Source organism: Benincasa hispida, chromosome 1 (assembly GCF_027475165.1).
Source record: "Benincasa hispida cultivar pf3 chromosome 1, pf3_genome.v1.1, whole genome shotgun sequence".
Classification (NCBI taxonomy): Eukaryota; Viridiplantae; Streptophyta; class Magnoliopsida; order Cucurbitales; family Cucurbitaceae; genus Benincasa; species Benincasa hispida.
In genome coordinates, this window is record NC_143478.1 from 741681 (window position 1) to 813769 (window position 72089).

Here is a 72089-nt window from a genome sequence, read left to right on the forward strand (position 1 = left end):
TTGGTCTCCAACTTGTTGATCTGCTTAGATCGACCTTTGGAGCTTATGACTTCAGGAACTTTAGAGGAGCTGTATTCTTTAGATCTTTAGAGCTTGGGAGGAATTGTATTCTTCAGATCTTTAGAGCCTGTAGGGAGTTGTATTCTTTATATCTTAAAAGTTTGAAAAGAGTCATATTCTTCAGATCTTCGGAGCTTGGAATGAGTTATATTCTTAAGGTCTTCAGAGCTTTAAAACTTCGATCTTCAAAATTTGAAAGCTTAAGAGCTTCAATCTTCAAAGCTTGAGAGAAGTCATATTCTTCAGAACTTCAGAGTTTTGAAGCTTAGATCTTCAGAATTTGAAAGCTTTAGAGCTTCAGAGAAGTTATATTCTTCAGAATTTTCAGGGCTTTAATCTTTGGAATTTCAAATCTTTAGAGAGCTCTGGTCTTCATTTCTTCCAACCTCCTTCAAATGAAGGGGCAAGACCTCTATTTATAGAGGATTTCCATGGGCCTTACACACGAGTTTGGGCCCATTCTTTTCTTGGCCCAAATTTTTGTCATGAGCTTGAGTTGGGCTGGACTTGGATTCAACGACTTTAATTACACGACCCAATCCAATTTATGATTTCTACAATAAGCTTGAGCTTTTGATGTGGTGATGTGGCAAAATTTAATTGGCCGAAATTTCTCATTCAACAATATATATTTAAATATTATTTAAACCTTAAATTTTAAATTTTCAATATGCACGCTTATATATTATTTAAGATTTAAAATATTATTTATAGTACATTTGAAACCGGTTAGAATTTTACATTATATAAATTTTGTTGACTAAGACATTCATTTAGGTTTACTTTAATATTTTACAATTATAATATAATTGAGTTGGATTTGAGTCAACATCACTTAAGACAAATGAATCGAATGAGAAATAATATTTCAAATCAAAATTTAGCAACAAATGAATGATAGAAACAGTTGTACTATGGTTATTAAAATTTTGCATCAAGACTTATGTATATTTGATAATGTAAATGTTTTAAAATTACTTTCGTATTTCAATATATGCTATATATATTTTCATCTCACATAATTAAATTATATTTAAACTATAAAATAAGAGAAAATGTTAGAGAGAAAAAATACCAGAAATGATTATAAAAAAAGTTTCAATTTTTATTTCTTTTTTTTTGTTCCCAATAAACAGAAAATAAAAATAATTATCAAACATATTCCTATTTATAGTTCTTAAAAAATAAGAAACAAGAACAAGAAATAGAAAACAAGAACATAAACGTTACCAACGAGCTCTTAGAAACCAAGATTAAAAAATGTACTCTTGATTACCATTATATTATGTTCAAAGATATATTTATTTTTATTTTTACATTGTTTGTATCAAAGTGGCATTCAATGGAATTAAAAATCTAACAAGAAAATTAACCCAAGGACTTAGTCAATATCAATATAAAAATTTATCGAAATCAATACTAACATAGAAGTTGATTGCAACACCGAATAAATAATTGGGAGCTTATCGTACAATAGTGATAGAAATGAGGGTTCAAATCTCTGGTCCATAAGGTGAAAGACCATGCCAAAACTATACTATGCTTGCTTAGTGTTTGTCTATTTTTTTTTAAAATTATTTTAAATAATAAAATTGCTGAAAATATTTTTAAATATAGCCAATGTGATAGAAAGTGATATTTTACTATATTTGTAAATAAGTCGACTCATTTTTCAATATTTGAAAATAACTTTTTTATTTTTATTTTTATAAATTTATTATTATTTTTTATTGAAGCATCATTAACTAATAAAATTTATTAAATAATGATGCTAGAGAAGTTTGATAAAAACGACCATAACCACTCAAACTATTAAAAATATAGGTTGAAAAACCCTCGTCCTATGAAGCATAGACACAGATATGGCTACACGATACGGATACGATCGGATACGGCGATTCGTCAATTTCTAAAAAAGTAAGATACGGATACGTCTAAGGATGCGTCATTTTTTTTATATATATATTTATAAAAAACGGGATACTGATATGTTGAAGATACATTTTCTTTTTCTTTAAAAAAATATAGGATATAGATAAATTTAGCATACAAGTTAATACCAATAGCACAAAATAGAATACAAACACTGAAAAACAATTAAACAAAGCAACATCTAATATTTTGAAGTACAATAGTTAATAAAATGCAATAGAAAAGTGACTCATATTGCAAAGAAAAAGAAGATTAGAGGGAGAAGTATGAAAATAAACGAATAACTTATCGTTAAAATATCCAAATGATTTATATTTTGATGCACTTTGTGAGGACTCAAATGTGAAGATGGAGATTAGATGGTTCTAGTCTAGGGTTTGGTCCGTTATTTATTTTAGATTGCCTAATTTTAGATTGGAAAAAATTAGATGAGTTACCTATTTTTTTTCTTACATATAGAGATAGTTACGTCAAATGACGTGTCAGTGGAAATATAGATTTGACACGTGTTAAATACATATTTTGGAAGAATCTATGTGTCTGTTACTGATTTTATTTTATTATTATTATTTTTTTTTATCACATATGAAGTATAAGCCTAGTCCCACATTAGGGTTTAAGAATTGGCGCCCTTCGGAGTGAACCGAACAATTTGTTCTTGGAGTTCGACCCAATCGCGTGACCGGGAATCACAGAAATCCGAAGCAGAATGGCAACAAGAATTGGATTGGTGCTTCCTCGGCCGGTGACATTTGTCACCGGCAATGTCAAGAAGCTCGAGGAAGTTCGAGCAATATTGGGCAACTCTGTTCCTTTTCGGTCTCTCAAGCTTGATTGTAAACTCTCCATCTCTTTCACTTAATCCGAATTTTCGATCTTTTACCTACTTGTTTGTCGTTGTTGTTTGGTTTTTAACTCATTATAAACAGTGCCGGAGTTGCAAGGCGAACCAGAAGATATATCGAAAGAGAAGGCTCGGTTGGCTGCTATCCAGGTGCACTTTCTTCTACATTTTGTCGTTCGATTAAGAATCATTTCATATGAATCAAAACAAAAGAGAGGAGTTGACTGATTTGGAGTTACCGGGTTTGCTAATTGGAAGGTTAATGGGCCGGTTCTGGTGGAAGATACATGCCTCTGCTTCAATGCTTTGAAGGGTCTTCCTGGTATTCAATGTTTTTCATTTTTGACAACCTCCTCTCATCCCAAGTGGTAGATGTTTAGATGATTGACACGGTTATCTGTCTCTGTTTCAGGGCCATACATGTAAGTTGCTACATTATCAACGTCCCCTCTGAGGTGAAGTTTCATTAGTTATTTACATATTATTGAACCATAACTATGTTATCATTGACATTTATATATATGCGTGTGCGTGTGTGTGTTTTAATAAAGTTATAGAAGAATTCGATTGAAGGATCCATATTATTTGAAGGTAAAAAAGGGCCTTTTACTGTCCAAGGATGGCACATCCTTGAAGGAGGAGTAGAATTTGATGTCCTTAATTTTTCAAATAGAATTTTCTGCTTTTATACAAACTTATCTCTGCTTTTTTCTCCAATTTTTAATTTAACAGAACTCATTGAGATCTATCCATGTTTGTTTTCGCATGGATCTCATTTGAGTTTGCATAAGATGCGTATCTAATCATCTGGTGGCTTTAATTGAGCAGCAAGTGGTTCTTGGAGAAGATTGGTCATGAAGGTTGTACTCGTCATCATACTAGCTTTTCCCTTTATCATTTTTCCTAGTGGCAGTGATATATGCTGGTCATTGCAACTAAATGTTGCTTGCATCCCTCTTTTTCAGGTCTGAATAATTTGTTAATGGCATATGAGGACAAGTCAGCATATGCTTCATGCATCTTTTCATTTTCTCTTGGGCCTGAATCTGAACCCATCACATTTGTGGGAAAAACTCCGGTATGTACAATTTCCTACCTAACAATATGCTGAGCAATGCTTATCAAGAAAAAAAGGAAAAAGAAAAAAAGTGCTAAGCAATCTTTTCTCCAATCGGTTATTTAATTATCTCAATACGAACCATTTCATTTCAAGTTTGGTTATTTTTATTGTAAATTTAATCTTTGAGTTACTTCAGATCACTTATTTCTTTTGCTGGAAAGCATATCCTTTTATATGGGGGACCACTATATACCCTTTTGTATGGAAAACTGATAGGCACCAGAAATTCAAAGGAAATACTCTATTAAAATTGCTTGTAAAAGATGAAAAAATTACGTATCCTCATTTGAGAGGCTTAGTTCTCTTCCATAGCCCTACTTGGAAGATATCTCCTCCATAATTCCCTCACTGAGTCTCCCCTCTTATTATTTCATGAAATTGTTTCTTATTCAAATAAAAAGATATAACTGTTAAAAATAAAAAGTAGGGAAGAGAATAACAACACAGTTACGTGAAAACCTTTTTACAGGGAGAAAAACCACGATATAGAGACTTTTCTTATTATTTTAATCTGATACACTGAATACATAGGGACACACTGTATAAATAGACAGTAGGAAACCCTAGGGGTCTACACAATTACATAAATGCCCCTAGGTTAATAACTCTATTTTCAACACTCTCCCTCAAGTTGGAGCATAAATATCGACAAGGCCCAACTTGCTTACACAATAATCAAAGCTTTGTCTTAGTAACCCTTTTGTAAGTACATCAGTAACTTGTTGATTTGAAGGAATATAAGGGATGCATATGTTTTCATTGTCCCACCTCTCCTTACTGAAATGTCTATCTCTACGTGTTTAGTTCTGTCATGTTGAACCGGGTTATTTGCAATATTGATGGCAACTTTATTGTCACAAAACAATTTCATCGGAAGCTCATTATCTTGTTGGAGATCTGATAACACTTTCTTCAACCAAATTTCTTCACAAATCCCCAGACTCATGGCCCTATACTCAGCCTTAACACTACTTCTAGCAACAACTCCTTGTTTCTTACTTCTCCAGGTGACTAGATTACCCTAGACAAACGTACAGTATCCAGACGTCGATTTTCTATCAACAACAAACCCTGCCCAGTCAGAATCAGCGTAGGCTTCAAGAGATCGTTTATTAGTCTTTCTGAACATTAGACCTTTGCCAGGAGTTCCTTTCAGGTACCGGAGGATACGTTCAACTGCTGTCATATGATCCTCACATGGAGCTTGCATAAACTGATTGACAACACCTACTGCATACAAAATATCTGGTCTTGTGTGAGACAAGTAGATCAACTTCCCGACTAACTGCCGATACCTTTCTTTATTAACAGGAATTCTATCATTCTTATTACTGGCTTCGCATTATACTCTACTGGTGTGTCAACAGGTTTACACCCAGTCATGCTCGTTTCCTATAGTAAGTCCAGAGTATATTTTTGTTGAGAGACTGATATACCTTCTTTTGAGCGAGTCACTTCCATTCCTAGAAACTATCTTAGCTTCCCGAGGTCTTTAATTTCAAATTCTCCGGCCATCTTTGTTTTGAGCCTCATGATCTCTGCATCATCATCCCCAGATAAAACAATGTCATCAACGTAGACAATAAGAACAACTATCTTCCCTGATGTTGATCTTTTTATAAAAAGAGTGTGATCAAAATGCCCCTGAACATACCCCTGTGCTTTCACAAAAGTTGTGAACTTGTCAAACCAGGCCATTGGAGACTGTTTCAATCCGTATAACGACTTTCTCAATCTACACACCTTGTTTTTGAATTGACTCTCGAACCCAGGAGGAGGACTCATATAGACTTCCTCTTCAAGTTCCCCATTCAAAAAAACATTTTTAACATCAAATTGGTGTAGGGACCAATCCTTATTTACAGCAACTGACAAGAGCACTCGAATAGTGTTAAGTTTGGCCACAGGAGAAAAAGTTTCAGAATAATCTATTCCATAGGTCTGAGTAAAGCCTCTTGCAACGAGTCTAACCTTGTACCGGTCAATCGTCCCATTTGACTTATATTTTATTGTAAACACCCATTTACGTCCAACTGTCTTGTGCCTTTCAGGCAGAGCCACCTGTTCCCAAGTTCCATTCTTCTCGAGAGCTCTCATTTCTTCCATAACAGCAAACCGCCATTCTGGTTTTTCCATTGCATCACTTATGTCATTTGGAACCATCTCAGTGTCCAAACTAGTTGTGAATGCTTTGAACTCGGTTGCCAGATTACTATACGTCATGTAACTATGCATAGGGTATTTAGTACATGAACGAGTGCCTTTCCTCAGAGCTATAGGAACATCAAGCGATGCATCACGTTCTTTCAATTCTCCAGGCTCCTCATCATGATCGACTATTTGTGTATCAGAGACTTCAATAGTATCCTCCACATCATCATTAGCAAGAATCATTTCATTCTCTGCTGTCTCCTCTTCTGCTATTCTTTCAGTATTACTACTTCATTCTCTCTTGTCTTGCCTGCATTCATCAGTCTCCATACATACATCAACATCATTAATTTCAAGAATGTACGTACCTGGATCTGATGGCGGGTCTGACTCATGTACTGGAGCCGGTGGTTCTGGCTCGATAGGTGACACTGCTTCCTTCCTGAGATTCTTCCTATAGTAAGTTTTCCAAGGAACTTGGTTGGTAGGAAGGACCAGACTGTCATGCTCAGAACTAGGTTTAGACAAGGTTTGAATGGGAGCTGACTCTAAGGGAATAGCATAAGATGACCAGTTAGTCTCTTCATTCATGTTCTCCCCTTGAAGATGACTAACAGGGAAAAACGACTGATGCTCGAGGAAGGTGACATCCATTGAGACATAGTACTTATGAGATGACGGGTGATAGCACTTATATCCACGTTGATGAAGTGGATATCCAACAAAGACACACTTCTGAGTACGAGGAGTAAATTTTGTGCGGTTTGGACCATGGGAGTGAACAAAGGCAACACAACAAAAAACCTGAAGAGGAACATCGGAGATTAATCGAGTGGTTGGGAAAGACTCTTTAAACAATTCTAAAGGAGTATGAAGATTAAGAATACGAGAGGGCATCCCCCCACAGGTATGACGGAAGAGTGGCAGATAACATAAGAGATCGGGCTACTTCAACCAGATGACGATTTTTCCGCTCAGCAACTCCATTTTGTTGCGGAGTGTAAGCACACGAGCTCTGGTGGACAATACCCTTAGAAACAAGAAAGTCCCTGAAGGAGGCATTGAAGAATTCTCGCCCATTATCATTTCGTAAAATTCCAATCTTTGTTTTGAACTGAGTTTTGACAGTTGTATAAAATTATTGGAAAATAGATGACACCTCAGATTTGTCAGTGAGGAGGAAGACCCAGGTAAGGTGGGTGTGATCGTCTATAAATGTGACAAGCCACCGTTTTCCAGTGGAAGTGGTAATCGATGAGGGGCCTCATACATCACTATGAACAAGGGAAAAAGGACTCGAGGGTTTGTAAGGCTAGGACCGGAAAGAAACACGACTTTGCTTGACACGAATACACACATCACAATTTAAAGAAGTATTAACATTGCGAAATAAATGCGGAAACAAATATTTCATATATTGAAAATTTGGATGTCCTAAACGGAAATGCCACAACATAAAGTCATTTTCGGAAACAGAAAAATTTACCGACATAAACCCAGCTTGATGATTATCTCTAGAGGAAACTTCTTCAGAAAGGAAGTAGAGTCCCTTATCGTGTCGGGCAGTGCCAATCGTCATCCCCGATTTCAGATCCTGAAACAAAACGGAATCAGATGAGAAAATTTCCTTACACTTCAAATCCCTTGTAATTTTACTGACAGACAACAAATTATAAGTGATTTTAGGCACATGTAAAGTATCACACAAAATTAAACCGTCAAACAGGGAGATATGGCCTTTCCCCGCAACAGGGGCAAACGACCCGTCTGCAATGCGAATACGCTCATTTCCAGCACTTGGGTTATATGACATAAACAATTCTGAAGAACTCGTAAGATGATCTGTGGCCCCTGAGTCAACAATCCATGGTTTTTTTTACCATTTATACTAATAAGGCAAAATGAAGGGAAATACCTGACTGTGCAATAGCACTTACCCCAACCATACTCAAGTTGTTCTTACTATCAACAGAAGACTGTTTCTGAGTCTGTTCATCTGCTGAGTCACTTACCAGGGCACGACCAGTATTAGATTTGTCATGAGATTGTCGTCGCCTGCTGTTTGGAGGTTTCTCGTGCAATTTCCAACACCGGTCCTTTGTGTGCCAGAGCTTCTTACAAGTTCACGTACAAGTGGGGGTTTTTTATCGCCATTAGCACTGGACGACTTTGCAACGAAGGTGGCTGCATCGGTTGTAGGAATGGGATTATTCATGGCGCACGACCGATCCTCTTCCAGCCGTATTTCAGAGCAGACTTCTTTGAGTGAAGGAATCGGGCGTTGGCCCAATATCCAACCACGAACACCATCAAATTTAGGATTTAATCCAGCCAAGAACACATAAACACGGTCTGCCTCTTCGATTTTCAAGTATTGGGCCCCATCTTGTGCACAGTTCCAGAAAATCTCTCGACACAGATCCATCTCTTGCCACAACATTGATAGTTTGTTAAAATAAGAAGTAACATCCATGGATCCTTGTTTGCATTCATGGACCTGTTTGTGGAGTGTATATAGTCGAGAGGCATTCTGTCTTTTTGAGTATAAATCTTGCGCTGCCTCCCAGATATCCTTGGCAGTTGCAGCGTATAATAGTGGTCTTTCAATTTGAGGTTCCATACTATTCACCAAAACAGAGCATAACAACGAGTCTTCTCCTTTCCAGATTCGTTCTTGTGGATCGCTTGGTGCTGGCTTTGGAATTTCCCCTGTCAAGTACCCAAATTTGTGACGCCCTTCCAAGGTCATTCGGATTGATTGGGACCAAGAGAAATAATTCTGGTCATTTAATTTTTCCCCTACAAGAAATCCTGCAGAATTGCCCATCGAACCAGATAAATAAGAAACATTTGGCAAAATAGGGAACGAGTTTACTAGATTCTCTGAATAAACTGGTTGAACCGGATGGGGATTTGCGTCAAACATCGTATCTAAATTTGAAATCTGTTGTTGCAGATAAGCCAACCGTTGTCTCACATTGTCTGGGTAATAGCTCGAACTACAAGCGGCTGGAAATGGGGCCGCCACTGTCGGCTGGAAGGAGTTCGTCGGCATATGTGAAGACCCCAACCGGCTGGACTGCTCGAGATGGCTGCCGGCTCGTCGTTGGTCGAACACACTTGGGGCAGAATCAGTCGTGTTCGACGTCACTCCTTGCAGATCGAACGGACCTATCATGGAAGAGTAGGCCGATGCGAAATCGATCGGTGCGGAAGTCATTGAAGGTCTGGAGGGCTGCGACTGCGCGAAAACGACCGGCGCGGAAGTCTGCCCTTCGAGGGTTTGTCTGGGTTCAACACGGAAGAGCCCGATCGCGACTGGATCTATCTGTCCTTCAAGGGTTCGGCTGGGTTCAGCGCAGAGGAGCCCGATCGGCGCTTCTGCCTGGTGCGGCGGCTCCTACTGACGACGGCTCTCCGTCGACTGCAACTGGATGGCAGAAAGTAACTCCGGTAGGGCTGCTTGAAAACACTCCTTCACAGCCGCTCGGATAGCAGTTTTCATATCAAAACTCAAAGATCCATCAGTAGAAGATGACTGCGGTTGGTTCTCTTCCATAACGGCTAGGGTTTCGTCCTCGAGCTCTGATACCATGTAAAAAATAAAAAGTAGGGAAGAGAATAACAACACAGTTACGTGGAAACCCTAATACAGGGAGAAAAACCACGATATAGAGACTTTTCTTATTATTCTAATATGATACACTGAATACATAGGGACATACCATATAAATAGACAGTCGGAAACCCTAGGGGTCTACACAATTTCATAAACGCCCCTAGGTTAATAACCCTATTTTCAACAATAACTCCTTCAATCTAGTTTCCTTTTATAATCACTCCATATCTTAACAATATTCCCTACATTTATTTGAATAAAATTCCTTAACTACACCTTTCTTTCTCCCCTTCTTTAAATAAGATATTGTTTAGAAATGTTCGAAAGTGATTTTGTAATGATTAAAGATCACACTTTTCACGTGGAAATCACTCCAAAACGTACGTTTAATTATTAAAAATCAATTTAGTGTTTGTTTTGCATTTTTAAACTGATATTCGTACGGTCAAAATTGATTTTGCATAATTAAATAGCATGTTTTGGAATAATTATGAATATGATAAAATGATCTTTAACAATTTCAAGATCCACCCCCAAACAAGCCCTTAGTTTCTTATTGTGTGAGTTTGTAGTTGTTCCCTATAGAAGAATCCTTTTGGAGATAAATTTAAATGCAAACAGAAAAAGGAGGAAGATGAAAATCTCTCTTCCTTCGTTAAATCAACTATCATGATCGAGAGATTTAATAACAGAAGTTACGAATCATTAGTTTAGTTCACGAGATAGTGAATTTTACATTGGGTCTGGGAATGATATATCAATGCCCTTTAGCTTGGTTCAGAAAGAATAAAAGTTGTTTGAGTATTATTACGATAGAGAGGAGTGTAATTAAGGAAAAATTGAAAATGGAAGGAAACATTAATGTCGGAGAGTAGTGTGAAGGCTAGAAATGCCAGTTTTGTAAGTAGCGATCAATTGACCATCCAAAGATTGCACAACTTGGTGAGTTTATGCTTCTAAAGGGTTTAATTCAGGAGTTCAGTGTAAATTCTGGTTGTAGGGACATACATAGAAGTCTGTGGTTGGAAATAATTTTGGACATTAGTGTAAGAACAAATGGGATGATCAAATGGATTCCGATAAAGGGGAAGTTAGTAAAGCAGGGCGAGAAGGAGAAGAAGAAGCTATTCAGATGGTTGAGGTCACTTTAAATTAAGTGGTTGTGTAAGCGTTGCCTTAGACCCTTCCAGTTCCAAGGGTGTAATGGCAGTCAAGAAGTTGTAGTGACCAACAATGAAGTGAACTCTAATTCCTTTGTCCAACACAGGAAGCTATAGATCAATCACTTGTATTGGACTCCTCATTCTATTTCTTTTCTTCTTATACATATTCGTCTAGTTTCTCACTCATTATTGATCCCAGAAAATTTTGTTCTCAAAATAACTGTATGAAAATGACTTCTCTGGGATTCATTCGGTGTTCCACTAAAAAATTGTCCTCGTTACTTGCTCTATTAGGGAAAAATTGTTCGTCCGAGGGGCCCTAATGATTTTGGTTGGGATCCAATTTTTCAACCTGATGGCTGTGACCAAACGTAAGCTTTATCTATCTATCATTGTAGAATCATACTACAACAAATACGATCAAAGTTATAAATAAAAGGTCTATAACATATTTCTGACCATTGGACTTTATTTTGCAGGTATGCTGAAATGTCCAAGGAAGAAAAGAACAAGATATCTCATCGCTACCGTGCTCTTGCACTGGTGAAATCTCACTTTGCTGAAGCTAATTACACCTACCAGATCCAAGACTAAAGGTTCTCTCTATCTTGTCTTGCCATAACAAACTATTTGCAAGCTTTTTGCAGCAGTGTTGATAACTAGAATTTTCTGTGCTGGTTGTTGGAGCTTGAAAGCCACAATGCCATGATGGGTATTTGACTTTAATGCTCTTCTAAAATATTCCAATTTAGAAACCACACTGTGTTAGATGTGATATATGAGAATAGTTCTTCCATTCTAAATTGTAACAATAATTGTTATTTATGCATGAATGATGGATTAGAAGATGGATAAGAAGTAGAAGAAAAAACAACAATAGTTATAAAAAGCATATCTTGCTTTCAATGCAATGAATTGAGAGAAAAAATTAAGAGAGGTTAGGAGGGAATGGGGAAACATCAACTCAGCATCTTTTAAGTGCATGTCTGAAGCTGAGGAGTTGTATTTGCCACTGAAAGGGAAAATTTATCCTTCTTCTACTTAGTGTCTCCTTGTACATATCCATTTGGGATAACTTTTGGGCCCAGAAATGGAAATGGGCCCATTATAGTACGGATTTCCATTTGTAGTCCCTACTACCAAGTAGTACCCAAATGGGCCCAACTCACATGCTCTTCCCTATTTGTTTTTCCATCATCCAACGATGGAAATTAATACTGTCCACTGTTTTTATGGTATCATTTTCTGATCTGTTCATTTGGGAGTCCCCATTTACCTAATGTCCATCTGTTAAGACTAGGACATAATTGTCATTTAAATTCTATCCCCCAGTTATATAAGTGATAGTTGTATTATTATTAGGTTGTCTTGTGTTATGTTGCTAGTTTTTGAAAAGTCTTGTTTATTTAAAGTTGTCATGTCTATCTTAATAAAATCGACATTAATAGTTGGATGCATATAGTATAATTGTTTAGATTAAATTATATCTTTAGTACTTATATTTTACCTTAATTTCAGTTTGGTTCTTATTTTGCGAAATATGAAGCATAGAACCATATTTTTATTAGATCCAATTTTGTTTTCAGATTGCTTACGAAACAATCCCTAAAGGTTCAACTTACTCACTTGACATTTAGTCGAACTAACAAATCGCATAACATATTAATCAGATGTAATGCCTTCTCTTCAAATCTTAAATTTTCTCTCTAATTGCTACCTGTATTGAGGAAAGAAAGAGAGGGGTTGGAAGCCATGTGTATGTGTGGAAACAGAATGTGAGGTGGTGGGAGGTTGCTTTCTTTGATTCTATGGTGCTCTTTCAACAGTCTGTTATCAGTTATAAAGTGGAGCATAAGCCAAGCCTACCATGTGTTGTACAATAGTCTTCAACTGAATTTAGTTCTTGGAATGAATAATTACACTTTGGAATACTTAAAATATTTGCTCCATCATAAACTCATTTAAGAGGAAATAGATTCTCATCAAAGTATTAGTTTATTAAATTGTCAGCATCTAATCTCTTTATCCTTTAGCATGTATTTGAAGAGAGGATAAAAAGGAAGATGTAATTGTTCATGTTTGTCAACTTGAACATAGTTTAATTGGTTGAGGTATTATATCCTTTGATTGAAAAGCCATTCAATTTTTCACTCACATGTTGACATTGCCAATTTTCTATTTCACATGATTAAGAAGAAAAATGATCATTTTGTTGAATGGATTAGGTATTACTTATTACAATTTCTATGATATTATTACCATATTGGTATATATCAATGAAAGATCAAAGCTTTTAAATGCCATGAAAATGATTACTTCTATTGAAATTCATCATACTCCAAAAAAAAAAAAAAAAAATGGTCAAATGTTTGATGCCTTATAACATAGGGCATGAGCTTTTTTTTTTCCTATGAATTTTTTTTCTTGCATACTTACTTCATTTGGTGTTGACTTTGACTTCCAATTTGACCACCCATAGATTGTTAATAGAGAAAATGAACTATGACCCAGAGAATAAAAAGGATATCAACATTTAAATTTTCTTTATCATAAAGGCACTTTCAATAACTAATGGGTATTTAACTTTGCATTTGATAAAATCGATATTAATTGGAAGTGCTTATAACAAAATAATGATTCATAATCAAATTTATTCTATGCCCTTCCTCTCTTATTTGCTTAATGTAAATCTTTAAAACAGTTACTCTTTAACATATTAGTCCCTTAGAATTATTTAAAAGAACCGATGCAGAAATGAAGTTTTTGTCAAAGTTTTTACAGCTGTTGTTGTCTTAATGGAAGTTAACAGTATTTTCCCACCACTTTAAAATTGAAAAGGGCAACAAATACCCAAACTTTATTGATAGGTGAAGGCCATAAAAGGAGATGGGAAAAGGGGAAATGATGATGACTTGGTAGCATGTGGGTTGGCACATGCAAGAATCATCAACTGCCACTCAACACTCAAAAATGAAAGTGATTTCTATAATCAAACAACATAATCTTATTATCTAAAAATTCAATAATCACTATTAAAAAAAAAAGGGTTATAAAAGGCCCTTCCTTTAACTGTAAAAGTAGTACACTCCCCAATTTAATTGGCTTGGTTTCTTTTGTTTTAGAAAGGTAATTCAGTTCAAATCACTTTAGTTCATAAATTCATTTTCATCTTTAGCCTTTTTCCTTTTCTTTTTTAAATGTTAATGTGAAACCTTGATTCTTAAAACTTGACGCGTAACACCCAACTTGTTTATTCGTGGAGCGTAGAAGTAATAGTATATAAACAATTATTAATTCCAAAAAGTTTGAAGCCATATAAAAGCTAAGGCAGTTTTTTTTAATCATTTTGTTTGTTAAAACTTAAAACAGTCTTGTTCTTTACAAAGTTCTATTGTTCCACATGTTCAGTTGAAATGACAAAATTGTTTTTAAAGTAGAAAAGAAAAGCAAAAGTTAATCCTATATTTACAAATATAAAACTAATACAAAATTGTCACTAAAATGGGTTGGGGCCACATCTTTATCTTGTTCTTTTTTCCAATTTTAAAGAAGGGGGTCTAACCTATTTAATTTGTCTATCAATAATTCTTTTATATTTATGATTCTATGTGAAAAGAAAATATATGGGATTTAAAACTCAACCAAATGAATTTATTTCACATCACTTCTCAACCCCTAAATTACAACGAGAGAAAGAGAGAGTAGGTGAAAGATAGACAAAGGCATACAACATTTGCTATCATCTTTAGCAAACTTTTGCTTTGATAATTCAATGTTTGACAAACATACTATAACTTGTATCACTAAACAGAACATAGTGTAAAAAAAAAAAGGGGAAAAAAAGTAGAAAAAGGAAAGAAAGAAAAAGCACTCAGACCATTCAGATCCTATAAGAACAGAAGACAGAAGAGTAGACATAAGAGAGTAAGAATAATGATAGTTGAAAGAAGAGGGGTGGGGAAAGTGTGAAGGGAATAAATGAACAACGCTTCCGCACCTGCTTGCTGAATGGCAAATGGTGTCTTTTTCAAGTTGAAGCAGGCCGAGGTTGAGCGATTTTGGAGTGTCTCACTCTCGACAAACAGCAAACTGGGGACAAGTTCAAATAGGAACGTCTCCGTAATGAGACGAGAGAATGAAATGTACACTTGTTTTTAGATATCATAGAAGAGATTAGGAAGGAGGGGAGGAGATATCAATTGATAGAATATATGGAGATTGGTGGGGAGTAAGGCTATTTTGTAAGTAAATATTTGAAAAATTCACAGAAGAATAATAGAGAAAGGGTGTTCCGTGATCGTCGAGAGGATCGGAATGCTAGCACCGATGGCCTCTCCGGCAGGAAAGTGCACCAGCATCGGATGTTATAGTACCAACCATGGATGAAGATTTAGCTCCCAAGCTTGAGGCTCTAGCATAGCTTGCTGAGGCCCCTGCACCAGATGGAGTGAAAAAGGCACCATTCAACAATAGGTCTCCCTCTGATCTCCAATTCCAATTTTTCCATTCAGTTTCAGCTGTCTCAACTCTCTTTGTCACCTACAGAAGTTGCTTGATTCAGTCACTAGTTACATTACATTAAACTTTAATAAACTATACTAGACCTATTGTTCATATATCACGATAAACTACTCTTGAACTCAAAAGCTTAAAACCCTGATGTAGTTAATCTTTGGTTTAAATACTATTTTTGTACCTATACTTTTGACTTTAGTTCATTTTGATTCTTATACTTTTCATATGTTTATTTTGGTCCCTCTACTTTTAACTTTGGTTCATTTTGGTTATAGTATTTTTAAAATGTTCATTTTAGTCCTTGGACTTTTAAAATGTGACAATTTTGGTCCCTTCATCTACATTCTTATATAATTTTTAAGGGACCAAAATTGTCACTTTTTTAAAGTTCAATGCTTAAAATGAACAATTTGAAAGTATAGAGTCCAAAATTAATAAAAGCTAAACGTACAGGATCAAAATAGTATACAAACCTTAATTTATTTAAAGATATTGTTAATGGTATTTAGTACCTCTTTTGCAAAAGGGTTGGTTGGAGCAGCATATCTGTTACCCTGGCTATTGATGGTTGGATTTGCACTTCCACCAATGGCGTACATCTCCCAGTGAGTATAATCATTGTTCACCACGTGGAAGTATCCGTGTCTACACCTGAATAATTGATAACATTGATGAACTTTTGTAAGATTGGAAACGGGTTGGGATGTTATTATTGTTCTCTTGCTTATAAATGGCTATACACTGTCGTTTAGCAGATCAGAGTTTTTAAGCCAATATCTATCTATGGATACTTGGTTCTATCATCAAGACATTGCAGCTTGAAGCTGACATTTAAGAAAACTGTAGCTTACTTGAAATGAAAAAAAGGACAATAATGATGAATAGTAAGATTGTACCTTGGCATTCTTTGGATAAGTCCTTCTCCAAAGTGATTGTAAGCAATTGTCACTTGCATTAGTTTATCTCTAACGTAAGAATCACTATGCCCCAATAACATAACCTGTTCATTAAACACAAAATGTGATGCAATATCTCTAGAAAATGGAAAAAAAACACGAACCGAGTAGATGGACGAAGTGAAGATACCTCATTGTGGTGGGTGAAGTAATTGTTGGAGATGGTAATTGCAGTGGATCCCATGACAGCATCAACGAGACCATCAGCACAATTAGAGAGTGAATTGTGATCGATCCAAATATGACTTGATCCAAAAATGGAAATGGCATCACCATCAGCTATTGTTCTCCACCCAACGTGATTGGGTGAGCTCCTTACCATGGCGTTTCCAGTGGGCTTGCAGTCATGGATGTTTAGACCATGGACAATAACATTAGTCACAAACTGGATTGTGATGCAAGCACCATTAGCAATGTGAACATTGGTCCCACGGGCATCAATTGTCTTGAAACTGTTCATAATCAACTCTTGTTTCAGATGAATCACCATGTCTCTCTTGAACACAATCCAGAGAGGTTCATCCTGGATAACGGCATGTCGCAAAGTACCAGGCTTTGGGTTGACAGGGTTGTCATCACCAGAGTCAGTGACCATGTAGAATCGACCGTCACGACCACCGATAGCATTCCGGCCAAAGCCAATGCCACAATCTGCCAAACGTTTGCGGTTCTGTTGCCAGTTGGGATCGCAACGCCAGCAGTCATCAATAGGATTGCCAGTTCCACACGAGAAGAAGCCAAGCTCCCTCCTCGCAGTGGCATTGCGGATACTCCTGGTCAAGTGTATTGTTCAACTGTCAACCCTTGAAGTTATAACACTAACTATAATAAGCATATTATTGACAGAATTAACAGCAGAAACTTTTGCTTGCAGCGTCGGTGGAGTAAATTTCTTGTACAAAATAAATTTATACGAAAACAAGAACGGGATGATGGGAGCCATAAAGAAAAAAGGCAATCCCATTTGTCAATATTTGAAAGACTATTCAGTTTGATGGGTGAAAGTTTGGTGGCATTTTTTTTCGGGTCGTTGTCGCCTATTGGGGCCACTCAAGGGCAGTTGCCACTTGCAAAAACTCGTCCAAATCAATTTAAACTTCATTTGCCTCTTTTTACAAGTGCACATGGATTCGATAACAAGATCCTAGAAAATAAATGGATCCACATTCAACTCTCCTGTTCCCAAAACAAGACCAAACGGTAAAAACAGAATGAAAGAGACAGAGCTATGGACGGGGTATACCTAGATGAAACATCTAAGACGTCGTTAAGAAGAAGAGACGAAAGATGAAATTGGGGATTTCAACTTTGGAATCAGGAATTCAATCTATTGAAAATCTGACGATGAAGGACAGAAAAGTAGCCATGTGCATATTAATAGCGATCCTTTTTAGGTAGGTTTGTAAAATTTGGTCAGATTGGACAGGTTTACTCAAATTTCCTTAAAAAATTGATTCCTGAAGACTTGCTTCTGGGCTGTTGAGCCTAATCTACACCCACATAGTTTTCCTACAGATAATTCAAATTCTATACTATGCATAGTACTATTTGACATGTTTATAATCTATATGAAAAGGAAAAGAGGACCCACATGTCAACCATAGCAGCGATCTCTTCTGGGTTGTCCACAGCATGCTTATTACCGAGAGCCTCAGCCTCGTCCAACCTGAAATTACCATCCCCATATATCAGATGCAATAAAAAGAAATGACCCCAACGGAAAAGAAAAAAACGAACAATACTTTAGAACCGACAGTTGATAGGCACGATATCGATTTTTGGCGGGGACAATAATGCATTGTGACCCGGACAGAGGCACATGCAATTTGAGGAAACCCCAGCTTTCAGCCAATCATAAAGCAAAACGTGGCAAAGTTACAAAGCGAGTGAAGAAAGAGAGAGTGGTATATTATGAAAAATACTTGGTTAGCATCCGTTACATCCATCTTTTATTGCAGCCGATCTATTATCTTTGTCATGTGAGAAACTATTTTTAATAAATATTTTTGAGCTTTTTTACCTTGATGAAAGAGATAGGTACAATTTAGATTGCAATAATTGTTCATGTAATATAACGAAAAAGTACTTATTCCAACAAATATCTAATCATATTTGTCACGTAACAATATTTTTAGACTTTTTTAAAAGAAATACTTTTAAATTATTTTTTTTACCACGTAATGAAATAAGATATATAAAGATAGGTGTAGACTAATCTGTATTATAAACGCGTTTTTTTTCTTTTATCACATCACGTACTACAGTGTACAGTAAAGTGAATTTTTGTGCAGTACTCAAAGGTGGAAAAAAGATACTCAAAGTCTCGAACGGCTCACTCGCTACGAGAAAACCATTAAAAGGGACTTTTATGTAAGAGCGAATATAGAATAGAAAGCGAGCAGGAAAAGTCCATTTTTACAAACACTCTCACAAATGAAAATGTCATAACCTTTTCTTCTTTTTTCTTTTTCAAATTATTATTACAACAAATAAATAACGCAAAAGGGAAAAAGATTGCAAATCTGGGAGGAAACCCAATTTTGTTACTGAAGGAGCGGAATCCAAAGAAGTAAAGGGTAACGAAATTAACGGTTCAGATCCAGGGATCTAGATCTAAACAATGGAATGGAGAGTTGGGAGGAAAAAGAACACCCCCCCCCCCACACACACACACAAAAAAAAAAAAAAAAAAAAAAAACGGACGGCTGAGATCAATTCAGAATAGAGGAAGGTGGGAAGGGTAATAACGTTGAAAGAGGTTTGGTTAGGTACTGAATCTGCCGCATTTATTCTTCTAACTGAACAGAACTTATTCATTGAAAAGAAAAAGGGGGAAAAGAATTATTCACCTCACTGCCATTGATGAGTTGCTTGAGCTCCGCATCTTCTCAGTTGCTCCATTCCTGCAAAATTTATTGAATCACGACTTAGAAACGGAGAAATTAAAGTTTGAATAGAAGATCTTATTGAACTCTCCATCTCCCCTCGCATTCTCTGTCTTTGTACTGAAATGTTTGGTAGGTCGAAATGTACAATACAAGGACGAGCCATTTTCTTGAAGGAAACATAAATTCAGCGGCTCAAAGGACAAAAGTTGTAAATGAGAACAAGAACGAGAGAAGAAAAACTCCGAGTGAAACAGCATTAATGCGATTAGATTGAGAAAAACACAAACGCAAACGAAAAATTGAAGAGCCTTCGAAATTGGAAAACATCAAGACTCTAAAACTATGACAAAATTTAACCGCTACGCACATAATGTGGCTAAAATCGATACGGAATCAAGAAGAACAAACGGAAAACTAAAATAGAACAACAGAGAGAACTCGGATCTTGTACAAACAGAGCAAATAACAGCGAAGGAGAGGAAATCGCCGACGGAGATAAGAATTGAGATAAACAAAACAGGAAATCCACAATTATATATTTATACAGAGAGATTCATACTGAATTTCAGGAATCTCTTTGGGAACTCTAGCAATTGTTCCGACGAACAACATGAACACCACGAGAAGAAACAAACGAGTCCATCCTCCAGATTCCGCCATTGTCATTTCTTCAACTCCAATTCCTTTTGCTTTCAAATGCAGACACAAAATGTTTAGAATTGAGAAGAAGAAGAAGAAGATGGAGAAGGCAGTAATGGAGTCAGAGTAAGCTTCCAATGGAATGGCTTTTTTTTATAGACTTTCTTGAAAATTAATGAATAAAGAATTGACATTTTTTTAATAAATTATAAAAACTAATCCAACCGACGTCAACACCGTTAACTCGGTTAGGTCACCTTTTTAATCTAACCCACCAATTCACTGTATATTTCCAATTTTACCCTCCCTAACGCTCCGTTTTAACTTTTTAACCACTGCACTACCGTAACACGCGTGGACGTCGGCCCCCACGTGCCAGATTTTTCTCTATCTCTCTCCGTTACATCTGAAACGTTGACTGTTTGACCATCGTCTCCGTCACGTAATCTTTTTTTTTTTTTTCAGGAAAATCTGTCACGTAGTCAGTACCCAATTGTTTTTCTCTTAATTTTGGTACGAGTCAATTTTGTAATAATATTAATATAATTATTTTTTAGTTTGAATATATTATATTTTCCAAATGAGAGGTAAGGCTCAATTACCTAAAAACTTTACTATCAATTTTGATTTTTTTTTTTTTTTAATTTTTACGATGAATTATATTTCTTTAGAAAATTATCCATGCTTACTTTTTTTTTTCTTTTTATGCATTGAGATCCAATATCAAATTTCAATGTTGACAATATAAATTCCTCTCAGTTGAGCTATGTTCATATTCATATTTTTTATATTTACTTTAAAATGACATTATTCCATCTATAATTCAAATTGTCTGAGAAATCTTATTTACTATGGATAAGGACAATTATTTTCTAGATTGAGATAATTTCAACTTATCATTTGATAAAATAAATAGTTAAATTATAAGTTTAGTTTCTAAAATTTCATACTTGTGTCGGATAGGTTATTGAACAATAAAAAATATATATAATATAATAAGTCGTTGAAGTTTTAACATTGTGTCCAATATATTACTAGACTTCAAAATTGTTAAATAGGTTATCAAATTTTTAAATATGTGTTGAATAGATCTTTGGTATATTCGAAATTTTTTTCTAAATTTTGATACCCAATAAAAATAAAAAAACCATCCAAGCTTTTTCAAAATTTTGATAAAGAAATCACAGAGAACGTTTATGGAGAATGTATGGATAGATATTATCTAAAGAAATGGGAAAAAAAATGAAGCTTGATTATTAAAAAGATAGATATAATATTGTGATTTGAAACAAGAAAGAAGATGGGATGTACGAAGAGGTTACGGAAAAATGGTGATTTTTGCTCAGATTAAGGAATGAAAATGGGAGAAGAGAAATTATGAAAAAGCAAAGTATGTAATTAATTATTATAATTATAATTATTAATTAAAGTAGCATGATAATGATTGGGGGTTGTTTGGTTGCCACGTAATATTCTCGTCGCCAATCACGGGGGGAACATTTGAGTCACGCTTTGACTCGCCCGAGTCACGGCAGGTCGCGAATCAAGGGATTTTATTGGCTTACAGCTACCAGTTTTTTTCCTTTTCTTTTTCTTTCTTTCTTTCATTATTATTATTTTTAAATATTTAAAGGATAATACAATAATTAAGAATGGTAAATATTAACTTTCTACTTCCTGAGTTTAGATGAATAGGCAGGTGCATTTCGTTAGGTCCTTACATTTTTTTTTAAGTGTATATCATTCTTTTAAGTTTTCAAAATATATATTTTTTATAGTTTGTTTGGAACCGATTTCAATTCATAAAAGATTTCAAATGAATTTCATGATTTAGTATGACAGGAAATAGAATTATTTTAAATTATTAAAATTTAAAGTGATTTTAAATCCCGTTTTACTTTTAATAAAAAAAAAATTCCGGACTAAAATGCTTGAATTTTGCAAGATTTCATAGGATTAGAAAGTAAATTACTTAATTAATCTTGTCAAATCTTAATTTTCAATCAACACATCATAGTTAAAAGTCTATATTAGTAAATTCTTAATTTTCTTTCTTTTTTGATTACCAACCAAATACAAAATTTTAAATATATTCATTTCAAAATTTTCTCTTTCCAAACAAAATAATTAATTTAAAATAATTTATTGGATTTCAAATCACAGGATTTAAAATAATTTATTACACTTTCTTAAGTCCAAGTGGAGGGTTAGCCTTTGAATTTATCGATTTGAAAGATCTTAAATAATTTATCATTATTATTTTAAATAATGAGGTGGCATTTTAAATTAGAAGAATATTATTTACAATTATCTAATTTCTTTAAAATTATTTTTTTAAAATCTAGTTTTAATATCATACAATTATTTTATTTTTTTTAAAAAAAAAAACTCCAAAAATACCTTTTATATTTATCCTTAAAAACTAGAGACTATAAAAGTACATTTTAAAAATATATAGACCAAACATACTCATTCTTAAGAATTTCGTGACTAAAAATTTAAAATTTAAAAACTCAAGGTAAAAAAAATATTTATTCTTCATACATGGGAGACTAAAAAGATAATTTTTTCTTAATTATAATTGTCGGTTTATTGCGTCAACTTTTCTTTTCAATAATTAATTTAATTTTAGGTCAAATATGCTAAAGGGTCTCTAGTCTTGCAGGTAATTTTCAATTTAGGTTTCTTAAATTTTGTTTGTTAAAAGTTCTTTTTGTTGATTGATTTTAGTTTTTTTATTTTGACAAAATAACCTTAGATCCTATGGATGGATGGTCTAAAAATTAGGCAAAAAATACGAAATGCCACAGTTTTTTTTTTTTTTTTAAACGTCGAATGACCCTTTACTGATGTCAAATTGGGGTGAATTACCAAAATATACTCGCGCATATGCAGAAAAGCAATCTCGCACTGGCTCTTGCCTGTCTCGCTCTCGCTCTCGCTCTCTTTCTCGGATGCAGAAAAAATCCATTTTTCTTTCTCTTCTCGCTAGTTTTGCCCTCGCTGGTCCCTCGTTCTTCCATTATTCACTGGTTTCGCTCTTCCTTTCCTCACACAGTCTTGCCAAGCGTCCGACATCAACAATCACTCTACTTGGAGCAGTTCATGTGAACTCACCATACCGGAGAAGAAGTCGAAGAAGAAGAAGATGCAGTGAAAGAAGTTTGAAGAAAGGAAGAGGAAAAAGGAAAAAAAATACATGGAGAATAAAACAAGAAAGCAAAGGCAATATTGTAATTTCACGTGATCATAACATCATCAAATGATCTTTTGACATTTTTTTTTCAAAATTTGAGTCATTTGATTGGACCTTTAAAATGGGTCTTTTGGACAATTCTATCGTGTTTTTAATACATTGATATAAATTTGAAAAATTGAAAATATCATGGCCAACTTGATAATTATCTACAAGATAAGGGACAAATTGGTATATAACATCATTTTCTAACCATCTTTAGGTTGAAGTGTGTTCTATTTTGGCATTTGGAACTTTCAAAATTATCCTCTTGCCTTAATTTAAGATAATAATAATAATTTTGACTATAAATGTTTAATAGTCTTTACAAAATTTTATAATATATGTGTATAAACATGTTGATATGGACATATATTATTGTCACACAATAATTCTTTTGTATAGATGATATTAAGTGAATCTTGATGAAGCAATTGTAACACCTTATGGATTACATGATTTTTTAGTAAATATGCATATTATGAAGCTAAAATTGTTATATTTTGAACGTTCAATTGACAAAAAGAGGTATTTTGAAAGTTGATTATTGACCAAAATGAAATTAATACATCAATTATTAAATCTAGATTTTGGTGATTAATTTATATATTTATTCAGATTTATATTAAAAAAAACTTACAATATTCTAGTTTGCATTTAACTTTGCATAAAGATTGTTTTTTTAATAAATTATTCAATAGACACTTCGTCGTAAATCTTATTAACTTAGATCTCTAGATTAAAAACTTAACCAGAAGAATTAAAGAGAACAAATAAATAACTAAAATAAAAATTTAAAACTTAGAAAGATTTAATAAAATATTGGAAAATTTAATGTATATGAACGATTAAACAAGTTGGAAGAGATAAAAATATGTCTGACACCATTATCTTGTTATTTAATTAGAGGATGTACTATTGAAGGTCTTCACTCCTTGCAATAATGGAAATTGATTTAAATTAAATTACAGGTGTGATGAAAAAATGACAAAATATATTGGATTTTAACCAAACTTGACCATATATTAATAGGTAAATAGCTGTTCTGAAAACAAATTTTATTAAAAAAAAAAAAAATCGAATCATTTATTACAAAAAAAAAAAGGGAAAAAGATTGTAACGCAATTATTATTTTCTAAAAAAATTTCTCTCTTGATTATACACGTGAACTATTGAAATCAGCCATATTTCGTCCTCAAAAAAATAAAACAAAAACAATAAAATCTGCTATATTTCCGTTTCTTACAGATCACAGAAGTATTTGTACCTGCAAATAATAGTTGAGAGCATTTATGCCAAATGACAATAAATAAATAAATTTTAATGATAAGTTTAATTTTGATTTTTTAAAAGTGTTTATTTAATTTATGATAAACATTGAACTTTTAGATATAAATTGAAAATTTAGTCTTAATGTAACTTTAAGGTTCCTTTTCATGTAGATTTTTATTCTCTATTTTTAGAAATTTATGCTTATTTTCTAACAAATATTTCCATTGTGGTTTTCACTTATCTTAAATAAATATTTGAATTTCCAATCACCTTTTAAGAAATAAAAAACAAAAATCTTATTGTCTCCCAAATCATAGCTGAAACAAATTTGTCTTGAAGTCAACAAATCCCCTTCCTTTATGAGTGAATCCAGTTTTTTTATATTGGGAAGTGATGAGATCCGGAAAATCACCCATGTAAATGTGATTGCAATGTTCTCGCCGATAGTTAAGCTAAAAGAGCTAGATTGATCTCACTCTCTGGGATTTGGGTCGATTATTTTCCTTCACAGATCGTGGATTTATCGGTAAAAGATTCCGTCGAAATGATCCTTGAAACATGATAAATTCAATTTGCTCTAGAAAAAAAAATATCAGAATAGTTTTGAAGAACTAGCATTTAAAAAGTGATACTTTAACACGTTGATGTATGTGGATAATTTTGAAAAGTAACATTTCAAGATTTGAAATATGTAGATTAAGTAGTTAAAACATATCTCTATCATTGAAATGAAATAAAAAAAAAAAATCAAAATTGACAAAAATAAAATGTTAAAAGTTAATTAGCAGGTAAAGAAGAGCTTTTGCTTTTATCCCCATTAGAAAATGAGGAAAAACAAATCAAATCAAACGGCTGGAATTCAGTTAAAAGCAGATCAATAGTTTGACAGCTCAACGCGGAATGGTATGAAATGAGCACAGGGGATCCGTACCCAATCTCGTGAATGACAGGAGAGAATGTTAGTGGGATTAACTTGAAATCTGGGGACATGTGCAACCCAGCTTCTTGGAGATATTTATTTCTCAAAACTAATTACACGTGTAATTTTCTCATTAGCTCTTCATTTATCTATTAAATTTTATAATTTAGTTTCCAATGTTTACACGAAATTCCTTATTGGTCATGTTTATCCTAATCGTAATGAAAATTTGTGTAATTATAATAAAATTTTATTGATAAATCAATTGTAATGAGTTTCAATTGCAAAGGTATTTGAATTGATTTTGATCATTTACTTAAAATTATGAATTTTATCAAATTTATTATTATCGTTACATCTACCTTTATCTCCGAGGGTCACGGTAACAATAACAGTAAATATGTCAAAATTGAAAATTTTTTAGCTATAATAGTAATAATAATGGTAATCATAACGATAACTATAATAATAACGGTAACGATATCACGTTATTCTGCAATGAAATCGTGAACTCTTTATTCATCAATCAAATTGCATTATTTTATTACAAATTTGGAGGTGGGACTCATGTATTAATACAAATGGAGAATACAAGTAAATAACACCCAAAGTAATCAAATGGGGTCCATTTTTTTTTTTTTTTTTTAAAATTTCCATTAATCTATTATGTCTTCATTTCTTACCACAAATTATAAGGGGTTTTTCTTAGCAATTTAAAGTTATTTTTTTTGATAATCAATCTTTCAAGTGTTTCTTAAAAAAAGTGTTTTTAAATGAATCAATTTCTTTGAACTACTTCTTATTTGTCATTATTATTTTGTAAAAAAAACATTCTTGATCATCAAAAATCACTTGATAAGTAATACTTTATACGAACTAAATTACTGATTCTTTTAAAAGGTTTTTTTTAATAGAAAATCAATTTTATTTAAAAAGTATTTTTTTTTCTAAAGTTATTCTAAATACACAAGTAGTGATGTTTATAAAGTTTAAAGTCAATTCTCATGTTTAGAACAATTCTTTAATTATATATTCTTTTTAACGTTGATGTTAAAATTGGATAATGATAAGTTATACCCCATAATATTTAGTATAAATTTGACAAAAATATAGAAATTAGAATCTTTATTTTTAATTTTGTTTTAGTAAGGACTAAATTGAAAAATAACACAAACATCAAGAATTCAATTCTATATTTAGCCTTAGGTTGAATGATAAAAAAAAATTTACCCAAAACTATGGGATTAGTTTTAATTATACCCCTAAACTTTGATATGTTTGATTTTAACCCTTAAGTTTGAAGTTTAATTTATTTCAAAACAACAATGATGAAAATTTTGTCATTAAATTCATTAGGAAAAAAATTGTGTTTGCTTATATGAACAAATCCAAACATGTATATTAAAAACAATGCAAAGGCAATTTTATTTTTAGTACAATAAAGACACGTTGGATATAGATATAAATCGGCTAGTAGTGCTTGTGGGATATAGTTAGGTACCCTCGCTTGATTGTTGCTATATCAATACTTGTAAGCCGTAGTTCCTATACTTTCAATCGCTGTAAGTAAGAGAATGTACCCATTCCATTTCATGTTTTATTCAAAACTCGAATTACATACGTAAGTGACAGATGTCAAAGCATAGGTGATGAATTGGTCTTCTCTTTCTGAAAGTGATCCATCCGATTGAAAAACCAGCGCCCAAAGTGCCGGCGCTTCGCGTTCGAGATAGGTTCCGCTCTGACGTACGCCCTACCTCACATAGAAGAAGGGGAACCTATCTCGAACGCGGAGCGCCGGCACTTTGGGCGCTGGTTTTATCAGTCCTTACTAAACGTTCTAACGAGAAGCTATTCGGTCATGACTTTCAGGTTCAGTTGGTTCCGTAAGGCTGTTTCAACCATTCCTCTTAAGCGCAAGGGACGAGAGTTGCTCGAGCGTCAGCGAGAGGGACGAGAGTTTGGCACGGGACTCTTATCTCTAAGCAAGATGATTCATAATTGTCTATATAAAGAAGAATTCTGTCTTTCGAAGCGAGCCATTGGGCAGGACATAGACTAATGAGCACAAGCCCTACTCGCCGTCCCTTCTTCAGGTCCAAAAGAGCGTGATAGCTAGAGGTCGATCAGCCCAAAACCATACTCTATCGGATATAAATCGTCTATTTTTTTTCGTTTCATTTATGGTAATATATATATAATTCTAATCTCCCAACTTACTTTCCTTAATGCTTAGAATTATTTACATAAATAACACTAAACAAACACAAAACTTTTTCATCTTGTTTTGAAACAAGCTTCAAATTTCAAGAATTAACATAGAACTTTCTAAAGTATTGGGATAGAATTAAAACGAACATGGGTATTTTTGATAAATTAACATGTACTGTTATTTGAGTAAATAAAAATTGAAAATTACAAATAAAAATCAGATTTGAACTCCTATTTATAAAAAAAATGGATTTAAACATTATTTTAAAAAAATTATGCAATTTCATCCAAATATTTATTTTTCAGTACAACAATAATTATGATTGAGGTCGAAACCCTAATTTCAAAATAGAATGCATGCCAATTATCGATAAAGTATTAAATTTTCATTTACATATAGACATTTCTATCGATATTTCTAAATTTCTATGGACTCGACATTGACATAAAAGTTGAATTGACATTTTCATTAAAGTTGTGAAAAATGAATGAAACATAAGGAAAAGGTAGAAAATAATCACTAACATTAATATGATATAAACAATAGACATTTTAATTCATTATTTAATGTAAAACATTTATTTATTCATTTAACTAACTTTTTATAACGTGAGGTTTTCAAAAATAGAAAAGTAAAACTATTTACACAACAATAACTATTTACACAAAAATAAAAAATTTAATCTTATTTGATAGAGACTGATAGAAGTTGATAGAAGTCTATCAATGTTTATTAGTAATAGAAACTAATATAAGTCTATCGTTGATACTATATGATAGATATTGATAGAAGTCTATAGTGTTTTTTTTTTTTTTTTTTTTTTTACTATTTTTATAAATAGTTTGACACTTTTTCTATAGGTAAAAATTTCTTATCTAAAATTTTGTTTTATTTTTTTAGAAATTTTGGTGGATATTAACATTTTCATTGAAATGTATATATATTAAACCTTAATCACTAAACTAAATTCACTTCAGAATCAAAATGTTTCTCAAATTTGGAAAGTAATTTATTACCTTTTTAGTAAAGAGGAAAGTATTTTATTTATTTATACAAAGACGTTTTTAGATTTTAGAGATGACAAACAACAAAGTTGTGCAATGTTGTCACGTGTGGACAAGATTAAGAATCTAATATAAATTTGAATTTTGGTTTTCGATTTTTATTCTTTAACATTTACCTCAACCAAAAGAATCATAATCTAAAATAAATAAATAAATAAACCTTGCGACTCACATCTAGCCATAAATTTGAAAAAGAAAATAATTTAATTTAGTGAAATTAAAAATTATCCAACGAGACATTGCATAGCTTAAGAAATAAGGTACTTATTACTATTATTTATAAGATCGATATATATAACTTTACAACTTTTTAACTAAAAAATGAAATTAAAATTTTGAGATCAAATTTATTTAACAGGGATTAAGCAAAGTGGTAAAAAAAGTGAACTTCAAATTTATTATTAATAATCAACCAAAAATAAAATACCTATCAAACTAGTTCTTGTAGTAATAACAAAGAATATATACTTTTTCTATCTCCATGTTTATAATGATATAAATAATACACTTGCCCTAAATTCTTTTTGGATTGCAACAAAATTCCTTTGCTATCAATAGAGTAACTTTTAAGAAAATGAAAAAAAAAAAAAAAAAAAAAGGAAGAATTCAATAATAATAGAAAAAGACTTTCTTAATAAAATTAAAAAAAAAAAAAAAAAAAGGAAGAATTCAATAATAATAGAAAAAGACTTTCTTCTCCCACTTTTAGATGCTTTCTCCATGAATTACTTACTTTTGATTGCCATTTGTTTGGCTCTTTACCTATACAAAAAAGAAAAAAAGAAAATCAAAAGAACCTAACATGGCCTAAATTTAAAAGCATAATTAGTTAGTTATAAGAGCAAATTATACTCTTTAACCTAAGTAAATATTGCTTATGTTAGAGGGAATATCCAAAAAAAGATAATATAGTTTTTCCCTTGATCATTGGGCAATGTATGTTGAGTGCAATTGCTATAAATTTAGTTTACATTATTTACAATACTTGTCTTTTAAAATTAACTCATTTCAAGGGCTTTTATGCCTATTAGTTACAAGAAAATCCACTTTAGAAAAATAAACAATAATAAATTTTTATGTATTTTTTTTTTCCTTTTTGAAAAAACAAAGCCATTGAGAAAATGTTGACAATTTAAATTTTAAAATTTTTAAAAGTAAAATATTCTCATTGTTAAAAGCTTAATTTGTTTCAACTAAAACTCTATTTATTTCATTTAAATCAAGAATAAGAGACTATTATTGAAAAAGAAAAAGTAGATAAAAATAAAAAGTTTTAGAATCCAAGTAATATATCAACTAAAATTACATAAAATTCTCTTCACCTATAATGATATCAATTTTGTTCTCAATATTTTTAAAAGTCTTTTAACTCCTAATTATTATAGCTTTTTTTCTTTTTTCCAGGAAAAAAAAAAAAAAAAAAACCCTAACATCTTTCTTTTTCCTTTGTCAAAATGGCTAACAAGATTTTAGAAAATTTAATGTTACAATGTAAAAAATTATCTCTATTTATTTTCATTAAAATCAAACCCTAATATCTTTTTTGGTCAAAATAGCTTAACAAAATTTTAGAAATTTGAATCTTAAAATGTAAAAAGATTTATAATAAATCTACTTTGTGAAAGAGTTCTTTTTAATATATTAATTAAAAAAAAAAAGAAAGATAATTTTTAAAAGTATGCTCTTTTGAAATGGATTATGGAAGAACCAAGTGACTCCCATCATGGGGAAGTTGAAAATTGCAATTCCCTTCATTGCATTTACAGTTTTGCCCTTGCCCTCATACACATTTTACACAACCTAAGGATTTACCAACAAGCAAAGGACTATTGATTATGTGGGCCTAAACCCATCAAAGCAAATTAATTAGTTTTGGGTTTTGACTTTTTTGGGTCAATTAGTTTACAAAACAAATTTAGTTAAAGCAATTTCATAATAGGAAACAACAAATTATTGATTGGGTGGCTCCACAATTTTTTTTAGGGTTAAAAATGAAACAATTAATTTTTAGACACGATATTGTTTGTATATTCTAATTAATATTTCAAATTTCAAAGTCGATGAAACAATTGATAGAATGTCTTGATATTGATAGATATTTATGAAAAACTTGTTAATATAAAAAAAATTACAGAAAATATTTTCATACAAAAGAATAGATTTATTGTCGAATTTATTTAATCTATAGGTGCTCGTTTGAATTTAAATTATATAACAAAATTTTTACTTTTGTTTGATTCAGTCTTTTTTTCTAATAAATTGTGTAATTTGTCATTTAGTTAAAAACTTTAGAGAGATGTATCTCCCCTCATCCAAAGATGGGACTTAACTCTAAATTTATGTTTATTTCTTTCTCTTAGGTGACATGGATAAAAATAGAAAAGAACAAATCTAATAACATGTTGGTTGTAATTATTACAATCAATACAAAAATCAATCAATTTACTATTTTTGGGGAGAACAAAGTAATGAATAGCTATGGAAACAATCTCAATGAAAATATAATGTCATTTTTCCATCCCATTCACCCCTATTTCGAATTTCGGGGATTTTTTTAATCCTTAAACGGGTTGATTTTATCAATTTTGATTGTAAAGGTTTAATTTCATCAAATTATACGCTCTAGACTTACTTAAATATTATGAGGAGATTATGAAAGGAAGCCTCGTAGCGTGAGTTGTCGATATGTTTGTCGGAAACTTGATCCATTAATGGTCGAGGTATGGACTATAGTTGAGGGATTGAAGGGACTACTATTTCTTGGGGGCTAAGTTCGATCATTGTTGAATCAGATGGTTTGATGATAATGAGGCCATTGATGAGTCAAGAGGTTAATTTGACTAATATGCGATATGTGGTATAGCAATTTTTTGGGTGTGAGCAAGGGTGGGATTGTGTCATTGTGTATCAATTCAAACATATTAGGTGCTTACAGAATCAAGTGGTTGACCATGAGGTTGATTGGACGATTAGTGAAGTCCGCCCTCAAGTGTAGTGAGAGAATTTCCTACTTTGGATCCGTTAATTTTCTGAAGTGGATTATTGCACTTCCAATTTTTGTTAACTTTGTTGGGTGTTGTTTGTCTAAAAAAAGAAGGAAAAGTATTAAAAATAAAATTCTTACCATTGATTCAATTTTTTCTAATTTACCACTAATTTTAGTGGTGTAAAAATATTCTTAAACTCGTTAATTTTAATAAAATGAAATTTTGCGCATAAATAAGTTTGACCAACATACAACGTAATTATCGAATACCTTTTCCATTCTTCATAAATACTAAAAAAGAAAAAAAAGAAGTTCTATACCTTTTTTTTCTCTAGAATTTTGTCCATTTCATATCATAAGATATATTTTATATTTTGTTGAACTCACAAGAGAGTTTTTTAATGATATTTGAAGCGAGGATTGACTAAATGGCCAAAGTTGCAACTCTTTAAAAATTTAGAGGTACAACACTTGTCTAAATTTGAATTACATTGATGAAATTGAAAGTATGAAATTAAATCTGGTACAACTTGACTGGAGTCAAAAATTGATTTTTTTCCCTACAAATTTTATCATTTCTACTTCTAATTTAAAAAATCACATCTTATATTAAGGAACTCGTATTTTATGATGATATGTATGATTAAACTATATCACATTGATTAAAAGGAAAAAAAAAAACTATATCACATTGTAATTTTCATTTCTATAACATTGTGATTTAGATGTGGGTAACAAACTTTTTGTACAAATATGACATTACAATTTTATGGTAATTCATCATGATTTATGTTACTTGAAAAAGAAAGTGGTAATTTATTGTTATTATTATTTCAATTTTTTAAAAAAAGGGGATTGAATTGCAAACACCCATCAAGGCTTAAAATTTGCTGATCTTTCAAGTCATTGGGGTGAAGAGGCCAAAGGCAAAGATTTACTTTTGTAGCCTTTATTTCCACTCAATTAAATCTCTTTATTCATATAAATTAAAAGTTAATTGATGGATTTTGTAGGCCAAAAAACTTTTGCTACCAACAATAATTTCAGTATGTTGGATGGGCTCTTTCTCTCTTTTTAATTCTTTTTTTGTTGGTTGTTAAATTTTCTATATACTTATTTTACATATATAAAAGTAGTAAATAGAACAAACCAACCAAAATGTTTGTGTATCTTAAATTTGTAATTTAACCAAAAAAAAAAAAGAAAAGAAAAAACACACCCAAACTTTGTGATTTTACAAAATCAACTAAAACTCTGTTTAATAAGCATTATGGTTATGGTTACTTTAATATGTAAAGAAACGTTTATGAATTTCACAATTTCTTTAAAATGAAAACTTCAAAAAACGAATTTAACTCATAGATTAAAATTTAAAAGAGAATGATTTTTTTTAAAAAAAAAATAAAATAAAATTGATAGATAAAATGAAGGGGATAAATTGATTTAATGCCCTTATAATTGAAGACAAAGTGTGATTAGCATAAATCCATGGTTGTCTTGAGTCTTTATTTCTTCTGTTAAAAAGCACAACAACAATTAATTGAGGCTTTTGAGCTGCCTCCCATTCACTAATTAATTGCATCTTGGCCACCCACCATGCCTTGTCTCAAAATTACCCACACATTCTTCCCTTTTACAAATAAAATTTCCCCATTTCAATGTTTGTGACCAAAATAAATAAATAAATCCCATATGTCAATCAACATAAAGAATTACCATTTCAATGGGGTTTTATTTTCCTTTGAGAAAATAACTTATGCATATTAGTTTCTTTTCATAATAATCAAACTTATTTTCTTTCCTTTGTTTAAAGTGGGAAGGAGTGGGTGGAAAACAATAAGATAAACTTTTAGAAGAGGTCTTATAGGTTAAAAACACCCTTTAATTTTTAGGTTCACTTAAACCTAACTCAACTAATTAAGATATATATTTTTATCAATTAATCTCACATTTACATATTGTTGAACTATTAAAAATTAAATAGTTAACTTCTAAAAGTTGTTACTTTGCATATAATTTTTAAAGGGCACATCTATTTTAAGGACGGTAACAAAATGTGAACCCTTTTTTTTATCCTTATTCAAATTCAAATCTACCTCGATTTAGTGCGGTTAAATGTTTGAGTATGTAAGCCTTCCACGTTACATCTGAAAATTCCCGCAAAAATATATAAAAGCAAAAATTTTCAAAGAATCGAGTTTTATCGACATCAAAATAAAAATTAAAAAATATGTATGTATGTAAGTATATATATGTATGTATTGACAAAACAATAGGAAGTTTATGAAGTGGTTGGCATTAAAATTAAGTAAAAGGAAAAAGGAGAAAAAATTGGAAGAGTCAAAACATCAAACACTTTGGTATGCATTAGATTGACAAAGGGACATTTGAGTTCATACATTTAAAGACAAAACAACTAAAATTTTTTTTGGGGCTTTTCATTTAAAGCCTATGGTTGAATTTTCTAAACTCTTTAGGCCACAGCATTTGTTTGAATTCAACCAACAAATTTGAACTAAAAAAAATGAGAGGAATAAATGCAAATGAATAAGTTATAAGTGGGAGATTGCCAAATGAAGTTAATAGGCTATAAGGCAGCATATAAAGGCCGATTTATTTGGTGAAACTCATATGTCTATAGTTGTTGTTGTCAATTGTCAATTGAAATTTTGGCCCCAAAAAAGAAAAAAAAAAGGCCAAAACCTTCCTTTTACCTTAACTAGTACATTTAGTGTGTCCTTTGCTACTTTCTTTTTTCCTTTTTATATTGGTGAATGTGTTTGTAGTTTTGATCCTACGTTAATTATTGGTTCACGAAAGGACAGAGAGAGAAATCGTTGACCTATGCTCATATCAAATCTGACTTAGATGTTAAAAATACTCTTAAAGTTTAGATAAATGATTATCAAATGACACTTAATTGATTATCAAACGTGATCTAAGAAAAATTCTCCACAAAACTCTGCATATATTTAATGTAATTAAATATTATATACATTTATATGTAACTAAATATTTATGGAAAGTTCAACACAAGCATATCTCAACGAATATAAAATATGCATTTTCGATAAGAATATAAGAGATTTGAATCCCCATTTCATTCCTATTGTTTAATAGATTATGTATCATGGTGGTAGTATTTTTCTTTAATGTTTATTCCGCCGCCCCCGTTTTTAGTTTTTTAGATATACAAATCAATGCATTTCTTTAGTTTAAAAAAAGAGAAATTCTTATAAATTGAAAAATCTCAAAAATATTTACATTTTATTTTATTTATTTATTTTTTAACCGTAGAACATATAATAAATATGAAAAATCTAAATATGACATCCTAATTTTAAATGATTTATTTTTTTTTAAATTCGTGTTCAAATAAAATTGATACCCATTGTTTAGTGGGAATTCCACTCCCACTCATTTTCATATTATCCAATTTCATGATTTTGGTTATTTTATGTTTTTAGTGATTTTATTTTATAATTTTAGTTTTTATTTATTTATTATTATTTATATAAAAATATTATTATATTATATTTTTCATATTTGTATTCTCCTTTTGCTCTTAATTTCATAACATTTATTAGTTTTTATAATATTTTGTTTTTAAAAAAAAACAAGACACTAAAAATAGATTAACTTATTTATTAATCTAATAGTATAGATGAATTTATTAATCTATATACCATTAAAGTAACTATGGGGGAAACATTTGATTTTCCTTTTTACCCTTTTTAGTTAATGATTATTGAGATATTTTGTGTAATTTCACATTTATTTTTTTAGAAAAATCTTTATCTCTAATATCTACTTCACATTAAGTAAAGAGAAAAAAAAAATAATAAAAACACATTTTATTCTCTAATTGACGAAAAATATTTTTTAAAAAATCACATTTTATCTTTCATAATCTCTACTTCTCTTTAAATAAAAGAAAAATATATTTAAAAAAAGTCATATTTTATTCTCTAATCTCTTACTCACAAATTTTGTTATAAAAAAAAAATCACATTTTATTTCTAATATCTACAAGTTAAATAAATGTGAAAAAAATAAAAAACAAATCACATCTTATTCTCTAATATTAAAAAAATAACATTTTGTCTCTAATGATCTCTATTTCAAATTAAATGAAGGGTTTTTTTTTTTAAGAAAAAGATAAAATCAAATTATGCTTTGGGATTTTTTAAAATTTATAAATAGTTAATTTCAACCTCTCATTTTTTATCGGGTATTTTTTTTCATTTTTAATTTTGTTAACGGGCTCTCTCTAACTTTTTTCTTTTTTTTTTTTTTCTTTTTTTTTTTTTTAATGGAAATTCAAAGTGTAATTTCTATGTTTCAAGTATCTCTTCTATCTTCTATCTTCTATAGATTTCTATGTTTCAAGTATCTCTCCTATCTTCTATAGGAATATCACCCCTCTCTCTTTTTTGTTTAACACATGTCATTTCTTTTTTTCAATTTTTTCACTTTTCAATATTGTAAAAACATATAAAGTGATTTAATGTAATTTTTTTTATATCTATTTTTGTATTTTTTTTTGTATTTTTTTTTTATATACGCAATGCAACAGATCACCTATTGATCCTCTCATATAGAGTGATTTAATGTAGCTTTATATATATATATTGTAGCTTTGTATACACTATTGATCCTCACACATTTAAGAGGGTGAAGAAAATATCTTGCTTTTGAGGTTCAAGAAATTTTCAAGCAATTTAGAAACAAAGTGACAGAGAAGAGAGTGATTGTTTTAATGCTTTTGTAGTTTTTTTTTTCACGTTTTAATTTTTGTAAATGCACACCAATGAGTTCAAGAGTTTATAATAATTTTTACCTACTTTTTTATTCTTTTTAGTTTAAAATCAAGAAGAAGATTGTTGCAAATAAAAAGAGATTAAGTTTTTAGGGTTTTTGTTTGCATAGATTTTTTTTTTTGTTGAAATTAAAATTTGAAAAAAATTGAAATAATTGGGAGGATAATCAAATCATCTTTTTTTTTTTAATCAATTAAGAAAGAATCATTATGAAATTTTATATAAAAATAGAAACACAATTATATTTTATTTTAATTAAAGTTTGAAATTAAAAGGATAATCACATCATTCAAATCAATTAAAAAAATTAAATATAGAAAAGATTATAATGAAAAAAATAATAATTTAATTTAAATTAAAGTTTAAAATTAAGAAAATAATTAAATCATCCAATCCAAAATAATATTTTTTAATTTAAAGATTAGAATTAAGAGGGTAATTAAATCATCTATAATTTTTTTTATTAAATAAAAAGTAGGAGGGCAATCAAATCATCCAAAAGTTTGTTTGTTTTTTTTTTTTTTTAAAAAAAGGATTATCACGAAATAAAAAATAATGATTTAAATCAAAATTTGAAATTAGGAAGATAATCAAATAATCGAAATTTAAAAATTAGCTAAAAATTGATTATCACGAAATTGAAGAGATAGACAAAATTAAGAAGATAATAAAAAAATCCAGATCTAAAAATCAAATACATTTTTTGAACCAAGTGACAACGTATTTTTTAAAATAAAAATAATAATAACAATAATAATATTTTTATTTATATTGAAAATTGAAATTAGAAAGATAATAATTTTTTTAAAAAAAAATGATACACAATATTTTCGTTTATGTATTCTTTTATACATGTTTAGTTTATATATTCTTTTATAATATATTTTATACCCAATTAAAATAATTGTTGATTTTGCCATTCAACTTCCAGAATTTTTACAAAAAATATTTAGTGACTTATGTAAAAAATAAAACTCTTTTATTTATAAATTAAAGTTGTATCATTAAAATTTTATCATTAATTAATTTTATTTTTAAACTTTATGCAACACCTACCACACTAAGTATTATCGAATTAGTTAACAATAAATGACTCTCTTACCATCATTTAAAAAAAAAAAAAAAAATACTCTTACGATATAGGCCCCCTCCCCCCACCCCCCCCCCCCCCCCAAAAAAAAAAATCTTACGTTATATATTAAATTAGCAAAAAACATTTTTTTTTTTTTTAAGAACGAAGAATATGTCTTTGAACGTAAGTAAAAAACTATTCTTATTTTTATAATATATTATTTAAAATTGAAGTAATCAATCACATTTGATTAATCAAATGAGTTAGAATTACAAGTTTAGTTTTTGAACTTTTAAGTTTATATATATTTGATCTCTAAGTTTTAAAAACAATATAATAAGTTTCTAAATTTTTAATTTTGTACTCCATAGGTTCTTGACATATTCAAACATTTTAAAAATTAGTCTTATGTCTATGCAACTCTAAATTTTCAATTTTGTATACAATAAACGTATGTAAGTTTTAAAAAATGTCAAATAGTTCATTGACTTGTGGATACACAAATTTGAAAATTCATAGACTTATTGGACACATAGTTGATAAGAATCTATCAGACAATTTTTTAAATTCAGAGATCCATGAAGAGAAAATTAAAAGTTGACATTTGTAAAGTTCAGGAATAAAATAAACACAAAGTTAAAAGTCAAGAGAATAAACTTGTAATTTAAACAAATTAAATTCTATATATTTTATTATTGTTGAGTTAAACCTTTTAGTAGAGAACATATATCTAAACTATTACTAAGATTTTATGTTATATGCTTTATTTTGAATATATATATATATATATATTTAATATTTATATAATTTATTAGTTGACAAATCATTAGTTAATTATATAGTAAGTTTATATAGAGAGAAGGAAAAAAGAGATTTTTTAATTAAAAAAATGGTAGGTCATAGTCATATACTCATCAAGTGATTTAAGGAGTTAATTAAAGACTATTGACATAAACTTAATTGATTTTCTTAACCAAAAGGGAGGTAGAGCATTATAATGTATTTGATTTTAAAGATTTGATTGTTAATAGATGTGAATGTGAGCCCCACGAGTTGATTGTTTTGATTGTATACCTAAGTTAATTTGATGTGAGGTGGATTGAACTATGTCTCATCTAATTTAAAACTTATATTTACATTTTATAATATGGTAAATTATCAACGAGTTAAATGACAATTTCATTTTAAACGTCGAGATTAATAATACAATTTTATATTAATTAAATTATATTTTATTGGTCTCATTTCGTAAAATTATTAGAATATGTTAAATTCAAAATTCTATCTTTTCATATCATCATCGGGATCCTATATAAAATCAATATTAATCATATAGAGAGAGTGCAGTGATAACATCACATGTGCAGTTGATAAAACACTCATAAATAGTCTCTAAAATGGAGACTATCTATGAGAATGTTATCAATTCATAGACTATTTATGAGGTTTTATCAAATCATAAGAACTAAATTCTAACTTTTTTGAAATCACAACGACCAAATTTATAATTATATTATATATATAAATTAATGAATACATTTGGATCACAATATCAACTACATATCTACCAATATCTTTTTATCATTAATCACAATTACAAATTGGTCCAATCTCACATTGTTATACAAAGAGATCCATTTAAACTTCACTTAAATCATCCATACAAGATAAGATTACACTCAATCATATATGGGTCTTTTAAGAAAAAGAGCCAATAAAGACATGGTTGTCCATGAATTGACCTTTTAAGAATATAATAATAATAAAGTTTAAAAAGTACTTTATCCTTAAACTTTCATATTTTTTATTTCTAAAATTTTGTATCACATTCATCAAAATTTTACTGTGAGATTGCATCTACTCATATTCTAAACTACAATGTTATTTGTAGTATCAAACAAAGTATATTACAAGAGGAAAGAGGACCAAATATCAAATGTAAGATAGAGGAATAAAACTAAATATTATGACAAACTGCAAAAAAAATCATTTTGAAAATATGGTGGTAATTATAATTATATACACAAACTTTCAATTGTTAAAATCGAACTCTCAAACTTATAGTGTAGTATTGAAATTGAACCCCTTAAAATTTACATTATTATAGAAATTATAATGATTGTATCAGTTTGAGGGTTCGATAATTTTTTATCATTTAAAAGTCTAATTTCTATAATTATTGTAAGTTTGAGAGTCCAAATTTTAATATTGGTAGAAGTTCGAGAGCCATTTTTTACCATTTAAGAGAGTAATTGTAACTACCACCATACTTCAAGAATGATTTTTGTAATTTACCCGTAAATACTAAAACAAATCTAAAGTGTAAAATAAAATAGAGATATTAAAGGTGAAAAATCAAACCAAGATTTAAGTCTAATAATAACAATAATAGAGCAAATATTAATGAAAATGAGGCTTGATGCTATACCTAATAAGAACATGTATATTACAAGATGACCCAAATTGCTCCCAACCAACATAAATTCTGCACATGGGAAGTCATTTTAGAAGCACCAAAAGTTAATTAATTAATTATATATATAATTATAACTAGTAAAATAAAATAAAATAAAGAAGTGTTCCACAATATTTGATTTGGCACCAATCATTTGGAATTTTACAAAAATCCCCCCACACTCTCTCAAAATTCTAATCATTTGATCATGTGTGGGTGCAAGGATAGTTTTTTTGGGTGTTTCTTGCCTCCACATTTACTTTTTCTAAAAGTTTTTTTTAAAATAGTACAAAAGTACCTATCCAAAACTTTTATTTTCATATTATCTTCTTTCATTATTTGTCACAAAAATATAATTTTAAGAATGATAATAAATTGATATATCATTTACGTGTCTAAATTTGAATAAGAATGATAATTACTACCATAATATAGGAAAATTTTTCGAATATATATATATATATATATATATATATATATTTTTATCTTGTTGTGTGGATTAGATCAAATTTTTCTGTCTTGCTTGATCATCATCATGCATGCAAAAAGGCATAGCTTGATTGAATATTGACCATTTAGCCCTTTTTGCATGCTTGCCCCATGTGCATTCTGGAACCAATTAAAGCCCCACTTTCCATTTCATATCCACACATTTGTTTATTTTTAGATTTTTTTTAAAAAAAATTATTTCCCTTTTTCAAATATGGCATATTTTGAACTATTTATATTTTTCATAAATATTCATATGTAATTTTAAAAGCCATTTGTCATTTGGAAGGTCTATTAAATGAGACTTAAAACCAATAATATAATAAATGTCATGTGGAAGAAATTTATTCAATAGGTCATCCTAACATATTTGAGTAAAGTTATATTAAGTTTTCATAGATAAGTTTGATGTTTGTTCCAACTATAGTAGACGATAAGTAATGAAAATCCTGAGTCAAAACGACGTAAGCTTAAGTTTTTGAAATTAACATTAATTAAATTAAGTTTTAAATTAGGAGTTGCACACAGGTGGTGAATTAATATCGATTATCTAGTTTTATATAGAAAGGAACTAAATAATATACAATCAGTATTATTCAAGTCCACACAGTTTGAATTTTGTTATTTTGTCCATGTAGATACAAAATTGTATTTTTGTCTATATTGTTTTGATTTGTGTTGAGTTTAAATTGTAGCGCCTCGCTCAGGCGGTGACTAGTCATGAAAATTTTATGCATGTTTGAGTGGATGATTCTTCTTCTAGCTTAGATGGGGCGTGGCCTCTTATTTGGTCGGATGGGTTGCCTGTATTGTGTTTGAGAAAGTTGTTATGAATTTGGTTGGTTGGTTGTTGATTTCTAATTCATTGGGAACGTAGTGTTGTGCTGAAATTACGGGGAAAGAAAAGAAAAGTGAGGATTGAAATTAGTATTATATAAAAAGAAATTGGTTAGTTAAGCAGAGATTTGCGGATGGATGAGATTTGGGCAACTGGAGAACGTGGAAGAAAGTGGGGCCCATGACTGACCACATAAATGCGCCATCAGAGATCCGCTCACGTGGCCGACCCGCTTTGCGCCTCTTTCATCCCTACGGTCCCACTCTCTCTCCATTCTTAGGTGGTAGAATTACTCACAAATAATAACTTTAATTTTTCATTTTTCAAATTTAGCTCTTTTTTTAATTTTTAAATATGGCGAAATCTTTCCTAATCCTATATTAAGTCTTATATATTTTCAATTAATATATCTTTATGATTAAAATTAATATATTTTTCACATTCTACTTTTTTTTTTTTATACAAATTTTAATCCTTCTCAAAATTTAAAAATCAAAGTGCAATAACATCCATCTACAAAAATTCATTTGATAATTGGTATTTTCATTTGAAAATTTTAAATTGAGTTAAAGATTTGCAAAATTACGTAAGATTTTGATATAAATATTTATTAAAGATAGCCAACCAAATTGGGGTAAAATTCGAGAATATATAAGATTTCATATAAGATTTAGGAAAATTACACAATATTTTAAAAATTAGTAGAATCTCGAGGTAAACTATCTAATTTTTTAACTAGGTCCACCTAAGATGTACTAGAAAAAACTATTTTAGGTTAAAATTAGTTTTAGTCTCTAAACTTAGAAATAACAATTTAGTCCCTAAATTTTAGTTCATAATGATTTAGTTCCTGAACTTTCAATTTTGTAACAATTTAGTTCTTAAACTTTAGTATGTAACAATGTAATTCTTATAATTTCAAATTTATAACAATTTAATCACCACCAATTAACGTGAAGACTCAATGAGCTTTCTTACACAAATAAACCGTTAAACTAATTAAAGACTCAATATTTTTATTAAATACAAAGTCTAAATTATAAAATAATACAAATTGACATTCAATTTTGTTTTTTTAAAAGGTAAAGACTAAATTGTTACAAATTTGAAAATATAAAAACCAAAAAATTATATACTAAAGTTCAAGCAAAATTGAAAGTACGAGAACCAAATTGTTACAAACCAAAGTCTAGAGACTAAATCGTTACTTTCATGAAAGTTCAGGGACCAAAAGTGTTTCTAAGCCTTATTTTATTTTAGACTTCACTATCCATTTCTTATATTTATATATATGTTGGGGTTGATGCCCTAAATCTCATGAGTCCTGTATTTGTAATTTTTTTGTACAAACAATTTATTTATTTAATAAAGTTTGAGGTATTTTATTCGACATTCAGTAGCATTAACAAACAAAACCAATAAATAAACATCAAAGGTTATCTTCTGTAGCTTAAACAGGTATGTAGAGACATACAAATGGATTATGTTTAAGTGATAACTTGAACGATCTATAGTAGATGGGTAAGTTTGGGTACCTTATCCTTGTGACATTACGAATACGACCCGCTTTGTAGATATTACAATTGTTGTAAAGTTCTACAAATATTTTGATCATGATCATATTCATGTAGAGATATGTGAGCAGGGTGTTTTATATAAAAGGGTTTGTATAAGATCAAACCATGAAATGAATAGTCTAATTATATAACACTATTAATAATAGAGGCTTACATTTCACTAAGATGGCCATATGTGATATGACCTAAATTCTGAGTGAGTTGTGAACTCCTACCTCTGAAGGCGGTCCTTTGAGTTGCATGAGTGAATGCCAACTCAATATGCCTATCATTTTAAGGATTCGTCTGATTGGGGAGTTGGAAACACAACTACAAAAGACGGAATTCACTCATTCCCTAATGTCGGGGTAAGTAGATAAATTTCTCCTTAAAGACTGATTCCGGGGCTTAAACAATGTGGTGTCACACCCTCTCTTTGAAAGGGGTTTGGTCATAGTTGGACTATGACTTATTGTTTATTAGAAGAATAAGTGGCACTTAAAGAGTTAGATATAACTATATGGGCATAACGGTAATTTTGGCCTAGTTGTACTTATGAATAATTTATGAAGGGTCATCACACTGTTGACTGGTTATATCCAACAAATACAAAAATATATATGTAGTGCGAATAGTGCAGTTAATGGAAGTGTGTAATTTAATTAAAAGAGTTTAATTAATTATCTAAGTATCATTGAAACTTCAATCTACAAGTCTACAAGGCTTGCTCTGTAGCTCAACTTGAATTATTAAAATTAAATTAATTTTGGAATAATTTGAATTGTTCAAATTAATTGAGGAAATTAATTATATATGATATAATTAACCTAATATATTTGATACATTATAATATAAAATTTATTTGAAAGAAAATAAATATTTGAATGTGATTTAAATATTAATTATATGAATTGGATTCATATATATTTAATATAAATTTGATTTATATTAAATACGGTAAATTATTGAGAGAATTCAAACTATAGATTATATTGTATTTGATACAATATAAAAACTATAGGTCGTGTGTTATAACATTTAGTTTAATACATACTATATGATAAGTTGGTTATCATATGTATATATTAAATTTCAGCAAAAATGTGAGAGTGGGAGTTGGAAGGGTGGATTTTTCATTTTTGGTCTTCTTCCCAAAACAAAATTCACAGAAGGTCTGTGAAGAGAGTTTATATAAACTCTCTAGAAAGATATCCTCTCATATCTATTTTTCCTCTGCTAAAGTTGAAAGCAAAGCCCGACACTCTTGCTCATATTCTCACTCTAAGGAGAATACGGAGGTTTTATTGTTGGTGGTGTCCAACCAAATTGAGATTTGGGTTTCTTCATTAGGTGTTGTTGTTTTTGTTCGTGATTCAAGAAGAGTTCGTGATCTTTGTTGGAGAGGAATTCTTGAAGATTAGGTTCTTCAAGGGTTAGTATCTTTGAACCCTATTTTCATCTTCTTTACGTTTTATCTAACCATGTTGTAATTTTGTTAGAATGCATGATTAGGTTTCTGAATTTTAATTCATTGTTTAAATTTGAAAATTGGGACACGAACCCCCTTCCGCTTCGGACTTCACAGTCCCTTCAATATATCTATCTATCTATCTATTTATCTATCTATCTAACTTAGGCTCAAACCCATAGGGTTATATTGTATAGGGGTCCACATGCTCAAAAGGAGAAAGTCAGGCTCTTAGGTTTCAGGTTGTACAACCGAGCTCTAGAGTTTTACCACAAGTGTAATAATTGGGTCGAGCTTGTCACTAGTACTCTATAACATCGAGAGTCGTATTCATTTTGGCACTGCCAGAGTTGCACTATCTTAAGCAAAAGTTGGGAGATGGCCTTATAAATAGTCTCACACCAACAACCTAAGAGATGAACAATTCTCTTTGTGCTTAGCCGAGATAAATACTTCGTGTAATAACTTAAGCATCAAAGTGTATTCAACTCGCCACCACACTGGTGCAAGTACTCTAGTAGGTCAACTCCCAATAGCATGTCTAGACTAGAGGAGATGGTTGGAGGAGCGTCAACAGCATGCACAAGTTTCCATCGCAAATAAGAGTTAAAGATACACATTTTGTGTATTTTTTTTTCTTTTAAAAGACAATGTTATTAGTGTATATCTTCAAAATGGAATATATATACTATAGTTGGGTTAATATATTCGATAAAAGTTATTAAATATATTAATCCAACTCTAGTATTGATGTTGATCCTTCCGATTTATGAATATATTGATTGATATTTTGATTCTTGGGTTTGACGCTTCTTTTAATTTGTGTTATTTCAAAGTTTCTATCTTTTTGTGTGTGTGTTTTTTTTTTTTTTTTTTTTTTGAGTTCAACAATTGCATAGTGGAAAATTGTAATATGACTTTTGAGATGGTAATCATTACTCTATGTACTTAATAATACCTTTTTCTTTTTTAAATTTCTATCACAATTTTTAATCTCCACCTTGAAAAGAATTGTTTTCGTTGATTCAATTTCTTTTATTTCTTACTCTTTTTAGTTTATAGTTTTAGCGCTACAGCATATTCAACAAAATTGTTAGAATATTGTTGTAACTATACATATCAAGTCACCTTTTTTATTTCGTTTTTCATTTTATATTGTTGATACCTATGTTTGTAACTTTTCTCTCAATTTTCTTTAGAAAAACATTGAAGTTCATGTAATGATTTTAAATGATAAAATTGCTAAACATATTTTCAAATATAGAAAAATGTCACTATCTATTAGTGATACGGTGACATTTTACTATATTTGTAAATAAGTTGACTCATTTTTCTACATTTAAAAATAACCCTTTAAATTCTTAGTCGAATTTAAGAAAAAAAATATCTAAACCATTTTTTATTATGTATTTAAAATTTAATGTGGCTTTTTAAAAGATTAGTAGATGGAGGATAACGAAACAAAGGAACTTATAAGTAGTAACGTTCATAGCTTAATTGTAAAAAATCAAATTATTATTAAACAGATGTTTAACAGTTCAGATTGTATATATAATTAGTGTTATGGTTTTGGGAATATGAAACAAAACAATCATTTTCTTTAAGAAAAACATGCATGGATAAAATTTGGCGTTTTAAAAGTCAACAACTAAAATGTATATTAAGCTGACCGCATAATAATCAATATATATATATATATTTGTCAGTTAACTGACCAAAGTAAATTGGCTTCAGAAGGGAAAAAAGAAAAATGACCAAAGTAAATATATAACACAAAATAGAACACTTGATTTCGATTTTTTTTTTTTAAAATAATGTTTTTTTAATAAATAAAGACAAAAATAGGGTTGGGAGAAAGTATTCCCAAAAATAGATGTTTTATGATTACACCTAAGTCGTGTACCGGATACACGATTCCCTGGCCACCTGACACACCCAATCTGGCGTGGCAGTCATGCAGGTTTGACTGAGGAAATCGTGTATCGGGTACACGATTATCCTAAGTCGTGTACTAGGTACACGATTCCCTCGCATTAAAACCTCCGCCCAACCCTTCTTCTTCCTCACCGAAACGACTACTCATATTCCCTACTGCCGATTTCCCTCGCCCAAACCGTCGTTCCCTCACCGAAATCATCGATCCCTCACCGAAACCATCGTTGATTTTCCTCAACGAACCCTCTATTTCACCGAAATCTTTCAAAACTTTGATTTTACTCGACTTTCAGTCCTCCATTTGATCTTCACCGAATCTAGCGGTCATGGTTCTCGATTTTCCTACATTTTTTGCTGCGAAATTTTGCTTGGTATATTTCTTTCTCTAGTTGGGCTGATCTGTATTTATATGTATATTTTTGCATGTTTTTGGACTGAATTTTGCTTGGTATATTCCTACATTTTTGTTTAGTTTATGTATAGTTAGTTTATGTATAGTTATAGTTTATGTATAATTTATGTATGTATAAATAGTTATAGTTATAGTTTATGTATGTATAAATAGTTATAGTTTATGTATGTATAGTTTATTTATTTATAATTTATGTATGTATGTATGTATTTATAGTTTATGTATAGTTATGTATAGTTATGTATGTATAATTTATGTATCTATGTATTTATGTATATATAGTTATAGTTTCTGTATGTATGTATGTATAGTTTATGTATGTATGTATAATTTATTTATGTATATATGTATAATTTATTTATGTATATATGTATAATTTATTTATGTATGTATAAACTATAGTTTATGTATAGTTTATGTTTATTTATGTATGTATAATTTATGTATAGTTATGTATGATAATTTATTTATGTATATATGTATAATTTATTTATGTATGTATAAACTATAGTTTATGTATAGTTTATGTTTATTTATGTATGTATAATTTATGTATAGTTTATGTATAGTGTATTATATAGTTTATATATGATTGATTTAAACTTAGAAAATTTAGAAAACTTAGAAAACTTAGAAATTAGAGTTTGTTGGGTTGACATATTAACATATTTTTTTGTCAACTATAACAGTTGAAAAGAAACATAATAAATATGTCGATGCGTCTTGAAGATTTAGTAATTCTTGAACTTGGAAATGATGGAGATAGTGACATCGACGTTGAAGTGGATGAATTATTTGGAAACGACGGTAGTGGTGAACAAGATCTTGAGTTGGTACCGTCGGAAATGTTCAACCAAATAGATTGGAAAATGACAAATTCAACATTTGAACTAGGGTCTATTTTGGAAGAAAGGAATGTAGGAGTAGATAACTGTAGTTTAATACAGAAGGGGATGTTATTTAATACCAAAGAAGATTTACAGCTTGTTGTAAAAAAATATTGTATGACAGAACACTACGAAATTTTCGTAGTGGAATCAAATCAGGACCTTTGGTATGTTAAATGTAAATTCTGGAGTGACGGGTGTACTTGGAGGCTACAGGCATGTCGGCGCAAAAGTCATGGGATGTTCGAAATCACAAAACTTCAAGGAGAACACTCATATTTATTTTCAGAGTTGACACAGGATCATTCACAGCTGGATTCAAATTTCATGAATATCGAAATTCAGAATTTGGTTAGAGCTGATCCTGGAGTACCTGTGGCCCTACTTCAAGAAGCCATTAAAAGACAATATAGCTATAATGTCAATTATAGACGGGTGTGGCAAGCCAAGAGAAAAGACAACACTACAACCCAGGAACACGAATAGACTGGTTTTTCCTTCCCTCTGATGTGCCAGGTACGACTATTTTTGGACGAGTTTTTTGGTCTTTTGGTCCTGCAAGAGAAGGATTCAACCATTGTAGGCCATTAATCTAGATTGATGGAACTCATCTATACGGAAAGTATAAAGGGAAATTATTAACAGCCTTACCTGTTGATGCAAACAGACATATATTTTCCCTTGCTTTTGCTATCATAGAAGGTGAGAATTCGTCCAGTTGGTCATGGTTTTTGTGGGCATTGCGTGAATATGTTACCCAAAGAGAGGGTATTTGCTTGATTTCCGACAGACATAAGGACATTCTTGCTGCAATTAATAATGAAGAAATTGGTTGGAGTGAACCCAGAGCGTACCACCGATATTGTCTTCGCCATGTTGCCAGTAATTTCAATACAAGATACAAATTGAAGCAACTAAAAAATTTGGTGTTTAAGGCCGGAAATCAACACCAAAGGTGTAAGCTCATTCGGTGCATGAAAGAATTGAAACAAATTTTTTCAGACATTGACTTAGAAAAATGGACACAGTCACATGACGGTGGGTACCGCTATGGGTGGATGACTAGCAATACAGTTGAATGCATGAACAACGTGTTTAAAGGTGCTAGAATGTTACCTATTACTTCTTTGGTTAGGCTAACATTCTATCGCACAATATTGTATTTTAAACGCCGGAGACAAGAAATCAGTGAAACACTCGATCATGGAGATATATATATATATACAGAATATGCCCTAAAGAAACTGAAGAGGTGGGAAAAGCGAGCATTAACACATACGGTGACATCCATTGATAGGGAAAGTCAAACTTTCGAAGTACAAATTGACATAAGTATGATTTCTCCCTACAAAGGACAACACACCCAAGTTTTAAGCTTGAAAGAAGGGATGTGTTCTTGCAATAAGTGGCAATCATTCAAGATTGTATGCTCTTATGTAATTGCAGTTTGTAATTACATGCGTATGACATACTTGCCACTTATTGATGAATGCTACAAATTGTCCAATTTCAAGCGTTGTTACGAAGGCCACTTCCATCCAATTCAATACCCAGATTATTGGCCAGAATTATCATTTACAGAAGTTCGTCCAAATGCGGACTTACTTAGAGAACAAGGTCGGCCAAAAAGTACGCAAATTCATAATGAAATGAATTGGAGAGAAGCAAGCCAAAAAATGCGATGTGCAATTTGTAAAAGAGAATGAGATAACAGACGCACTTGTCCACACCGTACACTTGGTGCTTTGTTGTCTTCGGGTCCTTAGGATTTTGATTTTGATTTTTTTACTTGTATTCTTTATTTCATGTATTTGTATTCTTTGTTTAAATAATAAATTTTTATGTAATTGTATATTTCATATATTTGTATTCTTTATGTAATGAATTTATTTAATAAACTTATTTTATGTAATTGTATTTTCTTATGTACTTTTTATGTTTCTTTTATGTTATCGATTCTATTATGTAATATAATTTGAACTTTTTAGGTAATGGAGCCTAGTCCTTCTAATCCTGTCCAATTGTACCAACAAAACACGCATCGTTCACAGGCAGTATGGGATAGTTCGTCCACTACAGTGTTGAGTTGTCGGAGGAGGGAGGCGACTGCACAAAGTAATATCCCATTTGATCATCACATCATTTCATACGTTCAGGAGGCGGGTTTTCTTGGGGTTGCACAGATTGGTTTTATCCAACTCGATTGACATCTGATTATTGCTCTAGTTGAGCGTTGGAGACCAGAGACCCACACATTTCACCTGCCCTGTGGGGAATGCACTATTACGTTGCAGGATGTCGCCGTACAATTTGGGTTAAGAGTGGACGGGCAACCACTGACAGGATTACTACAATATGACTGGAAGAACGTCTGTGAAGAGCTCTTAGGCATTCTACCAGAGGATATGAAGGGATCAAGATTGAGTATCCCTTGGTTAGCATCTCAGTTTCCTGAATTACCTCCCGATGCCGACGATACGCACGAGCATACATCCTGCAGCTTATTGGAGGATTTTTATTTATCGACAAGTCAAATACTCTGGTGTATCTCATATTCCTCCCATTATTGTCTGATTTCGAGCACACTGGTACGTACTCGTGGGGTGGTGCATGTCTTGCATGGTTGTACAGAGAACTTTGTCGGGCTTCCAATGCACAAGCGTTAGAAATAGCGGGGCCACTGATACTATTACAAGTGTGGGCTTATAATCGATTTCCAATCGTAGCACCACAAGTCCAACTATAGGCCCCAGATCATCGACCACTTAGTGTCGGGTATTAATTTATTTATATATTTATTTCGTTACCATTTTATGTAAGAATATAAATTAATTGTATTTTTTATAATTTTAGACGGAATGGTATATTAGCTACATCTGAACAGTCAGCAAATATGTTACTCGTGTACAGGAAAACATTCGACATGTTGACGCCCAATCAGGTAGTAAATATGTATATAAATGAATATTAAATTTTTTTTATATGTATACTTATTATTTTTTTTTTGTCAGGTTATTTGGATGCCATAATCACAGATTTGGTCATCATTACCTAATTATTGTCGTGATGGTGAAGATATCTGGTTGACTGTTAGCCCTCTTATATGCTTCCATATAGTAGAGTGGCATCATCCAGATCGTGTGTTGAGATAGTTCGGGATGCGACAAACGATACCTTTGTTGTCCTTTACACTCCCAGAACTACACCAGATCGATTTAAGGGGTAAGCACGACTAAGATTGGCGTCAAATCCATGCGGAGTATTTATCCTACTGGCATGGACGACGTGATCGTTGTGCACAGGGAGAATTAATAGATGGGTCAGCTATATCAGACGACTACTTTTCTTGGTACAATTCGATCACGAGGTGATTTATCTCACCAGACGACGCTTACATTTACTGCATGGTAAGATATTTCAAATTAGATATTTTCCATATATATAATATGAATATTGTTTAATATATTTTTTTATTCTACAGAATAATTTTATCGGCGAAGTTCAACAATATTTAGTGTAGAACAACCTTCCAGAATTGGGTTCAATGTGTCAGCAAACATTGATGAACGTAGAAAGTATTATTCAACAAACAAGATGACTCAATGTTTCTGACACCGATCGAAGATGTATTTGTTGTAGACGAGCGCGACAACGGGGTGAACCTAATTTAGAGGGACACAAAGACAACTTCATGAGGAGTAAATGCTAGAGGGGTCGTTTTTAAATCTCACATTGTATCATTTTCAAATTGCAAATCTCAAAAGAACTAATTGTGTCCGTTGAAAGTACAAATTTTATGTCCGTTGAGTTATACTAATTTTAGCATTGTTTGTCCAACATATAAATTAGAAAATTTGGATTATAATTTTTTCATTCATGAATTTTAGTTTTTTTAAGCCAAATATAATTTTGTGTTTTACTTAAACTAGTAATTTGAAATAATAGAAGTACAAAAGTATTCAAAACTCATCTCAAAGATTTGTACATTCAAATACTTACAAATTTCAAGCTTGTAAATTATGCAAACCTTCTAAAACTCATTCTTCTAAATAATACAAACATAAATCATAAGAATCTAAAGGTATCCCAATTCCAAAGTAATGTTTATAATTTTGTTTATACACGAGTTTGCTTGACCGGTCAACCAGTCAGCTGACGTGGTCAGCTGACTGGATTAAATGGACTCGTGTACCCGGTACACGAGTATGTCACATGGAAATCGTGTACTGGGTACACGATTTCACTACCCTAAATTTGTCAATACTTTTCCAAAACATCTACTTTTAAAAAAAATTTCCCCCAACCCTATTTTTGTCATTATTTATTAAAAAAAATATTATTTTAAAAAAAAAATTCCTTGATTTCAAATCATTTTAAAAGTTAGAATAAAATGAAATTTCTAAAATTTAATACTAGGGGCATAATTGAAACTTACTTCACGCGCTCCCATATGCCATTTTTTTTTAAAAAATAATTAATCATCAAAATATATTTTCGTCTTTATTTTAATGGAAAAAACCACGAAATTGTTTCTTGTTTTGAACAATTTTTTTAAAAATAAAAGTAAAATTAAATTTGTAGAAGTTCAATAATAATGTATATCTTAAAGTTTGAAGACATTTTATAATGCACATATCTAAGCTAAAGATTTATATTTATTATTTTAAAAAAAATTATATATAATTTTTTTTTTATTTAAAAAAAAGTTATTAGTCACGGAATAATTAGTGGGTGTTCTTTTGTGTTGTCCCTTGTACTAAATGAACAAATAGAAATGTTTGAAAATTCTGCCAAATCTTGATTTAAAAAAAAAAAAAGAACACGTAGAAGTACCTGTACGTCGTATAATTGTAACCGACCGATTGTATCTAGAAAACAAATTGCTGTTTATTCTTATAAATTTATAATACTTCTTGAATAATGGAACTATTTAGGTTGGCTCCAAATCAAATTCTTATTGTCAGAAAAAAAATCACCCAACTTAAAATATTAATTAATATTTAGTTTTTTCGGAAAAATCTTATTTAAGGATTTGACTCTCAATTTCACTTTGTACTGATAAATTAAAAGAAAATTCAGAGGTAACGATTAAAAAGAAAATTTTTAAAACTAGTGTCTTTTATATAAAAAATTGTATTTTAAAAAAATTAAAAATAGTATTAATTAATACATTGATCTGTATATAAACATATTTATAAAAACTATTATATAGATGAGCTAATATTTTAATTGATTGTACAATGTTAGTTTGTAGTTAAATCACTATTCACTAACTAATGATGTTGAAATATGCATAATTTTAAATGTTTTATGTATTTATTTTGCACAATGTTTTTTTAAAAAATCAAGTCAAAATTTGAATTTTTTTTTTTAGAATCTTATTTTTGTTTTTGAAATTTGACTAAAAATTCTTAAGATGTAATTACAAATTATTATAAGAAAATGTGAGAAAATAAATTTAACTTTAAAAAACAAAAGCCATACAGTTATCAGTAGCCTAAATAATTGCAGAATTAGATTCTCTTTATCGTGATGAGGTTAACATTTTAGTTCCACTATTTCAACTATAAATACTTTTAAAAGTTGAAAAATTTGAGGCTAATTATTATAAATTAGTTCCCCATGTTTTCAGTCAAGTATGAAGCAGTAATTATTACAACTTCCTAATAGAAAAAACTATTTATTGGAACACATACACATTGTGAATGATACCAAATGTATTTTGACTTTTTATATCAATAATGTTTATATTAAATGATGGATGCAATAATTTCAATTTAAAAGAGAGATTAAATGTATTTCTAAATTTATCCTATTTTTCATTTTAGTCTCTCAATTTTTTAAAAAATTAATAATAGCCTTTAATTAAATTGTTTACTATGGTTTTTTCCCTTTCTCTTTTTGATTTTTTTAAAAGTAAAATTTTGATATTAGTTGTTGAATTGAGTTATTACAAATTTAGTTTTTGAACTAATATGTTATTGGACTTTTAAATAAATATCTAACAAATTTATAAACTTTCAACTTTGTGTTTAATATTTCTTAAGGAAAAAAACACTGTATTTTATAAGTTTTTTTTTTTTTCTTTTAGAAGTGTCCAATAAATCTTTGGACTTTCAATATCGTGCCTATAATTAGATAGTCTTTAAAATCTATAGATCTGTTAGATACAAAATAAAATTTCAAGATTCAATTCGATATAAAATATAATTTAATGCTTTAAATTTAAAAGTTCTCAAATGGGTTAACGAATTAGTAGACATAAAAAAATATATATATTTTAAGACACTTCAAATGTTCAACCACCTAAAAAAGCGATAATATCTTTTAAGTTCAGGATGGATTAAAGGCAACCTCAAAGCTCTTAAGGATTGAACTATTGTTATATATATATATATAGACCCCATTTAGTAACAATTTTATTTTTTAAATTTATATTTGTTATCTCACAATTTTTTAATTATGACTTTTACCTTTGTTAAAGACTTGAATTCATAATTAAATTCTAATTGCAAAATCAAGTTTTGATATTTCCAAGTATAATTTTAATTTTTTAAGTTTCAAAACATAGATTTATTTTTAAAAATATTAGTAGAAAGTATATTACAAAACATGTCTAACTGGTAAAGTGAAAATAAAGTTTATAAGATGAATTAATTTTCAAAGAATCTAAAATAAAAAAAAAAATGATAAAATGGAGTCTTTTAACTATGTCTTTCAATTGTGGTTAAATGTCACATCTGTTTAATATTGTAAAGTAATGTGTAATATATTAAAAACGTGATACTCTCTCTATTATGTTTATATTATTACTTGTGCCACAAAGAATACATATGTATTTTTGTAAAAGAAAAAAAACGTGAGCATTAAAAGTAAAATCTTAAATATCAAAGGACCAACCGAAATTATTATTAATATTATTATTTTAAAAAATACATTCAAAAGTTAAGGTTTGTTTGGTAATCATTTTGTTTTTTTATTATTATTTTTTAAATTAAGTCTATTTCATCCACATTTCTTGCAATAATTTACATCTTTTTTAAGTACAATGGTTGAATTCTTAGTCAAATTTTTTAAAAATAAAAACAACTTTTTGAAAGCTACTTTTTTTAGTTCTCAAAATTTGTCTAGGTTTTTAAACAATTGGTGAAAAGTAGATAACAAAGGAAGAAATTACGAATTTAAAACGTTTCTAATTCATTCATAAACTTTCAATACTATATTCAATATAGGTCTCTCTACTTTAAAAATTATTTGTTTTATTCTTGAATTGATAAGTTTAAAAACTTACGAGAGACTACTAAAAGTGCATGTTGTGGCTTTTTGGTCATTAATCTCAAATTAATCAATTTTAATTAATCAATTAATATTTTGATCATAACAAATCTGTTTTTATTTATTAACAATTTGAGTGTTTTAGTGTTTTAAAGTGTTCATTGTGTAAAGCTCGGAACAATGATTCCAATGCAATTTGAATTCCTTAAATTAGATCTCAAATGAAGAAAATATGACCAAAACAATCTTAAAGGAAAAATCTCAAGCGGATGATGTGACATAATTTTTGTCATCAATGTGGACCAATTGAAAGGTGCCACTTGAAGTAATGGAGGAGTGACATATGGTGACCTTTTGATTTTTGGATTAGTTTTAAAAAGAAAATGAATTTGAAAGAAAAATGGATTTAATATTATTTTATGTTTGTGTCTAATAGTTAGTTTTGGATTGAGTTTTTGTTAGATCTAATGGTCCAAATTAAATGTGATTTTCAACAATTTTTCCTCTCTATTTAAACTTTAAATTTGTTAAAAATCACGGTGGCTTATTCCCTAACTCTTTCCTAGTTATTTTTGCATTTAATTTTAATTGCTTGCTCTTGATTGATATGGATTGAATAGATTATCAAATACTTTTTTTTAATCAATATTATTATTTAGGATTAATAGGATTTTGTTAATTTAATTTAAAAATGATCTAATTAGATCAAATTGAGCATACTCTAAGAATAAGTTTAATTAAACTTTATTCACCCATTTATAGGATTGCTATACCGATTAATCTGGCCTAACTTAATTAGTTAAAAGCATTTATCTCGTCGATTAAAATCATTAACTAATGAAGAGAAAGAGGAAGAAGAAGGAAAGAAAACGAGGAAGAAAAAAATTACAGCGACCATTGATATGTAAGAGAGGAATGAGAATAATGGGTAAGGGGAAAGAGGAAAGACACAGAGAAAAAAAGATCAAAAATCGTTTTTTATTAATTTCAAAAAATTATAAATTATTATTTTTTTTATAAAAAAATAATATCACGTCTTTTTGTAATTAATGGAAAGCATTATAAATATATTAACGTCTTTTAGTAATTAATGGGAAAACTGATCAAGTGATTAAGAATGCTACTAAATACAAAAATTATGAATAAAATTGTGGATTTTAAAAACTCAGGAACCCAAATACAATTTAAACCAAATCTTGGACGAAAAGTGTATTTTCTAAAACAAAACAATAAATATGTTAAGTGCAACAAAACTCCAAGTCGATTAGGAAAAGGCGAGATCCTCAACAATTTCAAACAAATTTATTGATTCTAGTGGACGAATCCCACAAAAAGGACTTGAGATGCAACAAGTATGTAGAGTTTTATCAAATCAGGTGGATTTGGATGAATTATAGATAGAGGTAGGCTAATAGGAGGAATATATCTTTATTCGAGGAGAGGAGTTTAAGGGTGCGACCGATGGTTGACACACTAAGAACATTCCATAATGTGATATGTGGTTGTGCTCTATCTGGCTTTACCTTGGGTCTTGGTAGGAGCAAGCTCTTGTAGGTGGTCGGGAGTCGACGGGTGGAGGGAGACTCAATATTATAGCTTGTTTGAGGGGAGGATTGTTAGGTACAAACAAAATCTCATATTGGTTAGGGAAGTTGGATATCCAATATATCTCCATTATTAACTAAAATTGGTTTAGATGGATAATTTTTTGGACTATTTTATTGAAAGTATCATTGTATAATACCTAAATTGTCCTAATTATCTCTCCAAATTCTTATTTTTGAATTTAATTTCTCTCTCCTAAGTCTCACAAGAATTTCACCAACTCCATTTTCTTTTCATTAATTTTTGTGTCTCTCTTATTCACTTTTACAATATGCCCATAAAGCCACTAACATCGTTTGTCATGTTAATTAACATACCTTCTTTTTCGTCTTAATTGTAGGGATTGAAAGTTAAAATGTATTTTAAGGTGAATATGAAGAGTTTTAACAAAAAGTGCAATCATTTTTAATCTTTTTCAATTCCATAACAAAAAATAGAATTGAATAGTCCATTACAATATACATCTTTTATTGCCTACAAATAATTTATGCATTTGTAGGAGATTCATTGCTAAATAAATTAATCATCTTTTTTTCTTTGTGGTAATAGTAATTGTGGTAAATTATTCGATTCAAGCTACATCTCAATCTTATGATTTTTTTTTTTATCGATATTTTGTTTTAAATTTTGAATTAAGTTATTGCATTGGAATGTATCAAAAAATTATATTTGTGAAATTATTGTTTTTTATTTTTATATTTATTTTTTTTTGTGTGCCACAAATTAAAGCTCACTTGATCTTATGGCTTTTATCTTTAATAAAAAAAAGTAGATGGTTGAAAACTATTGTTCGGAATTGCATCTAATAATAATAACATAATTTCTTTAGTTGCAATTAAAATAATTTAACAATAACAAATATAAATTAATCATGGTTTTATGTTAAAAGGTAGCCACTACTTCTAAAAAAAATTAAAATAACAAAACAGAATAACGGTCAATAAAAATTTTAGAATAAAAAAAATGATATTTTAAAATTTTCAAGAATATGTGCACTAAAATATATTACACGTCCAGTGCATGTTAAAGATATCTAATGGTAGATAAGTGAAGGCAATCATTTATCTCTATATGTATGAGATCTTTTGGATGGTTCCAAAAGTAAAGCTACGAGATTTATGTCTAAAGTGGACAATATCATACTTTTGTAGATATAAGTGAAGGTTTCGTTCTAACAAAATTTAAAATGATTATTGGTGGCTTATTCACTAAATTATGCTTGAGTTGATGTTGCTTTTTGCTTTTGAAGATGATTGATTTTGAAAATGATTGTAGAAAAATGAATGATCTATTTCTTGGAGTGAAGATGATGGATGTGCTAGACAGATGATAAATTAATGTTCAAGTACACTTTACCAGTTGCATACAAGTTTTCTTAAGCTAGACACTAGTATAAATCTTAATTTAAGTGTTCTGGTAAGCCCAAGGCTGAACGTAGGGAATCTAGTGTAGACTAACGCAAGATGGTCTACTGGCCTATTTGCAGTGGTTTACTAGTTAAATGTATGCATTGGTTATGTACACTAAACTAACTTAGCAAGCTTGCAAGAGGAAGTAGGAGTTCAAATAAAGAGGAAGAGGATACATGGATGAATGGATCAGGCATTATATGGTATGTGTTGATTCCTTTGTTATAACAACAAGCCTATGTAAGCATGCATATTTCAATAAAACTTCGGAGGTGAGTATGCGGGTCCTCACCACACCTTCCTCCGAATTGACCTGCAGTCTAGTCATCTGCAACATCACCGGTTTCATCTCGAATCTACTTCCATCGAGGGCAGGCCTCATGATTCCCGGAGAGAAATCATAGAGGTTTGGCGATGCATAGTCTCTAATGGGTCTATGGGTTGTAATTCGCCAGAGATTGAGAGTTCTACAAAGAAATAAAAAAAAATTACCGTTAACAAACTATTTTGTCGAAGTCTCCAGCAACGATGCCAAAAACTTGATGCGTTATTTTATTGAAGTGGAAATATGGATGATATGTTGATGGAATTGTGTTGTGCACTCATGTTTCCCCAGTGGAATTCAAGTGTAAATTCCTCTGAGTTTCCTAGTAAGTTCAGGGTCGAACACAGGGACTTGTGAAAATAGATTGCGTTAGTAATTTTGATGAAAACTTTGTAGTAATCGGGAAAATAAATAAAGTGTTTGGTTTATCGATTGCGTTGATTAAAAATAAATAATAAATACGGTGGAGTTTGAAAGGAGTTGGTAAACGGGAAATGCGATGAATATGCGGTGAACGGGTAGAGAAAAATTTCGGCTAACACTCCCTAGAATGCATTCATGCTTGCGATCATGCAATATGCATACAACAGTAAACCACCTCTCGGTGCGAATACCACGACTTCTAAGGCTAGAATGCATGCTATAAGTCTACAGGGTTTTGCACATAAACCTCTATCTCTATTTATGCAATGACAACATGACATTCGAACAAATATGCAACCACATAATATCTTCCCATTCCTAGAATGCATGCGATGCAAGTTGACAAACAGAACTTATCTCTAAGTCCCTATCTCTTGTTTATGTAAGCCTGGTCTTGCTCTTTCCAGTCTAGATTCTAACCTAGCTCTCTTGAGACATTAGGTTCTTTCTGTAGACTCTCTCTTTCGAGTAACTCTAAAGGGTATTTTGCACAGCATAAAACAAGACAATCGCAAGCAATGAACTTCGTAGGTCATATTAGCTCAGTTCTTCTCAACCTATTCAACTAGTTTAGCTACTCATGCGTATTAAGAGAGTGAGTCGATATAGAAATAGAACTTCCATTGAATAGATATGAAGATCAAGTACAAAATAATAATGCAAGTATAGTAAAGAGCATGGTAGCAATTTCTTGCTGCCAGGCGTTTACAGTGTTTCTACTCGTGCTTTACAGATATTCTCGCTCTCGCGAGAGTCGGCCCGCTCTCTGCTCTTATGCCTCAAGGTTCTCTCTAGAGTTGCCCTGGGCGATCTCCAGCGCCACCATTCTTCTCTTGCTCCGCCTTAAAAATGGAAGAAAACTAAGAACAGAAGCAATTGGTTGTAAAGATGGTGAACCCATTATATATATTGTGAACCCCTTTTCTGAAGAATGCACTTGGTATTTATAGGGCATCCATGGTGAAAGGCGGCTTTTCTCTCCCCGTTATATAGATGGGACAACTTTAATTCTTGATTGACGCGCCGAATAATTATCACCGATAAAGCTGAATGTACTTCGTGACCTTTATCAACTGTCATCTTAATTTGGATTCAACTTGTCATTAACTTTCTGTCCCATCGCTCTTAATTGGCCTTTCACCCAGATACGCCCACCATGTTGCACTGACCAAGTTGTGGCGATCCTTCTCAGGCGAATATTTGCGAGCACGATCAAGCAAAGTCTTGCAGTGAAGTTGCGCTCGACCAATGAATTCTTATGATCACAATCTTTGCATTGCATTAACGCATATTCTTCACAAAAATACAAAAATCAATAGTTCTAATGTGCTGAACGCATGCGACCACAATATTATAGAATTTATGCTTAATGGACGCAATTTAACATATTTCATCAATGCAATCCAACATTGTTGAAGAACTTAGCATTATGATAACATGCATTTCTGTCTGTTATCAACGGTCTCTCTTGTTACTTTATAGTAAATTTTTATGCTCATCCTCAAGACACTTTTGCTTGTGTCCCCCCTACTGATGGCATTTGCATGACTCTTTACTCAAACTCCAGAAATGGATATGGTTGCTTTATTTTTTCCCCAATCGGTTTTTCACTACGATTGGCTCATTGGGGTTGAACTCTATAATCTAAAATAAGGGGTTACACTTACAAGAAAATGTTAAGCTAGTTAACAATTTCTGGACTGAGCAATCGTGACTAATAATTACAAGAACAAGACTTGTTTTGTATATTGGTTAAGATGGTCTCATTTTAGTGAAGGGTTATCTGATCACCCTATGGCGGCTTTTACCCTACCTTACTGAAACATCATTACGAACTAGATGTCTCATAGGGTGCATGAAATTATTTTGCTAAATTTGATTGGTTTTTATAACTGGATAATTACTTGAATACTAATATAAATAAATTGTATGTTTCAACGTTAAATATGCCTACCACCGAAAAATTAACAAGCGATAATTACATCATCTGGAAATCGATGATCTAAGATTTTTCCTGGTGGAGGAACGTCCTCTAGTCTCAACCCAATATGTCACTCGAAACGTTCGAGAGGCATATGAGTGTTGGGTATGGGCACATGAAAAGGCTCGAGCGTATATCTTGGTAAGCCTTTCTGAAGTTTTGAACAAGAAGCATGAGCCCATGCTCATTGACCTTGAGATCATGGAGTCCCTGTAGGGAATGTTTGGACAACTGTCTTTTCAGCTTAAGCATGACGCTTTTAAAGTCATCTTTAACGCCCGTATATAAGTGGGGGCATATGTTTGAGAACATGTTCTCAACATGATAGTCCACTTTAACGTGGTTAAGATGAATGAGTCTTTCATTGATGATACCAGTCAGGTTAGCTTCATCTTAGAAACTTTATCTGGAAGTTTCCTACAGTTCCGTAGCAATACTATTATGAATAAGATTGGTTACAACCTGGCCACCTTGCTTAACGAGCTGCAAACTTTCCAATCCTTGATGAAAGTCAAGGAAATGAAGGGTAAGGAAAATGTTGCCTCGTCGTCGAAAAAGTTCTTTAGATGTTTTACCTTTGGAACTAAGTTTGTGTCTTGCTCTTCTGACACCAAAAAGTGGAAGAAGAAGAAAGGTGGAAAGGGGAAAGCTAACCCACCAGCTGCTGACCAGAAGGACAAGAAGGCTAAGGCTGCAAAGGAATTTGTTTCCATCATAACCAAAAGGGACATTGGAAGAGGAATTATCCCAAGTACATGGCAGAAAAGAAGAAGGCCAATCAAGAAAATGTAATTTACTTGTTTTGGAGACTAGTTTAGTGGAGAATGATGATTCGGCCTAGATAATAGATTCAGACACCACTAACCATGTTTATTCTTCAGTCTAGAGAATTAGTTCCTGATGGAAACTGGAGGCTAGGGAGATGACGATGCGTGTAGAAACTGAGCATGTTGTCTCTGCAATGGTAGTAGAAGGACTCTGGCTTACTTTACAAAACAAATTATGTTTTATTGGAAAATGTATGTAGTTTCTGAATTGAAGAGGAATTTAATTTTTGTAAAGTGCTTATTTGAACAAAATTATACTTTATCGTTTAATATAAATAAAGTGTTTATTTACAAAAAATGGTATCAAAATTTATTCTTCTAAGCTGGAAGATAATTTTTATGTGCTAAGACCGTTAGCAACTAAAGCTCTCCTGAATATTGAACTGTTTAAAATTGTGGTCACTCAAAATAAAAGACAGAAAATTTCTCCTAAGTAAAATGCCCATATTTGGCACCTAAGATTAGGACACATAAATCTCAATAGGATTGAGAGACTGGTCAAGAATGGACTTTTAAGTGGGTCAGAAGAAAATTCTTTACCTGTAAGTAAGTTATGCTTTAAAGGCAAAATGACTAAAAGATCTTTTACTAGAAAAGGTCACAGGGCCAAAGAACCCTTCGAACTTGTACATTCTGACCTCTAGGTCCCATGAATATTAAGGCAAGAAGAGGGTTTGATTATTTCATCACTTTTACTTATGATTATTCTAGATATGGGTATGTTTATTTAATGCAACATAAGTCTGAAGCCTTTGAAAAGTTCGAAAAGTATAAAGCTGAAGTTGAGAATGCATTAAATAAAACCATTAAAACATTTCATCTGATCGATGTGGAGAGTATATGGATCTAAAATTCCATGACTATTAGATATAACATAGAATTGTATCTCAACTCTCGGAATCTGGTACACCTCAGTAGAATGGTGTATCAGAAAGGAGAAATCGAACCCTGTTGGACATGGTTTGGTCTATGATGAGTTATGCTTCCTTACCTGACTTGTTTCGGGGTTATGTAGTACAGATTGCAATTTACTTTTTGAACTACATTCCTTCAAAAGTGTTTTATAAACAGCTTTGGAATTGTGGAGTGATCATAAAGGTACTTTACGCCATTTCAAAATATGGGGTTGGCCAGCACATGTGCTTGAGGTAAATCCTAAAAAATTGGAACCTCATTCAAAATTATGCCTATTGGTTGGTTACCCTAAAGGAACGAGAGGTGGTTACTTCTATGATCCTAAAGATAATAAAGTGTTTGTGTTGACAAATGCTACCTTTTTGGAAGCCGCACAATAAGATAGTGTTAAATGAAATTTCCAATGAAGCTATTGAACCTTCAACAAGAGTTGTTGAAGACCCGAACACCTCAACAAGAGTTGCAAACCTGTCTATTCGTTATATGGGTTTAACAAAAACTCTAGTTATCATAGCAGACGAAGATGTTTAAGGATCCAGTGTCTTACAAGAAGGCAGTGAGGGATGTTGACAAAGATGAATGAATCAAAGCTATGGATCTCGAAATAAAGTCTATGTACTTCAATTCAGTTTCAATCTTATAGATCAACCTGATGAGTTTAAACCTATAGGTTTTAAATGGATCTACAAGAGAAAACGAGGTGCTGATGGGAAGGTGCAAACCTTCAAGACTAGACTTATGGCATATATCTAAGTTGAGGGAGTCGACTCTGGGGAGAATTTCTCATCTGTTGCCATATTGAAGTTTATCCGGATACTCCTGTCAATTGTCTCATATTATGACTATGAGATTTGGCAAGTGGATGTCAAGACTATTTTTCTGAATGGGAATTTTGAGGAGACCATTTATATGGAGCAGTCTGAGGGATTCATAACCCAAGGTCAAGAGTAAAAATTTTGCAGGCTTAATCGATTCATATATGGATTGAAACAAGCTTCTCGATCTCGGAATATAAGATTTTATATTGCAATCAAATCTTATGGATTTGGTCAGAATATTGATAAGCCTTGTGTTTACAAGAGAATCATCAACAGTTTAGTAGCTTTTATTGTGTTGTATGTAGACGATATCTTACTCATTGAGAATGATGTAGGTCTACTGACTAAAATTAAAGATTGGCTAGCGACCCAATTCCAAATGAAAGATTTGGGAGAGACGCAATTTATTCTTGGTTTTCAGATCTTTGGAGATCAAAAGAATAAAACGCTAGCCCTGTCTCGGGCATCGTATATTGACAAGATGTTTGTCAAGTTTTTGATGCAGAACTCCAAGAGAGATTTTCTACCTTTCAGGCATGGAATTATTCTGCCTAAGGAATAGTGTCCTAAGACACCTCAAGAGGTTGAGGAAATGGGACGAATCCACTATGCATTGGCTATTGGTAACCTGATGTATGCAATGTTATGTATTAGACCTAAAATTTGCTATGTGGTGGGAATAATCAATATAAATAAGTCTAATACAAGATATGATCATTGGATCACCATTAAGAACATCCTCAAGTATCTTCGGAGAACGAGAGACTACATACTCGTATATAGTTCTAAGGATTTGATCCGTATAGGATACACAGACACTGATTTTCAGACTGATAAGGATTTTAGGAAATCCACTTCAGGATTAGTGTTCAATCTTAATAGAGGGGTAGAGTCTGAAGAAGCACCAAGCAGGGGTGCATTGCTGACTCCAGTACGAAGGCTGAGTATGTAGCTGCTTGTGAAGCTGCTAAGAAAGTTGTGTGGCTTAGAAAATTCCTGATTGCCCTGGAAGTAGTTCCAAACATGTCAAAGCTCATCACACTTTATTTTGATAATATTGGTGTTGTGGCTAATTTTCGAGAACCTAGGAGTCACAAACGCAGGAAGCACATGGAGCGGAAGTATCATCTCATTTGAAAGATTGTGCATCGAAGGGACATGATCGTCATGCAGATAGCTTTGGCGCACAAAGTTGTTGATCCATTTACAAAGACCCTCAAGGCTAAGGTGTTTGAGGTTCTATGGGTCTACGAGACATACCACATTTGGTCTAGAGCAAATGGGATATTTTATACTGGGCGCGTATTATGCCCTAGTTTCTTGTTTTGTGTACTTTTATATTAGTATGACTTTTATGATGTACACCCCACTAGCTTTAGGACAAGTAGGAGATTGTTGGGGTTGATTCCTTAAATCTTGTGGGTCTTGTAGTTTGTAATTGTAATGTACAAACGATTTATTTATTTAATAAAAACTGAGACATTTTATTCGACATTTAGTACCATTAACCCACAAAACTAATAAACTAACATCCGTAGTTATCTTGTTTAGTTTAAACATGTATGTAGAGACAAATGGGTGGATCATATTTCAGTGATAACATAAATGGTTTGTAGTAGATGGATAAAGCTCGATACCTTATCCTGGTGACACTACGAATACGACCCGTTCTGTAGATGTTACAATTGTTGTAAAGTGCTACAAATGATCTGATTTTGATCATTCATGTAGAGACATGTAAGCGGAGGTGTTCTATACAAAAGGGTTTGAATAAGACTAGATCACGAAATGAATATTCTCATTATATAATACCGTTAATAATAGAGACTTACATTTCACTAGGATGACCATGGGTGATATGACCTAAATCCTGAGTGAGTTGTGAACTCTTGCCTTTGAAGGCGGTCTTTTGATTTATATGGGTGAGAATGACTAGATTGCTGGCTCAATAAACCCACCATTTTGGGGAGTCTGATTGGAGAGCTGGGAACACAGCTACACAAGATGAAATTCACTCCTTCCTAATGCTGGGGTAAGTAGATAGATTGTTCCCTTAAGAACTGATTTCGGAGTTTGAACAATATGGCACCACCCATTCTCTTGGTGTGAGAGGGGTTTGGTCATAGTTGGATTATGACGTATTGTTCATTAGAGAGATCAATGGTACTTAAGGAGTTAGATATAACTACATGGGCAAAAGGATAATTTTGGCCTAGTTGTACTTACGAGCCATTTGTGAAGATCATCGCACTGTTGACTGGTTATATCCAATGGGCACAGAAATATATTTGTAGTGCAAAGAGTGCAGTTGTCAGTATTTAGTGGAGTGACCGACAGTTAATGGAAGTTGGGTAATTTAATTAAAGGAGTTTAATTAATTATCCAAGTACCATCAAAGCTTCAATCTACAGGTCCATAAGGACCCATCTGTAGCTCAATAGGGATTATTGAGAATTAATTTTGGATTAATTTGAATTGTTCAAATTAATTGAGAAAATTAATTATATGTGATATAATTAATATAATGTATGTGATCTATTATAATATAAAGTTTATTTTGAGAGGAATTAAATATTTGAATATCATTCAAATACTAATTATATGGATTGGATTCATATAAGGATGAATGGATCAGGTGTTAGATGTTATATGTTGATTTCTTAATTATAACAACAAGTTAGAAATGGAAGTGGAAAAATCCCAAATTTTCCATTTCCAGTTTTCTTCTATTTTTCTTTTAATTTGTAATTTCTCAAAGTAAAACATAATTTCAGTTTCAATAATTAAAATTAAAATTGTATTTAATTTTACAAAAATTAATTTAAAATTATTTTTTCTAATAAAATTAATAATTAATAATTAATTAATTTAATATCAAATATTAAATTAATTTAACACTAATTCCACTATCATGAATCCCTATTCATTAATTTAATATTTAAATCATATTTAAATATTAATCGATTTTCTAATTTCGTTTAATTCCAAAATTAAACGTGTAATTATATCTCATATAATTACTATTCCTTTAGTTCTAATTCGAACGTTTCAAATCAACTTATCACGCTACTCCAAGGTTAATCCATTGACGAGCTAGTAGAGGGACCTCGTGGACCTACAGATCATGAGCTCCAATGATCCGAGATTAATTGGCTAAACTCTTTACACCAAATTAACCCCCATTGTTAACTACTGGGTCCCTCCATACTAAAACCCATAGTTGCACTCCCCTCTTTGTAGATATATTATGTCCACTCGATATAACCATGATTAGTAAGTTAACCCTTCACAGGTTGTTCGTAATAACAGCTGGGCCAAAAGTCTATTTTACCCTCGAGATTATCTCTTGTCCCTTAAATCCCACTGATCCTTTAATGAACAATTGGTTTGTGATCCAATCAACAAACCAAGTCCCTCTCGGACCAATGAGAGGGTGGGACCCTTTTGTTCAAGACCCGGAGTTAGCACTTAAGAGAACAACCTCTCTTCTATTCCTGAAAGCGTGTAGGAATGAATTCCATCTTGCACCTTATGTCCCCAGCTATCTACCTGGTCTTACCCCTAAAATGGAGATTTATTGAGCCGGTGCTGTAGAGCCAACCCTCACCTATGCAAATCTAAGGATAATCCCGTATAAATAGGAGTTCATTGTTAGTTTAGGATTAAGGTCAAGTTACCTAGGTCATCGCTTTAAAATAGTCAGTCTTAAATAGTAAACAGTATTAGAAGTAAGAGTGATTGATTTCATGGTCCGATCTTGTACAAACCCATTGCATAGGATGCCCCACTCCTCATGTTATAACATATACGAATTAGGAACACATCGTTTATAACACTTTACGACTTCTTGTAACAACTACAGAGTGGACCGCATCCAATAGTATTACCAGAACAAGGCACCCAATCTCATTCATATACTATAGATCATTTTGATTATTTACTCGAACCTGATCCACTTTTATATCTCCATATATAGTTCAAGTACTCATGTAATAATCATGAGTCTTTTTAGTTTATTGGATTTATTTCTCAAACGAAATAAACAATATGATTTCAATAACAACTTATTGAATTTTCAGAAAAAAGTTTTATTGTTTACAAACCACGAGTTTTAATACATAAAAGCCAATACTACCATGCATCGAATTAGCTAGATGCATGTTTCTTGCATTGGCTTTGTTTACAACACTTAGTATATTCTCTTGATTCTTGCATTAAAGTTTGTTAGTGATACAATTTCTACTTAAATGGTACTTTTGCATGAGTTTATCACATATATGCAATTCCATGCGTTTTTCCTTTATTATGAATGCGTTTACATCACTTTAATACTAATTATTCCAACTTTGAGAGAACTTACATGTTATCAATTGACATAATCAAGAAAAGTTAAAAAAGACATTTTGTTCCATTAAAAACAATCAAATTGAGGAACAATGAACAAAAGGAAGCGCTATTAAGAGACGTTTGAGGCAATGAGTGAAGTTATGAAGTTTGAGAAGTTGTGAACTCTTAGGACCTTCAATCTAAGACCTTAATATATAAGGTATAAAATTGATGATTTTTAGTCATGGAGCCGACAAACTACTTACGTCAAACAAAAAGTGAAATTAACCATGTTCTCAACTATGGAGTTCTAATAGATTCACGATAAATTTACTAGAAAAGAGAAAATAAGTGAAGAAAAATCTCTTAAAAGACTCATGCGACACTCGTTCTCGACGTAAAGTCCATGACCTCAAGCATTGAATTTATTACCTTTGAAATTGTGTAGAACTTAAATAAGGACTATTTTCTCTCTTAATTTACTTCCAGTTAATTAGAAGTATGAGTAGAGATAAATTAAATCATATATTCACCTCCAAATGTCTAATTCTCTGGATAAAATGAAGTAGAAAAATTATTTTCTAATCCAGTGACGATACTAGAACTCAATCACTATATTAAAACTTGACATCGCACACTTGCGATTTTGCATAACGTAAAAATCATGGGCATAAGTTTTTGGTGTCGCCAAACAACCCCTTAACATGGTTGTAGTGTTGTAGAGGATTTTTTTTCTCATTTTTTCCTTTTGAGTATATAATTATTAAGACTGGAATCGAAATAAAATATTTATTGGTATTTTATTCACTAAATTATGCTTGAATTGACGCAGTTGAGAAGAGTTGAAAAAAAAAGTAATTTCGTTCTATTAAAAAGCCAAAATTGAAGAACAACAAAAGGAAACATTGTCTTTTAACGGTTGCATTGTTGTAAAGGATTTTTCTATTTTCTTTGAGTATAAAATTAAAAAGTCAAGACTGAAATAATCAAAACGATTATTGGTGTCTTATTCACTAAATTGTACTTGAATCGACACAACAAAGGTTAAAAAAAGGCATTTCGTTATATTAAAAAAGAAAGAAGCAACAACTTTAATTGTTGCAGTGTTAATGAGGAGTTTTTTTTAAGTATATAATTAAAAGGTCAGGATCGAAACATTTAAAATTACCATTAGTATCTTATTCGCTAAATAGAGATGTTTAAAACGGCTGAAACTCATCATAAGAAAAGGAAAATTTCTCCAAATGCCTATATTTGGCACTTAAGACTATGTCACATTAATCTCAATGGGATTGGGAGATTGGTTAAGAGTGGACATCGAAACTAGTTAGAAGATAGTTCTTTACCGTCATGTGAATCTTGTCTTGAGGGTAAGATGACCAAAAGATCTTTTGCTAGAAAAGGTCTTAGAGCCAAAGAATCCTTATAGCTGGTACATGATGCATTATTTTATGATGTGGAATTGTGGATGAAATGCGATGGTGAAAAATTCATTGAGCACTCAAGTTTTCTCAGTGGAATCCAAGTGTAAACCCCACTGAGCTCCTGGTAAGTCCAGGGTCGAACTCAGGGACTTGTGAAAATAGGTTGCGATGGTAATTTTTAGAAAATTTTGCGGTAACCGGTAACTCAATTAATTGTTGGTTTTTTGTTGATTGTGGTAATGAAAAATAAACAAATGCGGTGGATTTAAGAAAACTCTAATTGTGTGATAGATGCATTGAGTATGCGGATGAACGGGTTGAGAAGGTCTTTAGCTAGCGTTTCTTGGGAATGCGTCAGATTATGCATCATGCTACAACCATGTACAGCAAGTCATTTTCCAATGCAAATGCGATGCTCCTAAGTCTAGGACGCATGTGTTGAATGCAAAAGTGTCTATAGAGCTTATTTCTAAGTCTCTACTCTTGTCCTATGCGATGATGTAAGATGCATAAAGGCAAGGTGACCGCACATAATCATATCCTATCTCTAGGATGCATGTGATGCGTTACTAGCAAACAGTGCTTATTTCTAAGCTTCTATCTCTTGATTATGAGTTCTAATCTGACTCTCCCGAGACTAGATTCTAACCTGAATTTCCCAAGCCTAGATCCTATCCTTAGACTACCCTGCCGAGTATCTCTAATGGACGAATGAAGCATACATAATATAAGATAATCGCATAGAATGAAGATTCTCAGTTGTGCTAGCTAAATGTTTCTCAACCCATTCAACAGATTTAGCTACTCATGTGTAAATAACAGAGAGTGAATAGATATGGAGAAGTAAATTCCATTTTTATAAATGAGTTTGAGTATAAAATAACAATGGAAGTTAAAGGTAGAGAGCTTGGTAGCAATCCCTTGTTGCCAAAGTTTTCACATTGGCAACTCTATTCGGTTCAAAAGATATTCCTGCTTCCGCAGGAATCGGCCCTCTCTCTGATCTAGAAGTTTCCGGTGCTCTTCCAAGCTTACCGGAACGATCTGTCGGCATAATCTCCTTCTCTCGCGTCCGCCTTAAAATGAAAAAAAAATCTAAGAACAAGGCTAAACTATGAACAGAGCTTATGAACTCGTGAGATGGTGAACCTCTTTTCTGAAGGATGCCTCTGGTATTTATAGAGCTTCGGGGTGAAGGTGGCTTTTCATTATGATTGCTCAGATGGGATGGCTTTAATTCCCTGACTGATGCGCTGAATATTTGTCACCGAAAATCTGAATGTACTTGTTATCGTTAGCGGCTGTCAGCTTAATTCAGATTCGACCGTCATCAGCTTTCTGTCCCATCGCAATTAATTATACCTTTTACCCAGATGCGCCCACCAAGTTGCGGTAATCCTTCTTGAGCAAATGTTTGCGAACACAATCACCGAAAAGCCTTGCAGTAATGCTGCGCTCGGCCAATGATTTCTTATGATCGCAATTTCTGCCTTGCGTCAATGCATATTCTACATAAAAATACAAAAATAAACTGTTCCTATGCGATGAACGCATGCGACCGCAATGTAATAAACTTAATGTTTTTTGGACGCAATCTAACACATTTTATCAACACAAGCCAACATTCTTTAAGAACTTAGCACTATGATAACGTGCATTTCTTCTCTTTATCAGTACATTCAAACCTTTGTGGTCCGATGAATGTTAAAGCAAGAGGAGAGTATGAATATTTCATTAGCTTCTTCGATGATTATTCAAGGTATGACTACATTTACCTAATACATCATAAGTTTGGTACACTTGAAAAGTTCAAAGAAAATAAGGCAGAGGTTAAGAACCAATTAGGTAAAAAGATTAAAACACTTCGATAAGATCGAGGTGGTGAGTACATGGACTTAAAATTCCAGGACTATTTGATAGAACACAGAATTCAGTCACAACGCACAGCATTTGGCACACCTCAACAAAATGGTGTTGCAGAAAGGAGAAATAGAACCCTGTTGGACATGGTTCATTTTATGATGAGTTATGCTCAGTTTTCAAGTTTATTTTGGAGTTATATATTGAACATGATGTTGGGAATGTCCTAGAACTTATAGTTCGTAAATTTTGTGTTAAAGATTCTATTTATCAATAAAATATTATTGCGTGTCTTATTTAATAAAGTCGTTGATTTTGCATTCTATTATGGAAATCCAATAAACATATCCATGGCTATAATATGAATACTTTAACTTTATGTGGTGACATAAACAGGATCAAGTTAATAGTATATAGCTTAAATGTTCTATAAGTATATGAATGAAATTGGGTAGAAATTGGGTATCTCATCCTGGTAACACTATTGGATGTGACCCATTTTGTATAGGTAATAAAAATGATGTGATCCACAGTTCATTCATATAGAGACATGTGAGTGGAGGCATCTTATGCAATGAGTTTACATATAGACTGGACCACGAAATAGTTACTTTTCTTTATAATGACCGTTTACTGATAAAACTAACTATTTCATACTTAAGTAACCTAGGATAACTCGATCTTAATCTTAAGCGAGCTATGAACTCCTGTTTATTCGGGATTATCTTTTGATCTGCATAGGTGAGAGTAGTCTAACAGCACTGCTCAATAAGCCTTCCATTTTTGGGATAAGACCAGATGGATAGCTGGGGACATAGCCCTGCAAGATGGAATTCACTCCTACCCGTTTTAGGGTTAGCAGATAGGTTGTTCTCTTAAGTGCTGATTCCAGGTTTTGAACAATTGGGGCCTCGCCTTCTCATGATAGAGAAGAACATGATTCATAAGTAGTATTATGAATCAAAATTGCTCATTAGAGGGTCAGTGGGAACTTAAGGAACAAGATGAATTTACAGGGGTAAAACGGTAATTTTGACCCAACTATAATTACGAACAACCTGTGAAGGATTGACTTACTATATCTACGGTGAGGAGAGTGCAACTATCGAGCTATAGTGGTATGTCTTGATAGTTAACGAATAGTAATTAATTCGATTAAGGAGTTTTAACGAATTAATTACAGATCGTTGGAGCTCATGATCTGTAGGTCCATTAGGTCCCTCCACTAGCTCATTAAATTGGAATAACAAATTGAGTATTGATGTATGAAATTATGGTTATGAATTTGAAATGTTCAAATTCATTTTTAGGATTTTCGATTAATTATATTTGATACAATTATAAACGTTTAATTTAATTGAAATTAAACGAAATTAGAAAATCAATTAATATTT

General features: G+C 31.4%; 3 protein-coding genes and 1 long non-coding RNA gene across 5 annotated transcripts; 3 read left to right on the plus strand and 1 right to left on the minus strand.

Moving 5' to 3' along the window:
• The first annotated feature begins 2530 nt into the window (after positions 1–2530).
• Positions 2531–12827, plus strand: LOC120091077 (Inosine triphosphate pyrophosphatase family protein). 2 transcript variants are annotated; one of them, XM_039048914.2, is made up of 9 exons: positions 2531–2828; positions 2922–2986; positions 3095–3158; positions 3249–3258; positions 3665–3696; positions 3802–3914; positions 11184–11260; positions 11369–11485; positions 12476–12827. In XM_039048914.2, exons 1-8 carry the CDS (start codon positions 2702–2704, stop codon positions 11481–11483), a joined length of 603 nt encoding a protein of 200 aa, XP_038904842.1. In that variant the 5' UTR covers positions 2531–2701; the 3' UTR covers positions 11484–11485; positions 12476–12827. The 2 variants fall into 2 exon arrangements, with proteins under 2 accessions (XP_038904842.1, XP_038904834.1); XM_039048906.2 differs by lacking the exon at positions 12476–12827 and having other exon boundaries at positions 11369–11795.
• A 1787-nt stretch (positions 12828–14614) lies between these two features.
• On the minus strand, positions 14615–20122 carry LOC120083353 (putative pectate lyase 8). The gene is made up of 7 exons (XM_039039085.2): positions 19808–20122; positions 19210–19263; positions 17952–18026; positions 16491–17133; positions 16301–16404; positions 15917–16055; positions 14615–15428 (listed from the first exon to the last, which is right to left on the minus strand). The coding sequence occupies exons 1-7, from the start codon at positions 19912–19914 to the stop codon at positions 15207–15209; spliced, it is 1344 nt and encodes a 447-aa protein (XP_038895013.1). The 5' UTR covers positions 19915–20122; the 3' UTR covers positions 14615–15206.
• Positions 20123–43960: 23838 nt separating this feature from the next.
• LOC150038158 (uncharacterized) lies at positions 43961–51297 on the plus strand. The gene is made up of 5 exons (XR_016526347.1): positions 43961–44237; positions 49496–50282; positions 50361–50448; positions 50519–50914; positions 50989–51297. It is a non-coding gene; the product is annotated as an uncharacterized LOC150038158 (long non-coding RNA).
• Positions 46535–49255, plus strand: LOC150038159 (uncharacterized). Its single transcript, XM_090308877.1, has 3 exons — positions 46535–46579; positions 47853–47942; positions 48104–49255. The coding sequence occupies exons 1-3, from the start codon at positions 46535–46537 to the stop codon at positions 49211–49213; spliced, it is 1245 nt and encodes a 414-aa protein (XP_090165003.1). The 3' UTR covers positions 49214–49255.
• Positions 51298–72089: the final 20792 nt, after the last annotated feature.

Bases quoted from the DNA above. Each gene is read 5' to 3' on its own strand.
- LOC120091077 (XM_039048914.2), top strand. From the start codon at position 2,702: ATGGCAACAAGAATTGGATTGGTGCTTCCTCGGCCGGTGACATTTGTC. The intron at 3,697-3,801 runs GTTGTACTCGTC...CCTCTTTTTCAG, and splicing joins GGAGAAGATTGGTCATGAAG to GTCTGAATAATTTGTTAATG. The intron at 3,915-11,183 runs GTATGTACAATT...TTGCTCTATTAG, and splicing joins CATTTGTGGGAAAAACTCCG to GGAAAAATTGTTCGTCCGAG.
- LOC120083353 (XM_039039085.2), bottom strand. From the start codon at position 19,914: ATGACAATGGCGGAATCTGGAGGATGGACTCGTTTGTTTCTTCTCGTG. The intron at 16,405-16,490 runs GTATCTTCACTT...TTTAATGAACAG, and splicing joins ACTTCACCCACCACAATGAG to GTTATGTTATTGGGGCATAG. The intron at 15,429-15,916 runs GTACTAAATACC...CAACTTCTGTAG, and splicing joins CCAACCCTTTTGCAAAAGAG to GTGACAAAGAGAGTTGAGAC.
- LOC150038159 (XM_090308877.1), top strand. From the start codon at position 46,535: ATGGTTCTCGATTTTCCTACATTTTTTGCTGCGAAATTTTGCTTG. The intron at 46,580-47,852 runs GTATATTTCTTT...ATCGAAATTCAG, and splicing joins TTGCTGCGAAATTTTGCTTG to AATTTGGTTAGAGCTGATCC. The intron at 47,943-48,103 runs GTGTGGCAAGCC...CCATTAATCTAG, and splicing joins ATAATGTCAATTATAGACGG to ATTGATGGAACTCATCTATA.